This window comes from Callospermophilus lateralis, unplaced genomic scaffold, assembly GCF_048772815.1.
Source record: "Callospermophilus lateralis isolate mCalLat2 unplaced genomic scaffold, mCalLat2.hap1 Scaffold_182, whole genome shotgun sequence".
Classification (NCBI taxonomy): domain Eukaryota; kingdom Metazoa; phylum Chordata; class Mammalia; order Rodentia; family Sciuridae; genus Callospermophilus; species Callospermophilus lateralis.
Window position 1 is genome coordinate 2118556 of NW_027512854.1, and position 69683 is coordinate 2188238.

Sequence of the window (69683 nt, forward strand, 5' to 3'; positions counted from 1 at the left end):
CAGCCCAGTGCTGTCCCATGACCACCAGGAGACCTCCTCTGCACTCCCAGCCCAGCCCAGTGCTGTCCCATGGCCCTCAGGAGACCTCCTCTGTACTCTATGCCCAGCCCAGTGCTGTCCCATGGCCCCCAGGAGACCTCCTTTGCTCTCCCTGCGCAGCCCAGTGCTGTCCCATGGCCCTCAGGAGACCTTCTCTGCACTCCAGGCCCAGCCCAGTGCTGTCCCGTTGCCCCCAGGATATCTCCTCTGCACTCCCTGCCCAGCCCAGTGCTTTCCCATGGCTCATTTGCAGACCTCCTCTGCACTCCCTGCCCAGCCTAGTGTTGACCCATGGCCTCCAACAGACCTCCTCTGTACTCTCTGCCCAGCCCGGTGCTGTCCCATGGCCCGCAGCAGAACTCCTCTGCACTCCCTGCCCATCCCAGCGCTGTCCCATGGTACCCAGGAGACCTGCCTTGTACTCCCTGGCAACCCCAGTGCAGTCCCATGGCCGCCAGGAGACCTCCTCTGCATTCCTGCCCTGCCCAGAGCTGTCCCATGGCCCCCAGGAGACCTCCTCTGTAATCTCTGCCAAGCCCAGTGCTGTCCCATGGCTGCCAGGAGACCTCCTCTGCACTCCCTGCCCAGCCCAGTGCTGTCCCATGGCCCCCAGAAGACCTGCCTTGTACTCCCTGCCCAGTCCAGTGCTGTAACATGGACCCCATGAGACGTCCTCTGAACTCCCTGCCTAGCCAAGTGCTGTCCCATGCCCCCCAGGAGACCTCCTCTGCACTCCCTGCCCAGCCCAGTGCTGTCCCATGGCCCCCAGGTGACCTACTCTGCACTCTCTACCCAGCCCAGTAGTGACCCATGACACCAAGATCTTCTGTGCACTCTCAGCCCAGCCCAGTGCTGTCCCATGGCCCCCAGAAGACCTGCCTTGTACTCCCTGCCCAGTCCAGTGCTTTCCCATGGACCCCAGGAGACCTCCTGTGCACTCCCTGCCCAGCCCAATGCTGTCCCATGGCTCATTTGGAGACCTCCTCTGAAGTCCCTGCCCAGCCCCATGCTGTCCCTTGGCTCATTTGGAGACCTCCTCTGAACTCCCTGCCAGCCCAGTGCTGTCCCATGGCCCCCAGGAGACCTCCCTTTACTCCCTGCCATGGCAACCAGGACACCGCCTCTGTACTCCCTGCTCAGCCGGTTGCTGTCCCATGGCCCCAGGAAACGTCCTCTGCACTCCCTGCCCAGCCCAGTGCTGTCCCAGGGTGCCCAGGTGACCTTCACTGCACTCCCTGCCCAGCCCAGTGCTGTCCCGTGGCCCCCAGGAGATTTCCTCTGCACTCCCTGCCCAGCCCAGTGCTTTCCCATGGCTTATTTGGAGACCTCCTCTGCACTACCTGCCCAGCCCAGTGCTGTCCCATGGCCCCCAAGAGACCTCCTCTGTACTCTCTGCCCAGCCCAGTGCTGTCCATGGCCCCCAGGAGACCTCCTCTGCACTCCCTGCCCATCCCAGTGCTGTCCCATGGCTCATTTGGAGACGTCCTCTGCACTCCCTGCCCATCCCAGCGCTGTCCCATGGCACCCAAGAGACCTGCCTTGTACTCCCTGGACAGCCGAGTTATGTCCCATGGCCGCCAGGAGACCTCCTCTGCACTCCCTGCCCAGCCCAGTGCTGTCCCATGGCCCTGAGGAGACCTCCTCTGTACTCTCTGCCCAGCCCAGTGCTGTCCCATGGCCCCATGAGAACTCCTGTGCATTCCCTGCCCAGCCCAGTGCTATCCCATGGCGCCCAGGTGACCTTCACTGCACTCCCTGCCCAGCTCAGTGCTGTCCCGTGGCCCCAGGAGATTTCCTCTGCACTCCCTGCCCTGCCCACTGCTGTCCTGTGGCCCCCAGGTGATTTCCTCTGCACTCCCTGCCCAGCCCAGTCCTTTCCCAAGGCTTATTTGGAGACCTCCTCTGCATTCCCTGCCCAGCCCAGTGTTGTCCCATGGCCCCCAGACAACCTCCTCTGTACTCTCTGCCGAGCCCAGTGCTGTCCCATGGCCCCCAGGAGACCTCCCTAGTACTCCCTGCCCAGCCCAGTGCTGTCCCATGGCGCCCAGGAGACCTTCACTGCACTCCCTGCCCAGCCCAGTGCTGTGCCATGGCCCCCAGGGACATCCTCTGCACTCCGTGCCCATCCCAGCGCTGTCCCATGGCACCCAGGAGATCTGCCTTGTACTCCGTGGCCACCACAGTGCTGTCCCATGGCCTCCAGGAGACCTCCTCTGCACTCGCTGCCCAGCCGAGTGCTGTCCCATGGCCCCCAGGAGACCTCCTCTGTACTCTATGCCGAGCCCAGTGCTGTCCCATGGCCGCCAGAAGACCTCCTCAGAACTCCCTGCCCAGCCAAGTGCTGTCCCGTGGCCCCCAGAAGACCTCCTCTGCACTCCCTGCCCAGCCTAGTGCTGTCCCATGGACCCCAGGAGACCTCCTCTGTACTCCCTGCTTAGCCCAGTGCTGTCCCATGGCCCCCAGGAGACCTCCTCTGTACTCTCTGCCCAGCCCTGTGCTGTCCCATGGCCGCCAGGAGACCTCCTCAGAACTCCCTGCCAAGCCCAATTCGGTCCCGGGGCCCCCAAAAGACCTCCTCTGTACTCTCTGGCCAGCCCAGTGCGTTCCCATGGCCCCCAGGAGACCTCCTCTGCACACCTTGCCCATCCCAATGCTGTCCCAGGGCTCATGTGGAGAACTCGTCTGCACTCCCTGCCCATCCCAGCGCTGTCCCATGGCACCCAGGCAACCTGCCTTGTACTCCCTGGCCACCTCAGTGGAGTCCCATGGCCGCCAGGAGACCTCTGCACTCCCTGCCCTGCCCAGAGCTGTCCCATGGCCCCTGAGACCTCCTGTGTACTCCCTGCCCAGCCCAGTGCTGTCCCAAGGCTGCCAGGAGGACTCCTCTCCACTCCGTGCCCAGCCCACTGCTGTCCCGTGGCCCCCAGAAGACCTCCTCTGCACTCCCTTCCCAGCCGAGTGCTGTCCCATGGACCCCAGGAGACCTCCTCTGTACTCTCTGCTCAGCCCAGTGCTGTCCCATGGCGCGCAGGTGACCTTCACTGCACTCCCTGCCCAGCCCAGTGCTGTCCCATGGACCCCAGGAGACCTCCTCTGTACTCTCTGCTCAGCCCAGTGCTGTCCCATGGCCCCCAGGACACCTCCTCTGCACTCCCTGCCCAGCCCAGTGCTGTCCCATGGCCCCCAGAAGACCTGCCTTGTACTCCCTGCCCAGTCCAGTGCTGTCCCATGGACCCCAGGAGACCTCCTCTGCACTCCCTGCCCAGCCCAGTGCTGTCACATGGCTCATTTGGAGACCTCCTCTGAACTCCCTGCCCAACCCGAGCTGTCCCTTGGTTCATTTGGAGACCTCCTCTGCACTCCCTGCCCAGCCCAGTGCTGTCCCATGGCCCCCAGGAGACCTACCTTCTACTCCCTGCCAGCCCAGTGCTGTCCCATGGCAACCAGGACACCGCCTCTGTACTCCCTGCTCAGCCCAGTGCTGTCCCATGGCCCCCAGGAAACCTCCTCTGCACACCCTGCCCAGCCCAGTGCTGTCCCATGGCGCCCAGGTGACCTTCACTGCACTCCCTGCCCAGCCCAGTGCTGTCCCGTGGCCCTCAGGAGATTTCCTCTGCACTCCCTGCCCAGCCCAGTCCTTTCCCATGGCTTATTTGGAGACCTCCTCTGCACTCCCTGCCCAGCCCAGTGCTGTCCCATGGCCCCCAAGAGACCTCCTCTGTACTCTCTGCTCAACCCAGTGCTGTCCATGGCCCCCAGGAGACCTCCTCTGCACTCCCTGCCCATCCCAGCGCTGTCCCATGGCAACCAGGCAAATTGCCTTGTACTCCCTGGCCAGCCCAGTGCTGTCCCATGACCACCAGGAGACCTCCTCTGCACTCCCAGCCCAGCCCAGTGCTGTCCCATGGCCCTCAGGAGACCTCCTCTGTACTCTATGCCCAGCCCAGTGCTGTCCCATGGCCCCCAGGAGGCCTCCTTTGCTCTCCCTGCGCAGCCCAGTGCTGTCCCATGGTCCTCAGGAGACCTTCTCTGCACTCCAGGCCCAGCCCAGTGCTGTCCCGTTGCCCCCAGGAGATCTCCTCTGCACTCCCTGCCCAGCCCAGTGCTTTCCCATGGCTCATTTGCAGACCTCCTCTGCACTCCCTGCCCAGCCTAGTGTTGACCCATGGCCTCCAACAGACCTCCTCTGTACTCTCTGCCCAGCCCGGTGCTGTCCCATGGACCGCAGCAGAACTCCACTGCACTCCCTGCCCATCCCAGCGCTGTCCCATGGTACCCAGGAGACCTGCCTTGTACTCCCTGGCAACCCCAGTGCAGTCCCATGGCCGCCAGGAGACCTCCTCTGCACTCCCTGCCCTCCCCAGAGCTGTCCCATGGCCCCCAGGAGACCTCATCTGTAATCTCTGTCAAGCCCAGTGCTGTCCCATGACCACCAGGAGACCTCCTCTGCACTCCCAGCCCAGCCCAGTGCTGTCCCATGGCCCTGAGGAGACCTCCTCTGTACTCTCTGCCCAGCCCAGTGCTGTCCCATGGCCCCATGAGAACTCCTGTGCATTCCCTGCCCTGCCCAGTGCTATCCCATGGCGCCCAGGTGACCTTCACTGCACTCCCTGCCCAGCTCAGTGCTGTTCCTTGGCCCCAGGAGACTTCCTCTGCACTCCCTGCCCTGCCCACTGCTGTCCTGTGGCCCCCAGGTGATTTCCTCTGCACTCCCTGCCCAGCCCAGTCCTTTCCCAAGGCTTATTTGGAGACCTCCTCTGCATTCCCTGCCCAGCCCAGTGTTGTCCCATGGCCCCCAGACAACCTCCTCTGTACTCTCTGCCGAGCCCAGTGCTGTCCCATGGCCCCCAGGAGACTTCCCTAGTACTCCCTGCCCAGCCCAGTGCTGTCCCATGGCGCCCAGGAGACCTTCACTGCACTCCCTGCCCAGCCTAGTGCTGTGCCATGGCCCCCAGGGACATCCTCTGCACTCCGTGCCCATCCCAGCGCTGTCCCATGGCACCCAGGAGATCTGCCTTGTACTCCGGGGCCACCACAGTGCTGTCCCATGGCCTCCAGGAGACCTCCTCTGCACTCGCTGCCCAGCCGAGTGCTGTCCCATGGCCCCCAGGAGACCTCCTCTGTACTCTATGCCGAGCCCAGTGCTGTCCCATGGCCGCCAGAAGACCTCCTCAGAACTCCCTGCCCAGCCAAGTGCTGTCCCGTGGCCCCGAGAAGACCTCCTCTGCACTCCCTGCCCAGCCTAGTGCTGTCCCATGGACCCCAGGAGACCTCCTCTGTACTCGCTGCTTAGCCCAGTGCTGTCCCATGGCCCCCAGGAGACCTCCTCTGTACTCTCTGCCCAGCCCTGTGCTGTCCCATGGCCGCCAGGATACCTCCTCAGAACTCCCTGCCAAGCCCAGTGCTGTCCCATGGCCCCCAGGTGACCTTCTCTGCACTCCCTGCCCAGCCCAGTGCTGTCCCATGGCCCCCAGGTGACCTTCTCTGCACTCTCTACCCAGCCCAGTAGTGACCCATGACACCAAGACCTTCTGTGCACTCTCAGCCCAGCCCAGTGCTGTCCCATGGCTCCAGAAGACCTCTTCTGCACTCCCTGCCCATCCCAGTGCTGTCCCACGGCTCATGTGGAGACCTGCTCTGCAATCTCTGCCCAGCCCAGTGGTGACCCATGAACTCAGGTGACATTCTGTGCACTCCCTGCCCAGCCCAGTGCTGTCCCAAGGCCCCCAGGAGACCTTCTCTGCACTCTCTACCCAGCCCAATGGTGACCCATGACCCCAGGTGACCTTCTGTGCACTCTCTGCACAGCCCAGTGGTGAACCATGACCCCCAGGAGACCTTATCTTCACTCTCTACCCATCCCAGTGGTGACCCATGACCCTAGGTGACCTTCTGTGCACTCCCTGCCCAGCCCAGTGCTGTCACATGGCCCTCAGGAGACCTCCTCTGTATTCTTGACCCAGCCCAGTGCGGTCCCATGGCCCCAGGAGACGTCCTCTGCACTCTCCTCCAAGCCCAGTGCTGTCCCATGGCACCCCGGAGACCTACTCTGCACTCCCTGCCAAGCCCAGTGCTTTCCCATGGCCCCAGAAGATCTCCTCTTCTCTTCCGGCAGAGCCCAGTGCTGTCCCAAGACCCCCAGGAGACCTCCTCTGCACTCCCTGCCCAGCCCAGTGCTGTCCCATGGCCCTCAGGAGACCTCCTCTGCACTCCCTGCGCAGCCCAGTGTTGCCCCATGGCCACAGGTTACCTGCTCTGCACTCCCTGCCCTGCCCAGTGCTGTCCCATGACCCCCAGGCGACCTCCTCTGTACTCTCTGCCAAGCCCAGTGCTGTCCCATGGCCCCCAGGAGACCTCCCCTGTACTCTCTGCCCAGCCCAGTGCTGTCCCATGGCCCCCAGGAGACCTCCTCTGCACTCCCTGCCCAGCCCAGTGCTGTCCCATGGTGCCCAGGAGACCTAAACTGCAATCCCTGCCCAGCCCAGTGCTGTTCCATGGCCCCCAAAGACCTACTCTGCACTCCGTGCCCATCCCAGCGCTACCCGTGGCACGCAGGAGACGTACCTTGTACTCCCTGGCCAGCCCAGTGCTGTCCCATGGCCCCCAGGAGACCTCCTCTGCACTCCCTGCACAGCCCAGTGCTGTCCCATGGCCCCCAGGAGACCTCCTCTGCACTCCATACCCACCCCAGTGGTGACCCATGACCCCAGGTGACCTTCTGTGCAGTCAATGCCCAGCCCAGTGCTGCCCAAGTCCTCCAGGAGACCTCCTCTGCACTCCCTACCCACCCCAGTAGTGACCCATGACCCCAGGGGACCTTCTGTGCACTCCCTGCCCAGCCTAGTGCTGTGCCTTGGCCCTCAGGTGACCTCCTCTGTACTCTCTGCCCAGCCCAGTGCTGTCAAATGGCCTCTCTGTCCAGCCCAGTGCTGTGCCATGGCCCCCAGGAGACCTCCTCTGCACTCCCTGCCCAGCCCAGTGCTGTCCCATGGCCCCCAGAAGACCTCCTCTGCACTCCCTGCCCAGCCCAGTGCTGTCCCATGGCCCCCAGACAACCTCCTCTGCACTCCCTGCCCAGCCCAGTGCTGTCCCATGGCCCCCAGGAGACCTCCTCTGCACTCCCTGCCGAGCCCAGTGCTGTCCTATGGCGCCCAGGAGACCTCCTCTGCACTCCCTGCCCAGCCCAGTGCTGTTCCATGGCCACCAAAGACCTACTTTGCACTCTGCGCCCATCCCAGCGCTACGCGTGGCACGCAGGAGATGTACCTTGTACTCCCTGGACAGCCCAGTGCTGTCCCATGGCCCCCAGAAGATCTCCTCTGCACTCTCTGTACAGCCAGGTGCTGTACCACGGCCCCCAGGAGACCTCCTCTGTAATCTCTGCCAAGCCCAGTGCTGTCCCATGGCTGCCAGGAGACCTCCTCTGCACTCCCTGCCCAGCCCAGTGCTGTCCCATGGACCCCAGAAGACCTGCCTTGTACTCCCTGCCCAGTCCAGTGCTGTCCCATGGACCCCATGAGACGTCCTCTGAACTCCCTGCAAAGCCAAGTGCAGTCCCATGCCCCCCAGGAGACCTCCTCTGCACTCCCTGCCCAGCCCAGTGCTTTCCCTGTCCCCCAGGTGACCTTCTCTGCACTCTCTACCCAGCCCAGTAGTGACCCATGACACCAAGACCTTCTGTGCACTCTCAGCCCAGCCCAGTGCTGTCCCATGGCCCCAGAAGACCTCCTCTGTACTCCCTGCCCATCCCAGTGCTGTCCCATGGCTCATGTGGAGACCTGCTCTGCAATCTCTGCCCAGCCCAGTGGTGACCCATGAACTCAGGTGACATTCTGTGCACTCCCTGCCCAGCCCAGTGCTGTCCCAAGGCCCCCAGGAGACCTCCTCTGCACTCCCTGCCCAGCCCAGTGCTGTCCCATGGCCCTCAGGAGACCTCCTCTGCACTCCCTGCGCAGCCCAGTGTTGCCCCATTGCCACAGGTTACCTGCTCTGCACTCCCTGCCCTGCCCAGTGCTGTCCCATGGCCCCCAGGCGACCTCCTCTGTACTCTCTGCCCAGCCCAGTGCTGTCCCATGGCCCCCAGGAGACCTCCCCTGTACTCTCTGCCCTGCCCAGTGCTGTCCCATGGCCCCCAGGAGACCTCCTCTGCACTCCCTGCACAGCCCAGTGCTGTCCCATGGCCCCCAGGAGACCTCCTCTGCACTCCCTACCCACCCCAGTGGTGACCCATGACCCCAGGTGACCTTCTGTGCAGTCAATGCCCAGCCCAGTGCTGCCCAAGTCCCCCAGGAGACCTCCTCTGCACTCCCTACCCACCCCAGTAGTGACCCATGACCCCAGGGGACCTTCTGTGCACTCCCTGCCCAGCCTAGTGCTGTGCCTTGGCCCTCAGGAGACCTCCTCTGTACTCTCTGCCCAGCCCTGTGCTGTCCAATGGCCCCCAGAAGATCTCCTCTGCACTCTCTGTCCAGCCCAGTGCTGTGCCATGGCCCCCAGGAGACCTCCTCTGCACTCCCTGCCCAGCCCAGTGCTCTCCCATGGCTTCCAGAAGACCTCCTCTGCACTCCCTGCCCAGCCCAGTGCTGTCCCATGGCCCCCAGACAACCTCCTCTGCACTCCCTGCCGAGCCCAGTGCTGTCCTATGGCGCCCAGGAGACCTCCTCTGCACTCCCTGCCCAGCCCAGTGCTGTTCCATGGCCCCCAGGAGACCTCCTCTGTACTCTCTGCCCAGCCCTGTGCTGTCCCATGGCCGCCAGGAGACCTCCTCAGAACTCCCTGCCAAGCCCAATACTGTCCCGGGGCCCCCAAAAGACCTCTTCTGTACTCTCTGCCCAGCCCAGTGCTGTCCCATGGCCCCCAAGAGACCTCCTCTGCACACCCTGCCCATCCCAATGCTGTCCCATGGCTCATGTGGAGAACTCGTCTGCACTCCCTGCCCATCCCAGCGCTGTCCCATGGCACCCAGGCAACCTGCCTTGTACTCCCTGGCCACCTCAGTGGAGTCCCATGGCCGCCAGGAGACCTCTGCACTCCCTGCCCTGCCCAGAGCTGTCCCATGGCCCCATGAGACCTCCTGTGTACTCCCTGCCCAGCCCAGTGCTGTCCCATGGCTGCCAGGAGGACTCCTCTTCACTCCGTGCCCAGCCCACTGCTGTCCCATGGCCCCCAGAAGACCACCTCTGCACTCCCTTCCCAGCCCAGTGCTGTCCCATGGACCCCAGGAGATCTCCTCTGTACTCTCTGCTCCTCTGATTCCTCTGAGCTCACCAAGGTCAGAGCTGGCTCAGGGGTCAGCAGGAAAACCTTGGGCTGGATGTTACAGAGCAGAGCTGAGTCCCTGACCCCCAATGGCCCCCTCACGTTATCCTCAGGATCTGCACCCCTGGCTGAGTTCACCTTAGCTGGTGAGAGCTAGCCTCTGCCTCCATGGGGGCTGCTCTTAGGCTCTTGGTGAGACTCTGCCAGACCCAGAGGAAAGGAGGTCACTGGCTGGGACAGTCCTGAGCCAAAGCTGTCTGGAGACCAGAGTACAGTTTCTTTCTGCCCACTGACTCAAGCCCTCCTCTCTGGCCTGGGGGCTGTCTGCTAATGGGAGCCTTGGACAGGAGTGTGGGGCTGATCACATCCTACCTGATCTAGGCAGCCAGCCGGGCAGTGGAACTGGGAGTTCACACAGCCCATTCCAGGGCAGCATGGTGCTATGCTCTCCCTGCAGGCTCCACCCCTACTGCCCAAAATACCTCATCCCTGTGCACACATGACTTGTGCCAGTCAGGGCTCAGGCCACAAATAGATGGCATTTGAGGAGCCTTCAGTTACGTGATGGACATCGTCCTGGTGCAGATCCAGGCCCAGAGTTGGTGCCAGCAAAGGTCACAGCAGACTCTGGCCAGAGAATGCTGACCAGTGACCAGCCCTGCACAGGCCTCCCTCTCCCAGACAGGAGGCTGCCTGCACCTCCATCTTACCACGAGCCTCAGGCCCATGTGTACCCTGCCCCCAGAGTGTCTCCTGCCCAGCTTTTCAGATGAACCCTCACCCACCCAGGGCAGCACTGTGCCTCCCTGGCCTACCTCCTGGGATCACAGAGTCTCCCCCGAGGCACTGCTGAACCTGATGGTGGACTTGAGAGCAGGTGGGGGCATTCTTTGCTCTCTGTGGAGGCCTCCCATAATGGGCCTCAGAGAAGGTCCAGGAGGGCTGGGGGTACAAAGTGGTTTCATTCCTGACTCAACTCTTGTGGACAGACCCAGGATGGGGTGGCCTTTTCCTCAGGAAGAGTCTGGCAGGGCGATACAGAATCTTTGCAAGCCCCTGAACACTTCTCTGAAACTCATCCATTCTGAGAGGGGAATCAGGATGACCCTTATTCCTGAAGGTTATGAGGCACAGAGAGGGTGAGTAATGTGCACACAGCCACAAAGTCAGTGGCAGAGTTGGGTCATGTGACCCTGTCCTTAATCCTGCTTCAGCTGCAGAGCAGGGGCACCCTCCAGGTTCTCTAGGGCAGGATTGGTGGCCATTCTCAGACAGGACCCAAGTCAGAGGACAAGAGGAAAAGCAGGGGAGCCAGACAACATGCATCTGAACTGACAGAAAACAAGCTCATTCACAAGCATCATGTTCTAGGAGATGGAGCAGGAGTGCCCAGAGGAGCCCAAGGCCTCGATGAGCCAAGAGGCTGCAGGGTCCGGCAGGAAGCTGATGGCAGGCCAGGTGGAGGGTTGGCTCTTTGATCTGAGTGTGTGTGCCTGCAGGAGGTGCTGGGAAGTGGGTGGCAAGGCAGACTTCTGCAGAAGGGTGTGGCACTGAACAGGCACACCTGGGTGGGCAGCCCACCTGCTTTTATCCCTAATGTAGTGCTGTACCCTTGCACTGATAGGAGTGCCTTGGGGTTACAATCTATGCAACTAGCTACTTTTGACATTGGGGTAGTCGAAAGAAGGGCTGTGGTTAAAAATGGCTACAATTGGGTCTCTATTTAGTCTGAAACTAAATACTATATTCCAAAAATGGACCTCAAACTTTCTGCCTCTCACCAGCTGCCTGGGGCAGGCCAGCCTAGCCTGGCTGGAGCTGTGAGAGGACCCTACCCCACCGAGCTTCGAATCTGCTCCCCACCTCCAGGCTGCTCATGGTTCAGGAGCCAGCCATGCCAGAAGGGGCTGCAGTGGAGAGCCCAGCGAGGGCTGGCCACGTGCACATCTGCCATGTGTCTGTCTGCCTGTGGGTGAGGTGTCCCAGCTGGCGGCTGTGCAGGCATGACTGCTGTGAACATTCTGGAGCTTTTTCAGAAGCCCTGGGTGAGCTGTAGAAGGTTCTTCCCAGCGAGTCCCCAGTCAGTGTGCCGACACATCCCCCAATCACAGGGCAGAGGCTCTGTGGCCTCCTTTGGGCATCTGTCTCTGCAACGCCATCAAGTTACTGTGAGGGTCAAACTTCATCACTGCTGCTGGGTGGACGTGCTTCTGTGGTGCGCCCATACCACTCTGTGCCTGTGTGGGTTTGCAGTGTCTCCTGTTCCACCTTCTTTGTGCTGGGCGCTGGGATGGAAGCCAGGGCCGGCAATGTGGGGCAAACATCATTGAGCCACATCCTCAGCCCAATTAAGTTCACTTTTGATGAACAGAAGTTTTTAATTTAACATAGTACTTTTGCCAACAATTGTTGCTTAGTACTTTTTCATTTTTTTTAAAGTAATATCTTTATTTCATTTTTTTTAATGTGGTGTTGAGGTTTGAAACTAGTGCCTCACGTGTGCAAGGCCAGCGCTCTACCACTGAGCTACAACCCCAGCTCCACTTCTTCATTTTTTAAAGAACTCTTTGCCTGCCCCCAAACCACAGAATATTCTTGCGTTTACACAAATCTTCATCGCTTTATCTTCCACACTTGGATCTGCAGCTGCCTGGCACTGGTTTTCCTGGGTCATGGCATACTGTTTCATGTCCATATGGCCCTGGGGCCCAGTACCACATCCTGCCAGGCAGGGCAGTGGCATTTGGTCACATCTCAGAGGCACCACGTGTGTGTGAAGGAGCACACAACCAAGTCCCACAGGGCCCACAGGGAGATGGAAAGACTGCAGGGATCTTGGGGCAGGAGATGGCAGGATCTATCACAGGCTTTTAGATAACTATTGGCCGTCCCTTGGAGAGGGAACACAGGGCCCAAGGGAGGCAGGAGGCCGCTCCAAGCTGGGGAGGGGAGCTGTGGGCAGGGCTGGAGAAGAGAGGGTCAGCAGGTTTGAGGAGGACAAACCTCGTCAGTCAGGTGGAGCTGACCGAGCCTTCAGAAGAAGGCCCTTCCTTCATTCCCATGCCCTGTGAACCTTCCTGGTGGTGGCCTGCCTCAACATAGGGATAGGGAGGAAGAATGTGCCACGTTCACGACTCAGCTCTACTGTGGAGCCTCCATTACTGGCAGAGACACCTGCTCCGTGGGCCAAGTGATTGGGTGAAGAAGAGATGGCCAGACCTATCCAAGCAGCTGAGTCCCCTACTGCACAGGAGGGAGTGGGTCAAGGAAGAGTGCTGTACCCCTGACTACCAATAGAGGGCATCAGGATTTCTCAGCGAGAAAGACAACCTTAAAGCCACTCTGCCTGGGGTCCCTTGGTCCTGACCCCTGCCATCCAGATAGGAAAGGGATAAGATGGAAGTTCCTGGGGGATTGCCAAGCCCTTTCCTGAAACCATGTGGTCCCTTTCAAGCCCTTGAACTTGAGACAGCCCTCAAAAGCAAGAGCTAACTTTCAATGAGCAGCTAATGCATTCCATGCTGTCTTAAATGCTCATTAAAGCTGGGCATAGTGGTGCGTGTCTGTAACCCAAGTGACTGGGGAGGCTGAGGCAGGAGGATCTCCAGTTCAAAGCCAGCCTCAGCAACTTAGGCCCTAGCAATACCCTGTCTCAAAATTAAAAAAAATAAAATAAATAAATTAAAAGAGGTTGGGGATGTGCCTCAGTGATTAAGAACACTTAGGTTCAATCCCTGGCACTAAATAAATAAATAAATAAATAAATAAATAAGCTTGGCAAAGGGTAGGCTTCTTCCTGTTGTTTTGAAATAGTTTTACTGAGGCATAATCATGCATAATAAACTGTAAATATTTAAAGTGTACTATGTGCTAGGCTTTGACATATGGATATACTCAGAAATTATTGCCATAATCCAGAGAGATGACATCTCCTTTGCCCAAAGATTCTTGTGCCCCTCTGTGATTCCTTCCTCCCTCCTAGGGAACCATCAGTCTGCTTTTTGTCACTATGAAGTGGCACATGCTTGTTCATACAGTAAAAAAGAGAACAGTATGCCTGACGTTGCCATACAGTATTATTTTGAGACTCACCCATACTACTGTATATATCAAAATTAAAAAAAAATTAGTTGTAGATGGACACAATATCTTTGTTTTATTTATTTATTTTTTATGTGGTGCTGAGGATCAAACCCAGTGCCTTACACATGTGAGGCAAGCGCTCAACCACTAAGCTACAACCCAAGCCCCATATCAAATTTTTTAAATGATAAATATTCTATTGTTGGATATATCACAATTTGCTCCCACTAATTAATATGTTGGTGAACATTTGGGGTATTTATAAATGTTGGCTATTACTTATAAAGCTGTTTTGAAATTTGTGTGAAAGTTCGTGTATGAGTACAAGTTCTTGTTTCTTTGGGGTAAATACCTAGGAATGGAATGGCTAGGTCATGTAGTGGCTATGTTTTTATCTTTTTAAGAAACTGCCCAACTATATCCAGTGTGTTTGCTTTTAGGTTTGTTTTGTTGCTTTGTTCTGTGTGTGTGTGTGTGTGTGTGTGTGTGTGTGTGTGTGTGTATATATATATATATATTTTTCAATTTATAAATGGACGCAATACTTTTCTTTCTTTATTTATGTGGTGCTGAGGATCAAACCCAGTGCCTGCCATGTGCCAGGTGAGTGCTCTACCTCTGAGCCACAACCTCAGGCCTGGTTGTTTTGTAATGGTGCTAGGGATGAACCGGGTCCAGGTCAGGTGGTCAGGCACTCTGCCACTGAGCCACCCCCACTGGCCATCCAGGATGGCTGTACAGTTCCACGGTACCCCAGCAGCGATGGAAAGTTCCAGATGCCCAGACCGTGGCATGGCCAGTCTTGTCTGGTCATGCCAGCAGGAGTGCTATGGTGTCTCCTTGAGGTTTAATTTGCCTTCCATGTGACATCATGTGTGCTTTCCTGGATGTTTTTGCCATTCATACGTCTTCTTTGGTGAAATAACTGACCAAATCTAATTTTCTTATTTAGGTTGTTTTTTTTTTTTTATGATTCAGCTTGAGGATTCTGTGCACACTGTCTATCAGTGTATCTCCACATATGGAATCAGCTGTCACTGACCAAACACCTGAGAACCAACTGAGAAGGAGGAAAGACTTGTTCAGAGACTTTGGTCCACGGCTACTGGGACCCACTGCTTTGGACCCACGTCAAGCTAGCATGCCATGGGAGGGAGCAAGTGCTGGAGAAGGTCTTTACCTCATGGCGGCCAGGAAGAAGAGACAGAGCAAAGGGCCGGGTTCCAGCAGACCCTTCCTCCCCTGGGGCCCTACCTCCTGCAGGCCTCTCCAGCTCCCAACAGTACCGCAGGCCTTTAGCAACGGGCCTTGGGGAGACAGCCACGGTCTAAAGTGCAGCACCCTGCGTGTGACTTGCGTGTGTTTCTCGCAGGCTGAGGCTTATGTTTTCATTTTCAACAGTGTCTCTTGGAAAGCAAGTGCGTGCGTGCGTGTGTGCATGTGTGCGCTCGTGCACACGAGCCCAAAACCCAAGCTTGCTGGGCAAGTGCTCTGCCTTGAGTTACATTCCCAGCCTTCAAATTTTTACTTTTGATAAAGCCAGTTATTCAGCTTTTTTTTCCCCATGCACTGTTCTGGTTTTGTATCTAAATTTTCTCCAGAAAGTTTTGTAGTTGGACTTTGCGCTGAGGGCTCTGTTCTGTTTGGGTTAACTTGTGGTAGCATAAAGTGGGGTTAACTGGTTCAGACATGCACATCCAGTTGTCCCTGAGTCTCTCCCTGAAGAGACTTTCCTTTCCCACAGAAGGGTCTTTCCACCTCTGTCCAATGTCAGCTGACCACATTGTACACGGGTCAGTTTCCACCCCTGTCCAATGTCAGCTGACCACATTATAGAGGGGTCAGTTTCCACCTCTGTCCATGTCAGCTGAACATATGTGTATAAGGGTCAGTTTCTGCTTCAAGTACTGTGAAGAGGTGACTGTCTTCTCTTTTACATTGTTCCCACAAGAAATCTGCTGTCAACCGTTGTTTTATTATTCCTCCTGAATGTGCCTGTTTTCTCTAGTTGCACTTTTTTTTCTCTTGGTTGCTTTTGATGGCACATCATACAATTCCTCCACTTACACTTGACTCTCTGGTCCGAGTTGTGCAGCTCCATCAGGATGGGTTCTGCAGGGGTCCCCCCGCCAGCTCCAGCCAAGCACAGATTCACTTTTCATCATTGGCAAACTGGAAGGGTCATGTAAATAGGCGAGCGCCGTGTGGCCTTCGTGTCCAGTGCTCTTTCCTTGGCACATTATCAGGCTCACCCAGTCTGCAGGAGTGCCAGTGTCTCACTTTCTTATTGTCACATACTATTTTATGGCAAGGACAGACCATATCCTCTGTCTGGGAGGCTCCTCCCCTGGGCCTGGACTTTCCACGGTGCATCTCCTCCTAAGGCTGAGCTGGAGGCAGTCGCTCATGCTCAACCAGACGATGCCCAGGTGAGTCTCCATTTACCTTCAATCCTTCCTGGTCCACCTCAAGGAAAAAGCTTGGCCTTACCCTGGGCTGGATGGGAGAGCCAAGGCCAGGGCTCCACTGTACCTGGGGCCTTGAGAGGTCATGGGAAGGGATCAAGAATTGAGGGTGCACCCTTTGCTGTCACTTTGTCTCTGAGGTCCCAGAGCCACCCTTCCTGCTTTCATGAGTTCTAATGGACAGATCATAGCATCCCAGAGCGATGATTCTGATGAATGTTGCAACCGTGGGAGTCAGGATGAATCACCTAAGAGCACTTCTGGCATATGACAGAGAAAATGCCAGGAGATGCTCAAGAAGCCAGCAAGGGAAGAGAATGATCTGAAGGGACTGCCAAAAGCAGTTGGCTCAGAGACAATAACAGGCACTGGGAAAAGCAAGTACTTCTCGGAAGCAAAGTGAGAAGGTGTCAGGACCCAGGAAGAGGAAGGTGAATATCTGGAGCCACAGATGGTGGGAAAGGAAGTATCTCGTGGTACATGAAGAGATCAGCTGCCCTGAGGAAGAAGACTGACTCTCTTCAGGGATGTGACCTGCCTGTGCTGAGAAGCAAAATGTGGTGACCTTTTTTATAGTCATGGGCATGGATCTGAACTCCTGACCTTCAGGTGTATAAGCAAGTTAAAGAAAGAATTCATAACACTAAAGATTTAAGCATCAGTTATTCTTACTGTCTGCTATGTATTCTTTGGAATTTTTCTTGCTATGTGCCCAGCAATCTGCTAGATATTAGAGTTTGTTGAGCAAAATATATATCTAATGTATACATCTGTTTGTATTCATGTGCCTATTTTCAAAACCAAATATTGTTAGATAATCTCCGTATTGAATAGCACTACCTTTCCTTTTTTCCTGGTGGGACTAGCAAAGATGTAGGCATTTAATTAGAATTGTTTCTCTGCATTTACACACACACATACAGGGTACCACATGGGCATCTCGTATCTTCTTTGCCCCACCATTAAGTTGTCTGTCTGGACAAGTACCCCTCAGTCTGTTTCCTGTTCGACACGTGCTTCCTGCTGCAAACTTCCATCCCTCATTTATCCTGCATCTGTCATGAACAATCGGTAAACATTTGCCCCCATGTAGACATGGCATTGGGCTGTGGGGACGACCCAGGTGAGGACTGTTGGAGCAGGGGAAGCTTTGCCAGCTAAAGGCAAGATCCCCTGTGGCAACAGGAGGCCTTTGACATCGAGGTGCACCCTCTTCCTGGGAGTGTCCTACCCTGACCTTCTCCTACCCATCCACACATGCCTCAGGTCCTTTACTCACAGTAGGGCCAGGCAGGTGAGGCTGAAGCCACCAGGTGGGTGCTGAGACCAGGCAGGATGTCAGCAACATCTCGAGGTGACCATGGAGGTAGTTTTTTTTTTAAATATATTTTTTGTTGCTGTCAATGGATCTTTTATTTATTTTTTTATTTGTATGCAATGCTGAGGATCGAACTCAGGGCATCACACATACCAGGCAGGTGCTCTACCACTGAGCCACACCCCAGCCCTGGACATTTGTTTTAATGCTTCTGTCACTGTGGCCCCCATATCCCACTTGGGCAAGACAGTGTGGTCAAGTGTGTCTGTGCAGAAGGGTGGCAGGACCACCTGAGAGGTTGTCTGCCTAGGGTAGTAGGCACAGTAATCACAGCAACTGATATCTGTGCACACAAGTCATAGGTTCACATTCACCTGGGGACTGTGAGTCCTCACCTGCCCTGATCCAGGATGCCCCTTCGGTTACAGCCAGACAGGACCCCCAATGCTGGCAGGGGCGAGGCCACCAGGGCACCAGGCTGTTCAGGCACTTGGAAAATCTATGCCAGGTGAGAGTAGGCAGTAGCACCACCTGAGTTCTGCACATCACAGTGGCCACAGTGGCTGCTCCTACTTCACTCCCAGCAACCTCTTCCTCACTCCCATGGCTTCTGGAATCCCTTGGGCATGTTTTCTAACCCCTGGGATCTGTACTGCTAATGCTACTTGCATGTATTCAGTAAATTACGTAGAATTTATCAATATTGTTACTTATTGCGGCATAACAAAACTTTAGCAGCTTGGGGCTGGGGTTGTGGCTCAGTGGTAGAGCACTCGCCCAGCACCGTGTGAGGCCCTGGGTTCCATCCTCAGCACTACATAAAAATAAATAAATAAAATAAAGGCCCAACTACACTAAAAAAATAAATATTTAAAAAATTAGCAGCTCAAAGCAACAAATGCTATGGTCTCACAGCTTCTGTGCTGAGGTTCTGGCACAGGTCTTGTGGTCCTATCAAGGGATCCATGTCTAAACCCACTGTCATTGCTATTGGCAGGAGGCCACTGCTGCCCAGTGCCCCTCCAGCAAGAAGAGGAGACTTCATCTATCATTCATCTAATATGTTGCTCTCTCCATGGAAAGGGCAGCTGGCTTCCCCAGAGCAGACAGGAAGGAGCCTGCAGCCTTGCCTTGAATGACAGCCCGTCCCCTCTCCAGGGCCCCCCTGTCACATAGGCCAACCTTGGTGCAATGGGATGTGGCCCATGGAGGAGACTATTGGAGGTGCCCAGGAGGCTGCCAGGCCAGGGCCCCAGTTTCCTTGATGTAGCCCAGGGGTTCCAGGGAGCAGAGGGAGAGCATCCAGGCACAGGTAGGACTGTAGGAAACAGACAGCCTTGGAGCAGGGATGCTAGGTGATGGGAGGAGGGGGCAGGGGAACAGCGGGCCTCACCTCTCATAAGCCAGGAATCCAAGCAGTCCCAGCCCGGACCCTGCACCAGTTTTCCAGTACATGGAGTTTAATGGGCCTGGCCACTGACTTTTGTCACCATAGGGATAAGTTCTTCTCCAGATTCCAAATACCTATAATCTGTTGTCATTGTTTAGTCCACAAGCCACAGGAGAGGACCCAGTTAGACCCACCACACAGGCAGGTAGCCTGCCAACAGTGCACATGAATTGAGCACTTATTGACCCTTGGTCCAGTCCAGTCATGAGGTTGGAAGGGGGGCTGTTGGAGATGAACTGGGAGGGCCATGACCAGTGCCCCTCCACCCAGAAAAGGGGACTCCATCTGTTATTCAGCAGGAAGCCTCTGCAAGACAAGAGCAAAGACATGAACAGCTGGGGGAGGGGGAGAGACAAGGAAAGACCCAAGGGTCTCTTCAGAAACAGGAAATGTATAGAAGGGTAGGGAGGACAGGAAGAGGTCCCCTGAGAGTGGGAACACCCTGCATTTGGGGGCGCTGCTCCCACTATAAGGGCAGCCCTGCAGAAAAGCACCTGATGAGGGTCTATATTGCCTCAGCCCACACAGTGGTGGTAGGAAACAGGGTCAAGCAGTGTCCTGGCTAGTGTGTAGAAAGGCTGAGACTCAGAGGTAGGGGACTCACTGCTCCTGAGCCCCAGCCACTCTCAGTTGCCAAGAAGGGGGCAGCCTGGGAGACCCAGAACCACCCTTTTAGTGTCCCCTGCTGGGGACCCAGCTTCAGCCCAGGCTATGCTTCCTAGGACCTCCCTATCAACTCAAGAGAGACCCCAACTCCCATTCTGCACACTGTTTACACCAATCGATCAGCTCAGCATGGGCTGAGGTTGAGCCCACTGTTTTAAGCAGGTGCTAAGTTTGAAAGGACACAGGTGTGGCTGGTGGGAGAACGGTCCCACTGGACCCAGACAGCTGAAGAAGCCTGCAGCAGGGGAGTGGTCTGAGGTACATAGAGAGTGGGGAGAAAATTGGGGAGGGGACTGAGTTCAATGAATAGAGATCAGGAGGGTCTGCCCACCTGAGAGTAAGGGTCCTGTGGAGCCAGAGTAGTCCCCGAGGGCTAAGTGGTCCCCAGCACAGAGATTCCTTTGGCAACAGTGCCCATAACAGATCCAGGAATCAAGAAGTAAGGGGCAGGGGTGGATGCTGCTGCTGCTTCTGGGGAGAGGGGGCATCTGAAGCCCAACCTCACAGTGGCATCCTGGTTGGCCTCTTCTTTTTGGCCACCCAGGCAGAGTGTCCCCCTTTCCCTGCAGGGTGTCTGGAACCCAACTCTGAGCAAGTGGCCTCCCCTACCCACGCACCAGTCTCAATTCCCAGCAGGGGCCCTACCCTCCCTCAACATATCCCCTCCTCCAGTGACCCCTCTGCAGATCCCTCCAGCCCTCCTGCCAAGGGCAGCCTCCACCTTCTCCTTCCACCCAGATCTAAAGGGAGCAGGGTCCCTGCATGTACATACACCCAAGGGTACAGCAGCTGGCCCACGTGGTGACCTGCTATTCAGGGGCACTGCCCCAGCCCCCAGGAGCCCAGGGAGGCAGGGAGGCAGAGAGTAGGGTGACTGTCTTGGTAGAGACTTGGAGGCTTCTGCCAGGTTCCATGGTCCTGCCCAGGAGGACCTAGGCGAACCCGTGGGAAGAGGCGAGATAAGCCTGTGGTAGAGGGACTCACCTCCCTGATGGCTCATCCAGGCAGGTGCCAGGAAAGTGTCTGATGAATTCGGCCACACTGGGAAGTGGGTCTGGGTACACCTTGCACAGGGCTCTGGAAGACTCCCTGCGGTCTGAGCTTGTGGCCCGGATCACTCCCTCAAGCACCTGGAGCCTCCAGCAGCAGCTCTGAGGGTAGCAGGACAGTGGCTGAGGGGGTGCACAGGGTGCGTGCCCAGGGTGGCCTGGCATTTCTGCTTGGTGACCTTAGTTGCATCCAAAGGCAGGTGCTCAGGATTCATGGAAGGAATGTCTCCTGAGTCCAGATTACCATCTTCGAACCTCTCCCAGACACCCTTCCCGGCTGGGACCCCTACCAGTGCAGGCCTGGGGACCGGCCTGGGTGGATGCGGGCGGCTTTGTGCTGAACCTTGAGTCCTCACCCCAGCGAAGGACAACTCCTGGGGAAACAATTGCATGAAAAGGCGGATCTCTACCTCCCAGGGTCCGGGGAGAAGTTGGGATAAGTACCCTTAAAGAAAACTTGCCCAGTGAGGCCGTGCAACCGCCTTCCAGTACTGAGATACATTCCGGGAAGCCTTCCTGCCTGCGCTCCCTGGGCACGCTTCACATTCCCAGCCCAGCGTCGCCGAGCCGGTCGCCCGCCCTACCGCGGATCAAAGCAATCCCAAAGCTCCAGAGGCAGGGGCGGCCCAATAGCAGGCCCGGGCTGCGGGGCGGGCCGGAAGAGGGCCCAGTCTACAAAAGGGCTGGGTCTGCGAATAGGCGGGGCCTCGGAAAAGAGGCACCAACCGGTGTGTCTGCCTGGAGCCGGCTGCCGGGCCGCCAGGAGACCACCAACTTGGGCGCTCTGCAGGCCTGAACCAGGCTGTTCACAAAGACAACACAACCACCCCAAGCCTCTGGAAATAAATACTCTCTGCTACAGTCTTGGCCAAGGCTGCGGCCCTAGGACCCGCTGCAGTTCATTGTAGCCACGGCCTCCAGGGTCCGCTCCGGCCTTGAGACCCCATCCTGGGGGCCGCGGGAAGCGCCAGGGTCAGCCTAGGTGGCAGGAGCGGCGCGAACGCGGCCCCTGGGCGCAGCAGGAGAAAGGGACCGTCGAACGACCGCCGCGGCTGGCGGCCAGCGTAGACCTCAGACTCCGGTTTGTCTGCAGCAGCGGGCAGCGAGGCAGAGCGGCGCGAATACCCCAGCTAGAGCCCGCAGGCTGCCAGGTGGCCGAGTAAGCGGGAGCGAACTTCCGGCTGGGACACCCTCGCAGCCAGCCAGGAAGCGGGTCACCTCGGCCAGGCACTCGTTGAAGCCTGCGCGGTACTTGCCCAGGACAGCGGGGTCCGAGCTGAGTGCGCCTGCGGGAGAAGCAGAGACCAGCTGTCGTGTCTAGGGCGGTGGCCCTGTGCGCCTCCCGCCCCTCTAGCCGCTGCCACCCGCGCCTCACCTGTCACCTGAAAGCGATGCAGGTTTTGCAGAGGTATCACCGTCATCTCCAGGATGTCGGCCTTCTCCAGCTTCGAATGACGGGAGCTCTGGGGGCAGGGACAGGGTGGTGGTCTGTAACTCAGCCATGTCCCATTTTGCTAGCCTCAGTCCTTGGATTCCCCCTTCTCCGCCCGACTTACATCCTTCCTGACCACGTCCAGGATGAGGGTCTTTAGCTGAGCAAGGCTCTGGTTGATGCGCGCTCGGCGCCGATTCTCCATGATGGGCTTGGAGGACTGCAGGATTGGGCAGCCGCTGAGTCCCGCGTTAGGCCGCCCCTCCCCCAACCACCGAACCCCCCGACGCTGGCAGGAACCCACCTGACGGTGCTCTGCCGCGCTGCGGGGTTTATCTGGGGTCGGGCTGGCGCTGGCCTGCGTTCCTGCCAACGGCGAGGCGCTCGGCTTCTCTGGGGTGTCAGCCGGCATCACACACCCCGCGCTCTGGTGCCGGGCAGAACGTTTGCGCCCTCTGGCGGGTTCCGGCCAAAAGCCCGCGAACCAGGACAGTGGCCGGCTATATAAGGCCGCACCGCCGAGGGGCCTGTGAACCCGGCCAGGCGTCCTTTCCCTCACTAGCGTTGGCCAATGGGCAAAGCGCCTCTCCAGCTCAGCTCCGCAGGCGTGCGACCCCGCCTCCCCAGCTGTCACTCACTCGCTGCCGCGTCTGCTCCGCCAGCCCGGACAGTGGGACCGCGACGCCCCGCTCTGGCAGGTTCCCGGCGCGAGCCAGGAGGGTGCTCGGGATGTAGGCTCACCTACCCGCCGCGTGGAAGCCGGAGTGCACGGGGGATGCGGTCTGTCGCGGCGGTGCAGTATGTCTGAGAGGAAATTTCACAAGCCCCTCAGTCTCCAGATTTGTTCAGGCTGCACGTGTGCAGCATTTAGTGCAGGCCTGGGCCTCTAGGGACGTGAACCGAGCTTTGCTGGGACGAAAGAACCAACGCCAGTCACTGGGCTGGAGAGAGGTGACTGGCTGAGCTCGGCAGGCAGTTGGTGGCATTGGGTGACACCATAGGGCAATCTGATGTGGGCAGACTGGCAGTGTCACAGGGTGATGACACAAGCCAGGTAGAAGGATGTAATGGTGATGGGTCTTTCTTCTGAGGGCAATTGTTAAAAAGTTTCTGTCTGTTGCTTGCTGTTGTTTTCATTTTGAGTCACACCATGGGCATTGCTTTTCTGTTTAGCACTCAGGGTCCCCAGCATACATGGCCTGACAGACGTCCTGCATCCATGGTGGAGGTTTCCTGAGGTCCTGGAGCCCCGACGGCTGGAGACTCTCCTGGTGCTCCCAGTCCAGTGGAGGAGGCCTGCCACACACCAACAAAAAGCAAACACACTTTTGGAGAGACAGAAAGTGAGGGGTAGGCTGTGGCAGAGAAGCCTCTCCTTCCTCTGGTTGGTCCTGAAGCCTACAGGATGGATTCTTCATGGGAAGGAAGCTCTGCAAGGTCCAGGTGGAGGGATTGGCATCCCCAGAATCCTAAGGGTCACGGGGGGCCAAGAGAAGACTGGAAGTGTTAGGTAGGGCCAGCAGGGGCCTGGGGGCTTCTGGCCCAGGGAGAGGTCTGGAGAGCCTGTCCTTGGGGCCCCATCTGAAGCTGCCCCTCTGAGGTCAACCCTAGTCTGGCCCTAGTCTAGAGGAAACACAGCCCTGGCTTCACCTTGGGGAAGCCCTCTGGTACCCAGCACTGAGCAGAGAGTCCTCCTGTTCTCAAGGGGCACTGAGGTAGGGTGCAGGGGAGAGTCTGCCTATAACCCCTGAAGTCTACATGAGGTGCACCCTCTGCTTGGCTGTCAATCTGGAAAGTACCCCCAGTGTCCACAGTATCCCCTTCTCCTGCAGGGAATTTCCTCTGAGGGCCTGAGCCTGTCCCTGTGTTCTGGGCCTCACCTTGGGAAGAAAGAAATCAGGCATAAAGGGACCCAGAGTGAAGCAGAAGCCTGAGAGCAAGGTTCTCCCTGGTTTCTCTGTGTTACCCACCTCTCCCCACAAGGTTCCTGCCCTTTTAACTTTTGGTTTCTCTTTTTACCCTAGAGTTCTTGGGAAAGACAAATGAGATCTTATCCCCAAAACACATTGAGGGTGCCCAGCACACAGTGAGCACTAGATTCTCACCAGCTGCAGCCCTGTTCCTTCCCCAGGTCTGGCCACCCAGCTGAACAGAGAGGACACTGCCTGTTCTCACCTCTGCTCTGCCTGAGTGCCCCCTCCTGCTGAAGGAAAGCCCCCCGAGGACTGAGGGGCCTGTGCAAACAGTCCCTAGCAAGAGTGCATGAGCACCAGCTTTGTCACAGGCTGAGCCTGCTGTCCAGCTGCATCTCTCTGAGACTCTTCCCTTGTCCCTCTACTATCCCTTCATGGCCTCTTGAATATGAACTTGACCTCTAAAGGATCTTCCTGGGGGCGTTGGGCCTCCATATGAGTAGGAAGGGAGGGTCCTGGGCTGTACAGGGTCATGGTGGTGATTCCCTTGTGTGGCAGACTGGGTTTTCCAAAAGGGGCACTGACTTCTTGCTCCATAACCTTGTGATGTGTCCCGGTGAGGACAGGGGCCTGGCAAGACATGACTTCTAAGGCTGAGGGTTTTTTTTTTAATATATATTTTTTAGTTGTTGATGTTTAGTTCCTTATTTTATTTGTTTATATAGAGTGCTGAGAATCAAACCCAGTGCCTCACATATGCTAGGCAAGCACTCTACCACTGAGCCACAACCCCAGCCCCTAAGGCTTAATTTTAAAGGTGCTGTACACACCCACCTTGCTGCCTTGGGACATTTGCTGTTGAGACCTGGCCCCATGCTATGAGGAAGGCTTCCCTGGCATGTGTGTGTTGCAGCGGGCACCCTGCCAGGGTCTGATGATACAACAACAACATAAAATCAATGTGTCCTACTCTCTTATTCAACAATGGAGCAGCTGGTGTCCTCAAACTCAGATGACACTGTTTGCCTGGAGATCTCATCAGACCCCATGCATGGATTAAGGATTTGCCCCCATTTTGGATGTCAGCCACCAGCTCCAGGGGTCTTACCTATGCTTCTGACCACTGGCAAAAATTCAGGGTTCCCACAACCCCCTCCTTGGTTCAGTTAATTTGTGCCAGTGGATCACAGAATGCAGGGAATCACATTCACTGGTTTATCATAAAGTGTACTCTAAGCAATGCAGATGAAGAGACACAGGGGAAGAGGGTGGAGAAGGGTCCTGGATCTTCCATGCTCTCCCTGGGCACTGTCCTCAGGAACCTCTAAGTGTTCATCTGGAAGCTCCTAGAATCCTGACCTTGGGGGTTTGGTTGGTTGGTTACCAGGGGTTGAACCCAGGGGCACTTAACCACTGAGCCAATCCCCAGACCCTTTGTTTTCAGGGAGAGGGGACCTAAGTTACTAGGGCCTTGCTAACTTGCTGAAGCTGGCTTTGAGCATGCAATCCTTCTGCCTCAGCCTCTGAGTCACTGGGATTACAGGCGTGGGCCACCATGCCTGGCTGTTCTTTGTGTTTTAATGTAGGCTTCTCACGTAAGCATAATGGGTTAGATCACTGGTCACTTGTGATCAACCGGACTTTCATCGGCTCCTCAGGGCCCCCTCCTGAAGTTACCCAGGGGGTTACTAGCCAGCACTTGATATACAAAGACACATCACTCTTTAAAAAATTTTATTGGGCTGGGGATGTGGCTCAAGCAGTAGCGTGCTCGCCTGGCATGCGTGCGGCCCGGGTTCGATTCTCAGCACCACATACAGACAAAGATGTTGTGTCCGCCAAATACTAAAAAAAATAAATATTAAAATTTTCTCTCTCTCTCCCTCTTTCTCACTCTCTCTCACTCTTTCTTTAAAAAAAATTTTATTGTTGTTGATGGACCTTTACTTTATTCATTCTTTAAAATATTTATTTATTTATTTTTAGTTTTCGGTGGACACAACATCTTTGTTTGTATGTGGTGCTGAGGATCGAACCCGGGCCGCAATGCATGCCAGGCGAGCCCGCTACAGCTTGAGCCACATCGCCAGCCCTACTTTATTCATTTATTTATATGTGGTGCGGAGACTCAAACCTGGTCTTTCACACATGCTTGGCAAGTGCTCTACCACTGAGCCCCAGCCCCAGCCCGAGACACATTATTTTGAAGTTACAAGGTATTTTTCAACTTGTGTGCAAGGAGACAGAGATCAAATATGTACTTCACGGTATCATAAAGGCCTAGCTGACAGCCAACACCAGCTCTGTACATGCACCTCCACAGGACACCACATGGTCCCAGCTGTAGCTGTGAGTGGCCAGCTCACATGTACTGAGCCAGGACCCCCACCTGGCAAAGCAGAGGCCCTGCATGCCCATTCCAGGATCAACCCACAGAAAAAGGCAGTATTTGGGGGTCATTGATTATGTAGCATTATGACTGGGACATTGGGGATGGACTGAATCCTGGACCCAGGGTCAGTGATCTTTCCCTCCTCCCTACTTCCTGTTCTAGTAGAGAGAGATAAGATGCAAAGAGTCTGTAGTGGTCAGATAGGATTATGAACCAGCCAAATAGATCGTCCCTGGCTATTTGGAGCTGTCAGAGTGTAGGCACTTATTCTAGGCCAAGGTTCTGACAGAGGCAGCTTCACAGTGTCCACTTGGATGTCAACTTCAGTTGTTCAGCTTGGAGGGGGCCGTGTGTGGGCATCACAGTCTGGAGGAACCACACTATGCTAACCTTGGAGCACAGATATTTGGAAGTTCCTTGCTGCGGTGATTTTCCTGGGCAAGGCTCCTGAAAAGTGACCAGGTGACATGGGCAGGGTGCTGTCATGTCCAGTCTTGGGGTGCCCCTCCTTTTATGGGCCTCAGGTGAGGGCATTATGTCATTTGGTGCTCTGGGGTGTTCGATAAGCTCATGGGCCTGGTTTTTCTGATGTTTGATATACCCTTGCACCCCTGTGCTTCTGATCAATTTGATAAGTTCACAGGGGTCCTTCTCATAAGCATGGTTAATTCATTTATTTATTATTTTGAGCCTTATGGCTGTGCCAGGCAGATGGTGGCTGTTTACTTGTAGAAACAAGGTGTGGAGTCATGCGCTTCAGTCCTTGTACTCAAAACAGAGCAGCCTATGGCAACCACTGCTTCATGACACGGAGTACTCAGGGTGGGCACAGCCTGGGGACTGCTGTTGTTACGCTGTCGGGGGCTTGGAGCCAGGCAGAGCCTTCTCTCCATGGTGCAGCGGGCAGGCTCCTCCCCATGGCCACTTCCTGAAAACACCTGTGTGGAAGGGCCCAGTGCTGACCCTGCGCCATGCTGCTCTTTCCTAGATACTACTCCTGGCTCCCACCGCTCTCCCAGCCATGCTGTCACAGTCCTCGGGGACTCCATAGTCTTCACAATGACCTTCCCTCCCTCTTGGCTCGGTGCCCTCCTCGCTTGCCTTATGCTGGCCAAGGTCCACTCCAGCCTTAGGGTTGGGGTCCCCACTACCTCCAGCCTGGCAGCCGCCTCCCTCTCCTTTAGCCCTGAGAGGTGAGGTCCTGGCAGAGGCCCCAGTGCAGTATCCTCATGCTGGGCACCTCTCCTCTCTTGTCCAGGGCACTTGTCTGCAGCCCTGTGGCTGCTGCTGCGCTGCCCATCTGCTCCACCACACTCAACACCACCTGCCTCAAGACTAAGTGTCTGCCATCTTCCTCTCACCTGGGGGCTCTGAGGGAGCCCAGGCTACCTGAGGCCTCGCTCATGAAGTTGCTGTTGGCTGAGGGTCAACTGGACTGAGAGGGCACTGTGCTGGATGCTCAGGGCAGCATCACTGATGCTAGGCTCTCTACCAGCTGCCTGGAATCCTGCCCAGCCTACCTGCCTTCTCAGGGAGGCTCAGCCAACATACCAGGAAGGTAAAGTGGAGGCCTGGGTTCCAAACCCCATAGCAAAACTTCCAGCACATTCCACCAGTCAAAGTAGGTCAGACCAGATTCGAAGGTGGGACCCTCAAAGTGCTGAGCCGTGTCTTTCCCTCAAGCTGTGCTGCAGCTGCATGTGGCAAGAGAGGTGCTGTGTATCACCCTGGCCTTGGTCACCCCCACAGCTGTGCCTCGGGTGGCCCTGATTTGCCCAGGCATAACGCTAGTCCTGGTCAACCCTGCTCCTGGTCCACTCTTCAAAGCCTCTGTCTCTTCAAAGTCCTTGGGCTGATCCTTTGTAGTTGAGGCAGGTGTGCCCTCCTTGTGCCACTTATGCCTCTGCCAAACCCACCTTTGCTGTATGTGTGAGTGGTGGACACAGTCTCAATGCCTTTCTGCCCGGTGACACCACCTTTACTCAACTCTGGGTGGTGACAGTACCCATCAACACTCAGGCAGCCATTTGATGTCAAATATGATTTTCAAGGTCAAAGCAAGACTTTCAAGGAGTGTGAGCACATGTTCATTGTCTGTCTTGCTCATAGACCAGGAACCAGCAGACGGGAGCCCCTGAGGATCCTCTTTACAGGCCCAAGCAGGCAGGGTTGCAGGAGTGGGGATGCTCAGGCCTTTCAGGGTAGCAAGACCAGCCTTTCCCTGGGACAGAACCTTGGTGCGTGGTTCCCACAACCACCTCGCAGTGTGGGGGAAGAGGCTACTCCATGGCACGCAGCATCGGTGAAGCCACCTCCAAGGCCGTTGGGGACAGGCAAGGAGGCCTTGCCCTGACTCCATGTCTGGAACAAAGCTACTCAACCTGTGGACTGTGAGCTTCACTAGCACTGTTTCCTGGGCAGGTGCCGCAGGGGCCTCTCTCCTAGAGAGCTCTGACCCCAGGGGACAGTGGCTGATCTGTCCTGGTAGCCTCCCCACCTTAGCACTCCCCTGTCGGTTGGGTGTCTGAGAACCAGAGGCCAGACATGTCATTCTGTGGCAGGAACATGAGGGGGCCTGATTTGGCCTTAGCCCAAGTCTCGACTGCCTGTGGCAGTCCCCGCAGTCCTGGGTCTGCACACGGGTATGAATTTAGAAGACAGCTGACCTCGTGTGGTGTCATATACTGCGGGGCCCTGCTCCCATCAGACCTGCAGCTCCTTCTCCTCCTCCTTCACGGGCCTGGTGGGTTTGAACTGTCCCATGCCTGCTCCTGCCAACTGCTTTTCACAGATTAGAACAACAGCCCTGGTCACAAACCTGTCTCCTCCTCCAGGTTTCTCCACAGATATCACCACCCTGTCCTGAGAGCCCTGTCCCCAGCCCAGGTCTGTTTTACTAAGAACCAGAATCCAGGTGGTTCTGAAGGGTCCACTGGGCTGCTGCATGGTGTTAAAAGAGGTCTCTTTCTTGCCCTGTACTACATCCTGCTCTCCCAAGAGGCCCATTGCTAGGGCTGCCTTTGGGAGTGGCTGTGCCAGCCCAGGGGGCCGTGAGAAAGGAGGGCTCTGGTCTGGCTGCAACCGCTCAGTCCTCCTGGTCCTGGTGAAGGGTCTGGTGAGCTCCTGGCTGCTGTTTAATTAGCCCGGCCTGGGAGCCCCACCCAGGTCTTGACTGACACCTTCCATGGTCATTGTCCACTGGCTAAAAAGAAAGCCCTGTGCTCCAGTCCTGCAGCCATAGCATACCTGTCGCCCCTGCATCAGGAGGCCTGTGGGGAAGGCCCAGCCCATCTGCCCAGAGACATGGGGTGACCTTTGAGATGCGACCAAAGGCTACAAAGGGACACAGGGTCAGGTGTCTTGAGTCAGCCAGATGTCATCCAGAATGGTGGCCTCGGGTGGTGACCAGCCCACTACGGAGACAGGGAGAGGGGTCTGGATCTGACGCTGGCAGACTTGCATTAGATGGGAGAATCTGGTCCCTTGTGCTTCTAGACTCTCGGTGAGGCTAGGTCCGGGCACTGTCATGAGGAAGGCTCTGCCCCCCCTGGAGTTAAGGGACACAGTCTGTGCATCAGGACCCAAGCCCAGCCCTGGTGAGGCTCACCCGCCAGAGGCACATCAACATCTCAGATAGGAATGTTTTTTTAATGGGCATGAAACCAGCTAGGATTAGGTAGAGGAAGAAGCAAAAGCAGACTCCAGGTGCCTGCTGTGCAGACAGTATTCGCCACATGGTCAGGGCTCTCCATTGCCACGACAGGAACACCATGTCAGACCAGATGAGCCTTGAGGTTCTAAATGCTAATTTATGGTCAATAAAATATCTAGGTTTATGCTTTCAGGCAGACAGTCGGGATGGTGCTTGCTCTCACACTGAGTAAAAATCAGAATGATCTTGAGAACATAAGATCCAGCACATGTGTATAGGTTAACAAAGATAAATATATTAGATGTAATTAGATGTATTAGGGATTCCACTCCTTCACACAGTGTCCTCTGCATGGCTAGGGGCAGGCACAGCAGCGAGCAGGCTATAGAGGGAGGAGAGGCTCAAGCCACAGAGAAGTGAATTGCAGGGCTGCTGAAGGCCATAGGCACAGGCAGAAGTACAGGAGAAGAGAAGAAACTGGGGTAAATCCCTTCTCTATGGACCCCCCTGTGGTCCTCAGCTTTGCACACTGTGACAAAATAACATGACCCAGTCAACTTAAAAGGAAGACAGGTTTATTTTGGCTCAGGGTTCAGAGGTTTTAGTCCATGGTCCCTTGGCTCTGCAGCTTTTGAGGAAGCATATCATGGTAGGCATGGGGGAGAGCTGCTCACCTCATGGTAGTGCAAAGCAGAGAGAGGAGGGGCCAGGGTACCAGGGCCCTTCCAAAGCAGCCCTGTCTCCTACTTCCTCCCACCCGGGCCCAACTCCTAAAGATTCTACCACCTCCCAGTAGTGACATGGGCTGGGGACTGAGCTGTCAATGTGTGGCCATTCCAGATCCAAACCCTAGCAGCCTTGTTCTGGACTTTTGATACCCTTAGTTTCACAGCAGGTTGCTGCTTGTGTCTGGATTATTTCATTCAGGACTGTGGTGTGGTGTGACAGAAGCTGGTTCCTTGTCCTGGCGGAGTAATACTCCATGTGTGTGCACACACCACGTTTTCCTTGCCCATTTATCTGTTGATGGACATTTGAGTTGTTTCTACCTGTTACCAATTATAAAAATGCTGGTGTTCAATTCTTTTGGATATGTACTCAGGAATGGAATTGCCAGGTTATATGATAATTGTCTGGCATTTTGAAGGACAACTGGCCTGTTCTCCACTGCGGCTTTCACACTTGGAGCAGCAGTACCAGGGCTCCAGGTTCTCCAGGTGCTTGTCAGTGCTCATCACTGCTTCTGTTACTGGTGTCGGCTCACTGTACCATTGAGCCATATCCCCACATCCCCTCTTTATTTTAATACAGGTCTTGCTAAATTTCCATGCTGGCCTCCAACTTGCAATCCTCCTGCTTTAGCCTCCTGAGTAGCTAGGATTACAGGTGGTTGCCAGCACACCACCATGTCTGGCTCAGACTGGTTGTGGTTTGCATTTCCCTAAAAATTAATGAGTGTGTATGTGTGCACACGTGTTTGTGTATGTGTGTTGCTGGGGATGGAGCCCAGGGCCTTATGTAGACTAGGTGAGCATTCTACCACTGAGCTACATACCAGCCCTTTTTGCTGGCTTGGAGATTGAGTTGAGCTGTTTGTCCTGCTGGTGTGTGGTAAGAGTTGTTTTTGTTGTTTGTTGTACCAGGAATTGAACCCAGTGGCACTTAACCACTGAGCCATATCCCCCTAATAAGACTCAATTTAGGGCTGGGGCTGTAGCTCAGGGGCAGAGCATTTGCCTAGCACGTGTGAGGCACTGGGTTCTATCCTCAGCACCACATTAAAAAAATAAATTAAATAAAGGCATGCTGTTTATCTACAACTACAAAATTTTTTAAAAGACTCAGTTTATCTATATATAAAATGGAGTTAATTACTCTTTGCATAGTCATTGAACAAAGTTAAATTATGTATCAATAGGTCCCAATATCAAGGCTACCTCATGGTAGGAACACTTTTTGTTGGTGGGGGGGTACCAGGGATTGAACTCAGAGGCGCTAAACCACTGAGCCCCATCTTCAGCTCTATTTTATTTATTTATTTATTTAAGAAAGAGTGAGAGAGAGAATTTTAATATTTATTTTTTAGTATTTGGCGGACACAACATCTTTGTCTGTGGTGCTGAGGATCGAACCCGGGCCGCATGCATGCCAGGCAAGCGCACTACCGCTTGAGCCACATCCCCAGCCCCTCTATTTTTTTTTAAATAGAGAGAAAGAGAGAGAATTTTTTAATATTCATTTTTTAGTTTTCGGTGCACACAACATCTCTATTTTACTTTTCTGTGGTGCTGAGGATCGAACCCAGCGCCCCACGTATGCCAGGTGAGCGTACTACCACTTGAGCCACATCCCCAGCCTTTCAGCTCTATTTTGTATTTTATAGAGAGACAAATTCTCACTGAGTTGCTTAGGGCCTTGCTTTTGGTGAGGCTACCGTTGAACTCAAAATCCTCCTGCCTCAGTCTCTCAAGCCACTGGGATTACAGGCCTGTGCCACTATGCCCACCCAGCCCTTTTTAATTTTTTATTTAGAAACAGGATCTCGTTGAGTTGCTTAGTGCCTTGCTAAATTGCTGAGATTGGTTTTGAACTCATGATCCTCCTGCCTCAGCCTCCTAAGCCACTGGGATTATAGCTGTGTACCACTACACCCAGCTGTAAGAGCTCTTTATATTTCCTGGATAGTGGACTCTTAGATAAATGATTTGAAACATTTCATCCCAGACTGTGGGTTGTCTTTTAACTTTCTTTTCTTTTTGTTTTTTAATAGTGTCCACAAATTTATTTTTGTACAAAATAAGATACATTTCTTTTTTTTTAATTTTTAATGTTTATTTTTCAGTTTTCGGCAGACACAACATCTTTGTTTGTATGTGGTGCTGAGGATCGAACCCGGGCCGCACGCATGCCAGGCGAGCACTCTACCACTTGAGCCACATCCGCAGCCCCAAGATACATTTCTTTCACTAAGAAATAATCTGAACAAATATTGTCCTAAACCAATGGTTATCTCTGGGTAATTTGGATTTTCCCTATCTTATGATTTTTTTCCAGATTAATCATGGTGAAAATTTCCAAGCTAACTAATTTGTAAACTGGTAAATGGAAAGTGAAAGTTATCAGTCATTAGTTCATGTTACTATGACTTTTGTGCATCTTATAGGCAGACTGAGTGCTGGACATTTACGAGCTTCTGAATGCACACCCTGGTGGAGCCTTGGGAGGCAGGGACGGGGTCCTGGCCCTCAGGTCCCGTTGAGAGCCAGGCCCTCCAGAATATCTCCCTGTCATTCTGTCTTGTTTCTTCACTCATGCTGGGGCACGCACTGGGAAAAGGAAACTGAAACTGAAGGCTACCAGCCACTGGTGAGGGCTGTGGGAGGCACCGCCCTCTGACGTGTGTAGCTTAGACTCATAAATGGACTGTGGAGCAGCTAGAGGGGAGAGGAAGTCAACTCTTGAGCACTTGAGGTGGACCAAGCACTGGAGACCAGGGCCATGGTGAGGCAGATGGCACAGTGGGGTAGCTGGGCTACTCCAGCCCACTTTCCTCCCTCCCCTTGCTGGGGTCTCCCAGCAGCAGAGCACCCACTGCCAAGCCCTGAGCTTGGCCGGGTTCCCAAGTGTGAGGAGAGGGGATGGGCCCACAGGGGGACACAGAGGGTGATGGGAGGAACGTGGAGGCTGTGGGAGACTGGCCTTCCTGTGCCGAGTGGGTGGAGGAGGCAGCCAGCAGAGAACAGCACCCAGGACCTGTGGCCAGTGTGGGAGCCCAACCTTGGTGATGCCCCCAGGGCTGGAACCTGGAGGTGAAGATGCTGGGGGGCGAGGAGCACCATGTGTCCCTGAGTGACTCCACAATGCTGTTGGAACTGAAGCAGCAGATTTTCCAGAAGACTGGAGTGCCTGCCTTCCAGCAGCACCTGGCCCTGCCCAGTGGCCCCGTGCTGCAGGACAGGGTCCCTCTCATCAGCCAGGGCTTGACCTCTGGCAGCACAGTCCTGCTGATGGTGCAGAACTGTGACAGCCCCCTGAGCATCCTGGTGAGGACCGACAAGGGCTGCATCAGACCCTACAGCATCAGGCTGACGCAGAAGGTGGCAGAGCTCAAGTGGCAGGTGGGCCAGCAGGAGCACATCCAGGAAGATCTGTTCTGGCTGAGCTTCGAGGGGAGGCCCATGGAAGACTCTTAGCTGCTGGGGGAGTATGGACTCACCCCTCAGAGCACTGTGTTTCTGAACCTGCGCCTGCGCGGGGGTGGGGCCTAGAAGAAGAGAGGAGCCCCAACCAGGATCAAGTGCTAGGAATAAAGATGATGTAAAGGACGAACTGCCTTCTGTCTGTCTGCCTGATCTCCCCCTCTCTGCTGATGAATTAGGAGGGACGAGGTTTGAGAGAGAACCAGGCCTGGGTGACAGGCCTGGGCTAGAAGTCAAGGGACCAGGTGTCACAGAGCCTAGTGGTCTCCACTGTGACTCTTCTCCCAGAAATTGAAGGGAGACATACTTCCACGCCTCCTGGGGTCAAGGGGTCATATCTAAAGAATGATAAAGAGACACATTTGCTGGGGCTGCCTGGCCAGGCTGAGCCACAGACTCACAATGGCTCCACTTTCACATTTGGGTGGGCAGAATTAGGGAGGAACAGGTAAGGCCAGGTCAGGTTCCACAGACCACAGTGTGTGGCTCCATGGGATCAGCCCCTCCCAAAGCCCTGGAAGCAGTGAGGGTGGGTCCTTAGACCTGTGGGTGGGAGGGCAAGGGAGCCTGTTGCACAACACTGGGGGCTGCAACCTGCCCACCTGTTTTGTCCTGCCTGTAGTGAGGTGGGGATAGATTAAGGGGGCATGTGTATCCTCCAGAGCTATGCCTAATGAAGAGGCCAAGTGCAGCAGGCCAGGATTTGGTGGTTTACCCTGTCCACCAGGAGAGCATGTCCCAGACCTTCCCGGATGGGCCAATTCACTCCCTTCTCCCTGTCCCTGCTTCCCTCTTCTAGACTCCAGGTTCTCAGCCTACCCCTTGGCCACACCTAGTGCCCTCAAGGCCCCTCCCCCAGGCAGGTCCAGGCTGGAGGCTGCTGGCACCGGAGACTGCCTGTGTGGCTGGGGGAGGGGCTGCCTCCTTCCCACCCGGGTGCTGGTGCTGCTGGTGCTGCTGGTGCACCTGAGTGGGTCTGTCTTGTCTTTGGCTTCCCCGGGTTTCTGGGGCAGTTCTGGGATGGGTGGGGAATGCCCTGGATTCTGTGGGGTGATCTACCTTACACAGGCAAAGGAGGGCAGGATGGAAACAGCTCTTGGCTTTTTCCAGACCCACCCCATTCCCCTAATCCCCACCCAGAGAAGAGCCCCCCCCTTCCGTCCGCCCCACCCCCCACTGGAAGTGGAAAAGTCTGCTTTGAAGCCAGCCTCCCTCCCTCTCCTGGGCTGCCCCCATGGGTGCTAGAGGGAGTCCGTTCTGTTGGGGCCTGCCTGCACCTTCACAGCACCCCTGTGGGTGGGAAACTTCGCAGGGGGCTGCATTCAAGGTTAGAGGCCACCTACTCGGGACACCCACTCAGGTCAGAGGCCAACTTCCCAGGCCCAGAGGCTGAGGTGGAGAGACTGGAGGTCAAAATGGGGCTGTTCCCACACTGAAGGTTGCTCCTGCCAGCTCCCTGCCTCTCCCCACCTGGCTGTTCTGCTCCTCTCAGAAGGGCTGATCCCCCAAACCTAGATGATCAAAGCCTAACCCATGGCGACAGGGGGTGGGGGGCAGCTTCCACTGTCTCCACTGTGGGACCCAGGCCAGCTGCTCACATCAGAGCTGGGGGGTGGGCTGGATGGGGTGGGAGCTGCCCTCCTGTCTCTGTCAGCTCTTCCCTATGGGGCTCCCCAGCTCTGAGGCCTTGCTGCAGTCACTATGGTAGCCTTGTCTAGCAGACTTGATCCTCCCAGGGAGAGTTCCCTCTGGGAAGAGGCCTCTGTCCCCTGAATGTTCTGCTGCTGGGCCGCAGGCTGGGGAAGGTCTCCTTGAAGCCTCCAGTAGAGAGGGACCCTCCCCAGTGAAGGGCCCCCTCCCTCCAGCTCAGATCCTGAGAACTTCCTGTGAGGAAGGCCCCCTGCAGGGGCTGCTAACAGCTGGACTGGGAAAGGGGGATTTCCTCTCCCAGGCTTCCCTGCACACACACCCCACTCCATGGAGTGGAAGCGTGGGAGAGGGAGCAGAGCTGCTCACCAGCAGGCTGGTTCCAGCTGTGCTGGTGTGTGCCTGGGGCCGACCTGTGTGCAGTCGTTCTGTACTTTCCACTGGCCTGGCTGGCAGTGGTGGTTCCTGATGCTCTGTCACAGTGGAGAGAGGTGGAACCCATCTCCAGAGGCCCAGGGTCGGACTCCCTCCCAGATCTGCACCTGAGAAGATAGTGTCCCTGGGCTCAGCCTGGGAGGAGGACGCTCAAGTCTTGGCAGTGGGCGCCCTCTGCCTGGGTCTGAGAGGCCTCTGTCTTCATGCACATGTATCACCTCTGCTCGCTCCTTATGGTCCAGTCTGTCCCTTTGCCCTGTCCAGCTGGGCCTTGTGCCTGCCAGGAGCCCAGCACCTTTACCTGGGGGCTCTGCCTGTGGGAGTAGCTGAGGTGGTGAGATGCAGGGCATGCTTGGTGGGGCTGCAGTGAGGACAGTCCCTCAGGGCCTGCCTGACCCTGAGGCTGATGCAGACACTTCCCCTCCCCACACAGCCAGACAGGGTGCAGAGCAGTCAGGCCTGAGGTTGGCCTGAACCCTCCCTACCCTTCCCTTGGCCACACACGCTGGGCCCTTGGAGAAGCAGCCTGGCCTGTGGGGCATCGTGCTCACAGGTGTGAGGTCCCAGTGCAATCTGGGGAGAGTGAGCACTGATACTCAGGGAAGCAGCGAACAGCAACTGCACCCTGCGCCTTGGATGAGGGTGGGAGAAAGGTGCCATCAGCATGGGGAGGACAGAGGACAGAAAGCCAGCCATGCTTCCAGGACCCCCTGGCTGGGAGAACAAGCCAATCCTCCTCCTTTTCACCTGACTGACCTCCTCTGCTGATCCTGCACTCCTTCATGAGGAAGCTCCTCCCTGACAGCCTCCACCAAAGCTCTCCCCTCTAGGGTCTGCCTCTGCCCTCTCCTTCCTGCACCTTTGGTCCTTTGTACCTCTCCCTTCCCTGTACATCCCAGTGCCCAGCTGGCCAGCACCTCCAGGAAGCTCCCTAAAGCTCAGCCCTTGGCCCTGGAGTGGTACCAGCCCTATTATGCCCACCTCCCCTGTGTCTGGTGCCTCTTGCCCAGCTCAGGACAGCTGGACTCTCAGAGGCATCGACCCACATCTGGGTTCCACCTATCTCCACACAGTCTCTTTCCTCCTGAAGATGGACAGGGCCTGGCTGAGTTGGGTTTGGAGCTGCCTGGGAGAGGAAGGGCATATTGTATAGTCCTTGCTCACCTGGCACCCCTGGTTGTTGTGGCAGAGTCCCAGGGTCGGACTCCCTCCCAGATATGCCCTGAGAAGCTGTTGGCCAGTGCCTGTTGCCCCTCCCACTGTCCCCGTTCCCCAGGCTTCACCACACTGGCCTCCTGCTCTCCTGCAGCTTCTTGAGCTAGTTCCCATCCTGGGCCTTGGCAGTTGCCTCTGTCTGGGGCTCTTCCTCTGAATCTGTGGAAAAGCCCTCTTTCTGTCCCTGGGCTGTGTGCAGATGTCACCCCAGAGGCCACACTACTGTCTGGGCTGTTAGAAACTGCTACAACATAGCCTCCCTGAGGCTGTGCCTGGGACACTGAGCCCTGCCAGGGACGCAGACTGGCTGGTTAGGGCTCGTTTGTGATAGGGTGGGGCCAGCTGAGAAGTAAGGGGTGGGGTCAAGAACTGCAGGCTTCTGGAGTGTCGCTATTCTGTGTGCTAGCCCTCTGTGCCTCTGTCCCTTAATTTTCACTTACTCACCACCCTGAATAGCAGGTTGTTCAGGGTGGTGAGTACCTGTTTGGGGACAGGTAAAGGGCACAGGCTTGACCCAGACACCTCCTGGCCTCACCTGGAGTTGGCAAGAGGAACCACAGAAGGCCAACCCTTGGTGACTGGCCTAGGCCCAGCAGGGACATCTTGCTGTGAAGCTCCCTATGTCTTCTGAGAGGGACAGGGAGGATGTGGCACAGCTTGAAACTGCATGAGGAGGCTGCAAGTGGTGTGGTGGGGAGCCAGGCTGACATATAGAGGCTCCCCTCTGAGCAGGGCACGTCTGGGCAAAGAAGCAAAAGGCCTCATCCTCCCTCTGAGGTCTGACGGTGCAGGTGCATCTGCAGATGGCAAGGGGGAGGCCCCTGTGATGGAGATAGTGTGTGCCTATGTGCGGCATGCTACCTTCTGACAGCCCCACCGTTAGGTCCCTTGGGCTCCCAGCCATCCCACCCCACCCCATCCCATCTTTTCCAAGGGAGCCCCACCCCCTCCAGAGCGGAGGTGGGATCATCTGCATGAGAATGGGCCAGCAGTTGCCTAGGGGCTGGACTTTCTACCCTTTCCAGGCCCATAGAATTACCTGGAAGTTCCCAACCAGATCTTAAGTGTGTACACAGGCTGTATGGGGTGGGTGTTAGTGTGTGCAGGCAGGTGGGGGCGTGTGACCCCAATGCTGCAGACTTGGAGGGTGGGAGTTCCTGCACGCCCCAGAGGAATGCTAGTGTGTGGGATTGCTGTTGCTGCGGGGGACTGTTTCCTGGCTCAGTATCCTGTTCATTCCCAGGGCATGGGCCTGCTGGGCTGCTCCAGGCTGAATGATTTTGTCTGAAGATCCCAAAATAGCTTTAGTAGCCTGAGCTCCCCTCCCCCTCGGTCCTGGTGCCTCAATGGCTCTTTGTCTCTCAAGACATCCTGCCCCTGCTGGGGGTGAAGACACTGACTGGGGCTTAGTGAGGCTGGGCTGCCAACCTTGTTCCCTTTCCTATTGGCTGATACCAAAGGACCCTAAGCCCCATTCCCAGTGTTGGCTTGGGCCATCTCGGGCTCCCATGTGAGCATCCAGGCCAGCCTGTTGGCACTCCTTCAGGATCAGATCCCAGGGTCTCTGGGGGAGCCAGACTTTGCCAGGGGCTCCCACTACCACTCAGACACCCCTGCCCCCAGCCCCTCTACCCTATTCCTAGCTTCTTCCTGCAGAGCATACCTAGAATGTTCTTAGTGTTTCCTGAGGCTTGGCCTCTGGCACTTTCTGGGAGGCCCTCTGCCACCCAGCAGTGAGAGGCAAATGGGAAAGCCCGCATGAGCCACTCTGGGTGCCCCACACCAAGTCTTCCATCGGCTTTCTGGCTCTAGGAGTCAGGCCCTGCCCTGGGCAGGAAGTTGCCAGCACCGCCTGGACACTTTTTAGTGTGTCATGGACAGTGTGAGGGGTCCAGAGGTGTTTGGGGCAGGAGCTCCCCAGAGCAGAAGTGAAGGTGGCCAGGGAATGAGACTTCTTGCAAAGTTTCATTAGAACAATGGGTTTCAGGGCCACAAGAGATGGGAAGGTCCCTAACACAGGTGATGGGCAGGGGTGACTCCCAAGTGAGTTGTGGCAGTGGAAGGAGTAGGAGCAGAGGGACAGGGTGGAGTGCGAGTGCCAGGAGGCAGTCGGCAGGTTGGGGGCTCCAGCAGGCTACCTGTGGGATGGAGGCCATGTGGGGGTGGGGCCATTTCTGGGCCTGGGAAGGACTCATTCAAGGACTGGGCAGAAAAAGCCCCACAGACAGACCAGGGACTACGGGGAGGTGGGTGTGATCAGTGCTTTTTTCCCAAGGTGGACTGACATGAGCTCAAGTGACCACAAGGTGGCACTGGTAACTGTGGCAGCAGAAGTTTGGCTGGAAGGGAGACCTTCTGAGGGCATATAGAGCTGACAGCAGAGCATGTGGGTACCCCTGGGTGGTGCTATGGGGAGTGAGCACCAGGTTCTGGCAGGGTGCACAACCTGGCCTAGAGGAGGAGAACCCTAGTGCTGAAAGGACATGGCACTCGTGGAAGGTTGTGGGGTGGGGTGTGAGCAGGACCAGTGAAGGGTCGGGGCATGGGTGCTCAGAGATCTGTCCAGGGTAGTGAAGGTGTTAGCCAGGGAGGTGGTCACCTTGGCCTCAGGAGGACAGACGTGGCTAGTCAGGATGGCGTGGGGATCCAGGCTATGGGACCTCTCCAACCCATAGTGCCCCCAAGTTTGGAGGGAGCAGAAGTCGGGCCCGTGTGTAGATGCCCTACCATGGATCGGGGATTCCAGACTGGCTGCCTTCCTCTCCGGTTCGGAGTTCCAAGGGAGGCCGCTGGGGGGCCTCCCTTTTTGCATATGGCTTATTTGCTTGGGGCTCATTTGCATTTTTTTCTCTTTGCACCGAAGGGAGTTAAGGTTGCATTGATGATTTGAGGTGTTTGCTTCCAATTCATAGGGGAGAAGTGGGCAAAGCAAATTCTGGGCACGTCACTTTACACCAACACTCCTTCCACCTTGCACCCTACATGGGGACCCTTGCCCACACACATCAGGGTGGAGACATCAGAACAGACATATTTTCAGGCACACACAAACGAATCCCAGAACCCTAGAACCGGGTCCTATGTGCAGGGCCAAGCCCCCTATAGGTATGTTAAACCTTACTGCCCCGCCCTGCCCCGCAGGGCACCAGCCCAGCCTCTGCCTGCGACTCAGCCCCAGCTCCTATCACCCTTGCCCCAGTGAGGTTCCGGTTCTCATCTTTCTCGCTCCCCATCCCCGGGCCAGCACCGGCCTCCTCTCCAGCCACCTCGCCAGCACCTGGCCCGCCTCAGTTCTTTTTCAGCCTCTCCTTTGGCCCCTCCTTTGGCCTCAGCCCCTACCTCCTGCCCCTGGCCAACCCCTCCCTAGGCCCCATCCCCTTTTTAGCACCACCCTGCCCCTGTCTATGCCCTAACCCCACATCAGCGCTGCCCCTCCATCTCTTGTGACTCGCGTGGGCCCTCATCCGCCCATCCTCTGCTCTGAGCTGCGACTCCCCACGGACGCCGGGGTTCCCCGAGGCATCTTCCTTTGTCTCTGCTGCCCGCCCTCCCTCCGCAGCGCCCCTGGCCCCTCACTCACCGCCCCAGCCTCGTGAGGGTGAGGGCAGCCGCTGTTGCTGGAGGCGGGTGAGCGCCTCCGCGGCCGGCTCTTTATTCTTTCCGATGCTGTCGCTCCTCCGGCTGCTGCCATCGCGCTCCCGCCTCTGCCAGGCGCGAGCAGCAGGCCCCGAGCCCACGGTCCCGCCGGCCTCTGTCTCTCCGGCTGCTGCTCCCGCTGGGCGGACAGCGCTGGCTGGCGGGCGGAAGGGTTGCGGCGGCAGGGGTGGCCCTGGCCTTCTTCCATCCTCCTTTGCCTGCTTCTGAGCCCTCATTGGGGATTTCTGCTCCTGGATTATTCGCCTGGAGGGCCGGGAAGGGCCGGGCGTGCCCCAGGCGGTGAATGGGGCTGAACTTTGAGAGCGCAGCAGCTGTCCACTGCCCCAGGGGTCCTAGAATGGGGGCAGTAGCCCCGAAGAGGCCTAAGGGTGCTCCGTGAGGACCCCCCCACTCCCCAAGAGAGAGGCCAAGCCCCAGGCCATGCCTCCGTTGCCGCTGGAGCGGCCCCCCCCCGCCCCTCCCGCCCCCCCCCCCTCGCAGCAGCCTGGCGCCTCGCTGGTGGTGCAGTACTTCATGATCCCCTGCAACGTCTGTCTGATCCTGCTGGCCACCTCTACGCTGGGCTTCGCGGTGCTGCTCTTCCTCAACAACTGTAAGTGGCGGCTGGGCGGGGCCCAAGTGGCCCAGCTTGTGCTGGCCAAGTCCTGCTTCCCTGCTGGCAAGGGTACAGGGCAGGCAGGGTCACAGCCAGGCCAAGGGCCACAACTAGCTTGAATGGGCCACACATTCTTCTGGGATGGAATGGATTGCTCTGGACCCCTTGAGACCTGTCCTTGGGCTCCTGGCCAGCTGACCCCCATCTTGATGGGGCAGAAACAACTTCCTGTGGGAGTAAGAAAGGGGCAGTTGCACTAGGAATGGGGGGGTTTGGACTTATTTGGTAAATCTGGTGACTTTACTGGGGACCCATTGGCAGGTGATGGGTGTAAAGCCCTGACCATGCATGCAGCTAGAAGGGCAGAGGAAAGTAAGGTCCCCTGCCCTGTTGTCCAGAGTCTGAGCCAGCCTATGGGGGAAGGGCAGAGTGGGAGTGGTGGTCTCTGGAAGGCCTTGCTCAGAGGGCCCTAACTTGGAGATTTGTTTTATTCCAGACAAACCTGGGACCCACTTCACACCAGCACCTCCCATGCCTCCTGATGGTGAGTGGGCAGCCTGGGTGGAAGGCACAGCTTGGGGTAGCAAGTGGGCAGGGAACTCCTAGGGTAGGTTCATTCTAGGGTGTGTATTCCAGGGGTGCCAGGTGTCTGGAGACGGGAGGCTGGGCAAGGCAGCCTGGGTTCCTCCTGGGGCATCCACTGAGTGTAAGCCAGGGGTCTCAGCTCCTGGCAGTGCTCAGGCAGGACTCTGGTTTCCCTGGGCCTCAAGATTGGGAGGAACCATAAGCAGTGAGATGCTGGCAGGTGGTGTGGGCAGGGTCGGGGTGGGCAGTGGAGTGGGATGGTTGTGGGGGGATTCCTCTCCTTTGTCCTCCCTTCTCCATTTTCAGGAAGGGCTGGGCCAGGCAGAGGGGAAACTGGGCTGGGGGGAGGGGGGTGTCTCAGCATGACATGAGGAGTCAGAAAGGCTGGCATCTGTCTCTGGGAGGATGCAAGTGATGGAGGGGTGGGCTGGCCTTCTTGACATCCCTATGGGTTGGGATGTCCTCCCACAAGGCTGCTGGAGCAGGGGCCTCTGTAATTAGGTTAATCTCAGAGGGGAAAAGAAGGCTCTATTGCTGCAGAGGACAAGGACCAAGGGGTTGCCATGGTCTGTTCACCCTTCCTGCATCCTCAGCAGGCGGGTGGGAGCTCTCCGTCCTGCCCCATCACTGGATTCTCTGTCAGGCGGATGCCTGTCCAGTGTCACAGAGTCACATGTCTAGAGCTGTCTGACATAGGCAGGACATGGGTGGGGAGGACAACCTGAGAGAGCCCTGGGTGGCCTGGGGTGGGGGCATGGCCCTGGGCCTTCTTGTCAGGATGCACCCCTGGGTTGCATTAGTCAGGGCTGCTTACTGAATCATGGGGCACCCAGAAGCAGGAGCTGGATTCATGGGTACAGGATGAAGGGGCTCTGCTGTCCTTCAGTGGCCATCTGAGCAGAGGTCACCTGTGACCAGCTGTTCTTTATTCCTGGAAGCTGCAGGATTATTGACTGCCTTTTTTTTTTCTTGTGATGCTGGGGATCAAACCCAAGGCCCTACCGCTGAGTTCCAGCCCTTGCTCCACCCTCTTTTTACTTTTTATTTTGAGACAGGGTCTCACTAAATTTCTGAGACTGGCTTTGAACTTGCAATCCTCCTGCCTCAGCCTCCCAAGTAGCTGGTATCACAAGCGTATTTTCAAATGTACCAGAGTCCCTGGGCTGGGCAGCATTTAGGGTGGGGCAGTAGGAATGGGTGATAGTGGCTGTGGGGACACACATCCTGGACCTGGGCTCTGCTGGGCAACCCATGTCTCTGACAGCAATGCCCCTCCTCACACTGCTCCCACCAGACCTGAAGGCCCCTCAGAGGTCCGAGCCCCACCTGGGCTGTGGGAGGGGAGTCTGTGGCCTCTGAGGTATCTCTTTCTGGGGGATTGCAGTCCTTCTCCTGAGACACAGGAGCCTTGGGGTCAGAGCAATGCAGCACCCCTTCATGGTATGTGACCTTTGGTATTTGCATGTAATGAGGGGACCAGTGGCTGATGGGGTAAGTGGATGTGGGTACATCCCATTTGTCTCAGACCACTGTCCCCCTTCTGGCCTGGGGCAGGAGGCTGTGACCCAGACAGGTCCCACATCTTCCAGGAAGGGGTCCATGTCCTCCAGTGGGGTGACTAAGGAGGAAGCCAATCTGCACTGGGCTGGGGCTGAGCCCTGAGTGTCTACAGCCTCTCTCCTGAGTCCCTCGATTTAACCCACCCTCCCCGAAGCTGCCCACTTGAGTCCCTGTGCACACCCTAGCCATCAGGACACACATGTGGCCACAAGCAGGGCTCTGGGCGGTGGTTCCATCCCCCAACCCACCCTAGACCAGGAGGAGATTTAAATATATCAGCGGCATCTGTGGCTATAAAAAGTCCTTCCACCTCCGCACTGCAGCGAGAGGGTGCTCCGGTGGGACGCTCAGTGGCCAGGGAGAGGCTTCCACTGGGGACTGAGCAGGGCATGCATGGTGGGGCCCCCAGAGGTGACCCACTAGGGAACCATGTCACCTAAATTTATGAGGTGTCACGGGCAGCAGGTGTGTCTTGAGTCCAGCTCTTCCATTCCTTAGTAGTGACTTTCAGGAGACCTCTGCCCTCAGTTTCCTCTTCTGCTGAGTGGGCTTGAGGAGGGGCATTATGTGTGTGAAGGAGTATGCCTAGGAGGGCCTGGCTGCTGTGGCAGGCCCTACCTGCACCTGTGCGCAGGTGTGCCTGTGTGTGTGCTTGCTGGTGGGCCTGTGGGGGGGTGGGTCATCTAGGAGGGCCTGGCTGCTGTGGCAGGCCCTGCCTGCACCTGTGCACAGGTGTGCCTGTGTGTGTGCTTGCTGGTGAGCCTGTGGAGGGTGGGTCGTCTAAGGGGGCCTGGCTGCTGTGTGTGTGCTTGCTGGTGAGCCTGTGGAGGGTGGGTCGTCTAGGAGGGCCTGGCTGCTGTGTGTGTGCTTGCTGGTGAGCCTGTGGAGGGGTGGGTCATCTAGGAGGGCCTGGTTGCTGTGGCAGGCCCTGCCTGCACCTGTGTGCAGGTGTGCCTGTGTGTGTGCTTGCTGGTGAGCCTGTGGAGGGTGGGTCGTCTAGGAGGGCCTGGCTGCTGTGTGTGTGCTTGCTGGTGAGCCTGTGGAGGGTGGGTCGTCTAGGAGGGCCTGGCTGCTGTGTGTGTGCTTGCTGGTGAGCCTGTGGAGGGTGGGTCGTCTAGGAGGGCCTGGCTGCTGTGTGTGTGCTTGCTGGTGAGCCTGTGGAGGGTGGGTCATCTAGGAGGGCCTGGCTGCTGAGGCAGGTCCTGCCTGCACCTGTGCGCAGGTGTGCCTGTGTGTGTGCTTGCTGGTGAGCCTGTGGAGGGGTGGGTCGTCTAGGAGGGCCTGGCTGCTGTGGCAGGCCCTGCCTGAACCTGTGCGCAGGTGTGCCTGTGTGTGTGCTTGCTGGTGAGCCTGTGGAGGGTGGGTCGTCTAGGAGGGCCTGGCTGCTGTGGCAGGCCCTGCCTGCACCTGTGCGCAGGTGTGCCTGTGTGTGTGCTTGCTGGTGAGCCTGTGGAGGGGTGGGTCATCTAGGAGGGCCTGGCTGCTGTGGCAGGTCCTGCCTGCACCTGTGCGCAGGTGTGCCTGTGTGTGTGCTTGCTGGTGAGCCTGTGGAGGGTGGGTCGTCTAGGAGGGCCTGGCTGCTGTGGCAGGCCCTGCCTGAACCTGTGTGCAGGTGTGCCTGTGTGTGTGCTTTCTGGTGAGCCTGTGGAGGGGTGGGTCATCTAGGAGGGCCTGGCTGCTGTGGCAGGCCCTGCCTGCACCTGTGCGCAGGTGTGCCTGTGTGTGTGCTTGTTGGTGAGCCTGTGGAGGGGTGGGTCATCTAGGAGGGCCTGGCTGCTGTGGCAGGCCCTGCCTGCACCTGTGCGCAGGTGTGCCTGTGTGTGTGCTTGCTGGTGGGCCTGTGTGGGGGTGGGTCATCTAGGAGGGTCTGGCTGCTGTGGCAGGCCTTGCCTGCACCTGTGCGCAGGTGTGCCTGTGTGTGTGCTTGCTGGTGGGCCTGTGGGGGGGGGGTGGGTCGTCTTTGTGTTTATGATTTAAGAAAGTTTAATCAAGAAACTTATCTTCAGCCCTCCCGATCTCCTGGTCCCATGGGCCAGGGAGACACATAAAGGGGCAGTCATGCTATAGGTACCAACAGGGGACCAGGGAGCAGCCCCTCTCCCAGCCTAAGCATGGGACAAAGTGGGGCCCATCCTGAAAGTGGGGATTCCTGAATTAACTTGAGAAGTTACTTTGCTCTGACCAGCTGCTGGTCACACATGTGATCCAGCTGCTATGGGGAGTTTGGTAGGGTCACAAGTTCAAGGCTAGCCTGGGCAGCTCACCAAGACTGTCTCAAAAATAAGAAGTGTGAAAATGCCTAAGTATCTCTGGGTTCCATCCCCAGTACCTTAAACCAAGGAAAAAGAGAAGTTACTTTGTCCTGGCAGGGGACAGAAGTAGGGACCAGCATGGTGTGCTCTTAACTGTGGCTTTATAGTGGAAATATTGATGGACTGTGGAGTGAGAACCAGGTTGTGGTGGGGAGGAGTGTGCTGCTCCCCAAGAACAGCTCTTCCCTGCTGTGGGGTCAGGACCTTGGGACAGAGCTGGTGGCTCAGGTGACCTGGTGCAGAGAGAGGGAAAGCCCAGGGCACAGATAGCAGAAGCTAAGGAGCCCAGGGGCAGGGAGGTGACTGGGCCCTTGACCCTGGGGTTCAACCCTGGAGACCTTGATCAGCAGGTCCAGCTGAAGCCTAAGAGCACCGCTGGGCATTAGCATGGGCCTATTGGACTTGGCTTGGGAGTCACAAGGAACCTGGGCAAGAAAGAGGGATGTGCCACTAGGAGAGAGAAGGGGAAATGGAGGGAGCTTACATCCTGGCATGAAGAGGGGACACTGGCAGACATAGATTGAGCCAGATTGAGCCAGGACAGAGAGGAGGCCAGTGGTGGTGACCATCCATTATTGTAGGTGTAGCTCATCCTCCACTTGGTGCTTGTGCCCGGTGCCTCTTGAGCTTTGCAGTCATTTGGAAGCAGGTCCTACTGTCCCATTCACAGAAAGGGACAGTGAGGCATAGTGAGGTGGGGGGAATGGGAACATGGGTGGGGGCAGGGGAGGCAGGCTGTGGCCTCTGTTTTTTCAGCTTTCCAGGGTTGGGTCAGGCAGGTGGAAGCCTGGGGTGGGCTGTTGGAATGGCAACAGCTGGCTCTAGCTCCTGGGCTATGCACCTCTCCTAGGAGATGGGGAGGGGTCTTCTGCTACATTTCCACCACCTGCGGGAGTTGATGGGAGCCCTGACACCATGACTTATTAATGATAATTGAGCCAGATTAAACATTTATTAGATCCAGGCAGCTGCAATCCCTAATGGACCCACCTCCCCCATGGGTACACTGACCTAAGGAGCCAACCTATCCCCAGTCCCAGTGCTGGGCTCAGGGTGGCTACTTGGGGCTATCCCTAATGACTCTGGGTTTCAGTTTCCCCGTGCTCTCTTCATTTGTACACTGTGACAGAGGGCCAGCCTTTCCCTGTGCCCACACGGTGGGACGCAGTGGAGGCCTAATGGTGATGGGGCGTGTGCTGCACCCTGCTGTCTGCAGAACTAAGGGCTGAAATGGCAGACTCCGATGACAGGCCCAGCTGTGCCAACAGCTGTGTGAGGCTCTGCAGAGCAGCTGCCCTGGGAGGGGCTGTGGGAGAAGGCTAGGAGCTGGCAAGAGGCCGGGTCAGGCATGGGGAACACCCAGGCACTCCCAGATGAGGCCCCAGAAACTTACGGCCTGAGTTGGGATGAGCCTGGCCTGCGTGGGGGTAACCAGATGGACTCTGGGGCTGATGTGGGAGAGGGCTTTGGGCAGAGTGGGGCCTGACTGCTTGCTTCGGACTTGGCCTGGGGTCCTCTCCTGTTGTGTGTTGGGGAATCTGCTGAGGTGGGATGGGAGTGGGTGGCTTGTCCTGTTATGGGGACAGGAGGCCCCTCTCCCCTGGTAGAGGGTATAGAGAGTGTTCTCCAGTGAGGAAAGGTCCCTGGGTTGGCAGGGGATCCATCCAGGGGGCCAGGCCCAGTGAACATGCACAATAGAGTGTCCGTGACACTTGTGGCCATGCGTGGGCTTGAACATGCTTGCACACCCGGGTGTGGATGTGCCTGTGAGGGTTGCAGCAGTGCCCAGCCCTGGGACCTGGCTTCAACAACCCCTTCCTGGGCCCGACCTCAGTTTGCAGGGGAATGCCGTGTGGCTTTGGCGCTGTCTGTGAGCCCAGTGCAGAGGATCCAGGCCAGGCCTCCTGCGTGTGCAAGAAGAGCGCCTGTCCTGCTGTCGTGGCGCCAGTGTGCGGCTCAGATGCCTCCACCTATAGCAACGAGTGCGAGCTGCAGCGTGCACAGTGCCGCCTGCAGTGGCGAATCCGCCTGCTCCGCCGCAGACCCTGTGGTAAGGGAGTGTGCCCAGCGTGGGCGGGGGGGTGGGCCAGGTGTTGGAGGTGGACAGACAGCCAGGGTGACCCCACCCTGCCATCCACAGGTTCCCGGGACCCCTGCTCCAATGTGACCTGCAGCTTCGGCAGTACCTGTGTACCCTCCGCCAATGGGCAGACCGCCTCCTGCCTGTGTCCCACGACCTGCCGCGGGGCCCCAGAGGGCACCGTGTGTGGCAGTGATGGTATGGACTACCCCGTTGAATGCCAGCTGCTGCGCCAGGCATGTGCACGCCAGGAGAACATCTTTAGGAAGTTCGACGGCCCCTGTGGTGAGTGTCCGCCCCATGTGGGGCTCCTCTCCTTGGGCATGCAGGCAATAACCCTGACTCTTGCCTGTCCACCCCCAAACCCCTGCCAGGGAGCCCATGCTGACACGAACCCCGTCTGCCATGTGAACCCACGCACTCGCCGTCCAGAGATGCTCCTGCGCCCAGAGACCTGCCCTCCCTGGCATTTGCCTGTGTGTGGGGATGATGGGGTCACCTATGCAAACGACTGCGTTATGGGCCACTCAGGGGCTATCCGCGGTCTGCTCCTCCAGAAAGTGCGCTCTGGCCAGTGCCAGCCTGGAGGTGGGCTGCTTCCCCTGCACACAGTGTGCTCCCTGCCTTCGTGTCCGTCGGGTCCCTGCTGTGGAGGTGCTGGTGTGGTTCTGGTCTCTCTGATCCCCTTGCCCACCCCCAGACCAGTGCTCCGGGACCTGCCAGTTCAGTGCCATTTGCCTGTCCCGCCGTGGCCGACCCCGCTGTTCCTATGACCGTGTCACCTGTGATGGGGCCTACAGACCGGTGTGTCCCCAGGATGGGCACACGTATGACAACGACTGTTGGCGCCAGCAGGCTGAGTGCCGGCAGCAGTGAGCCATCCCTCCCAGGCACCAGGGCTCATGTGGTGAGCACCCTGTGGTCCCCGCCATCAGTCCTTGCCCACCATCACATGCCATCTTCATTCCTTGGCACCCACCTCCCAGGGTCTTGGGCCAGGGTGGGTCCCCTGGGAGGGTGCAGGGTGTGGAGGGTAGAGGCTGCGAGAGGGTGCCTGGATATGTGGGGAGGCGGTCAGAGATGGGCCTGCACTTGGCTGTGCAAGTCCAGGCTGCAGGTCCTCTAGTCTGTCTGCCCACCCGTCTCTGTTCTGCCTGAGGGTACAGATAGCTTGGGTGGGCAGGAAGTGGATACTGCGGCGGGGTCCCTCACTCTTGGGACATGACTGTCACCAGCCCCTTCAGAGGCAGGATCTCAGTTGATTTCAAGGAGCCATTGGAGGGTGGAGGCAGCTGGGAAGTGGCCAGCATGTCCCATGGGGACCAGGGCTGCAGTGACCCTGTGACCATCTGGGTCAATCCTCTGTCCATCTCTCTGGTCTGTCTTTCTGCGTCTGTCTTCTCCTCGGTCCTTCCCTCTCGGCTCCTCCTCTTGTGTCTTCCAGCCTGACCTGCTGGCAGGATGAGGTGCCGCGCCTGCCCACCAGGAGCACACAGCCCGAGGTCTGCCCCTGGTGCGGCTGGGGGGGTGGCTCGCTACTGCCTGGCCTTGTGGTTCTCAGAGCAAGTGGACAGACACCTCCTCCCTGTGCAGGCCTGGGTGTGACTCTGGGGTGCAGACTCCTCTTAGCCTGGAGAGAGCCCCCACATGCATGGGTGTCCCAGGGCTGCTGGTGGTCGGGGTCAGTGGCCTGTTGTGGGCAGTCAGGAGGCTCCTGTGTCCCCATCTGCCTCTGTCGTGTGTCTGTCCCTTTCTTTGCTATGTCCTGCACATCTAGCTCTTCCTTGACCACCCCACCCTGGGAGAGGGCCTGCTGCGTGGGGCTGGGGGCTCTGCCCAGTATGGGGGGTAGCAGGTGGGCTGAGTGCCCTGTCCTTCCCAGACCAGGCTCCGTCCCAGTCCCTGGGGTGCATTGTGCATTCGAGGCGACGTGCGCGGTGAAGAACGGGGAGGCTGCGTGCGAGTGCCAGCAGGCGTGTGCAGGCGCCTACGACCCCGTGTGCGGCAGTGACGGCGTCACCTATGGCAGCACCTGCGAGCTGGAGGCCATGACCTGTGCCCTTGGGCGGGATATCCGGGTGGCCCACAGAGGACCCTGTGGTCAGTAGTGGACAAGCAGGCCTGGGGGGTATGGCCTTCCTGACACAGTGGTGACAGAGCCCCCTTCCCAGACCGATGCGGGCAGTGCCGTTTTGGAGCCCTGTGTGAGGCCGAGACCAGGCGCTGTGTGTGCCCCTCTGAGTGTGTGGCCTCAGCCCAACCCGTGTGTGGTTCTTATGGGTACACGTATGCCAGCGAGTGTGAGCTGCATGTCCACACCTGCACGCACCAGATAAGCCTGCATGTGGCATCAGCTGGACACTGTCGTGAGTGGGGCCATGGGGGCCAGCGGGCTAGGGTCCCACCACTCTCCGGCTGGGTCTGCTGACCCCTGCTGGCTCCATATGTTTCAGAGACCTGTGGAGACACAGTGTGTGCCTTTGGGGCTGTGTGCTCAGCTGGGCAGTGTGTGTGTCCTCGTTGTGAGTGCCCCCCGCCTGGCCCCGTGTGTGGCAGCGATGGTGTCACCTACCGCAGTGCATGTGAGCTACGGGAGGCTGCCTGCCAGTAGCAGATACAGCTTGAGGAAGCCCGGGCAGGGCCCTGTGAGCAGGGTAGGCTTGGGCAGCTGCCTGAGCTGTGGGGCACCAGCCTCAGGGGAGAACCTGTGGGTGAACTGCCCTTCTTCCCCACAGCTGAGTGTGGCTCAGGAGGCTCCGGCTCTGGGGAGGACAGCGAGTGTGAGCAAGAACTCTGCTGGCAGCGTGGCAGGGTGTGGGATGAGGACTCAGAGGATGGACCATGCGCCTGTGATTTCAGCTGCCAGGGTGTTCTCAGGAGACCGGTGAGCCCCCACCTCCCCCATCTGTAGGGGGGCAGTGAGGAAGGGGCCAAGGCTGCCCACGCTGACCCCACCCCTCCAGGTGTGCGGCTCAGATGGGGTCACCTATGGCAGTGAGTGTGACCTGAAGAGGGCCAGGTGCGAGTCTCAAGGAGAGTTGTACGTTGCAGCTCAGGGACCCTGCCGTGGTGAGTGGGCTGGGGCACATTCTTGTAGGCTTGTGCAGCAGCCTCTGCACTTCTGTGTGTGCATATTCAAAGGTGTATGCCTGCACTGGTGTGGGCACATGGGCATCCATGTGTGCTGTGGTAGGCTTGTGGTCTTGTGTGTTCTTCTGAGTATAAAGCATTGATACGTGCACTGTGGACACAAGCCCGTCTGTCAAAGTATGCACCACACTCAGGAGGGTGGGCAGGAGGATTGTGAGTTTGAGCCCAGCCTGAGCCATGCAGTGAGATCCTGCCTCATAAAAGCAAGTGTATGCCAACTACCTACTGCAGGTCAGGCCAGGCTTCTATGCAGGAGGCAGCAGGAAACCACAGGGCACCTTCTGGGCCCTTTTGCTCTTCTGGGCAGGAACTGACAGTGGTCTGTAAATGCCACATGTCACACACGAGTGCTCACGATATGCTCATGCATGTTCACAGATGTGTCTGTACAGTTGTATATAAATGTGCATGGTTTGGAGGAATGTGAGTGCATGTCCGTCTTCATGTGTGTGTGCTGCCTTTACACTTATCTGTGTGTCCATAGCTCTGTGTACACACAAGGCTGTGTCCATGACTTTGGGTATTCTGTGTGTATGTGGCCCTGTATGTTTCCTATGTGCTGGGTCCTACATGTGGCACTTGCATGTCCTTGTATGATTATGGTGGCCTCACCCAGGGCCTCAGCCTCAGATTCCAGACCTGAGGGGCATGGTGTCAGGCTTAGTGGTGGTGTGGAGGAGGTTGAGGCAGAGGGGTGGGCATAAGCACTGCCTCAAGTCTGACCCCACACCCCTCTCTGCAGGCCTCACCTTGGCCCCACTGCTGCCTGCAGCCCCTGCTCACTGTGCCCAGACCCCCTACGGATGCTGCCAGGATAATGTCACTGCTGCCCGGGGTGTGGGCCTGGCTGGTTGCCCCAGTGAGTACCTGAGTACCCTCACCCCTGGCCTGGCACAGCTGTGTGACTGTGCTGACCCTGTCCCTCCCCTTCCCTTGCAGGCACTTGCCAGTGCAACCCGCATGGCTCCTACAGAGGCACCTGTGACCCAGCCACAGGCCAGTGCTCTTGCCGGCCAGGCGTGGGCGGCCTCAAGTGCGACCGATGTGAGCTTGGTTTCTGGAACTTCCGTGGCATTGTCACTGACAGCCGGAGCGGTTGTACTTGTGAGTGACAGGGCCCCAGGGCTGGCTGCCAGTCAAGTCCTCCTGCCTGTCCACCCCCATCCCTGTGCTCAGGCCCTGGCCTGCACTGCACCTGGCAGGCTCTGCAGCAGGTGGAGAAGACTGTCTAGGTACAGACTCAGGCTCCCCTCCCCGCAGCCTGCAGCTGTGACCCCCGGGGCGCTGTGCGGGATGACTGTGAGCAGATGACTGGGCTGTGCTCCTGTAAGCCAGGCGTTGCTGGTCCCAAGTGTGGGCAGTGTCCTGATGGCCACACCCTGGGCCCCACCGGCTGTGAGGAAGGTGAGGACAAGATCTGGGCTGGCCTGGGGTTTGCTGTACAGAGGGACAGCCTGAGCTGGTGGAGATTCTGTGTCCACCCCAGATCCCTCAGCACTGGTGACCTGTGCGGAGATGCACTGTGAGTTTGGCGCTTCCTGTGTGGAAGAGGCAGGTTCTGCCCACTGCATCTACCCAGCCCTCACCTGCCCAGAGGCCAGTGCCACCAAGGTGAGCAAGGTGAGGGTGGAGAGTGTGAAGGGCAGTGGGTGGGGGAACCGCCTGAGTGCCCTTGGCTTGCGCCTCAGGTCTGTGGATCAGATGGCATCACCTACGGCAGCGAGTGCCAACTGAAGACCATCGCCTGCCACCAGGGCTTGGACATCTTCACCCAGAGCCTCGGCCCGTGCCAGGGTAGGGTCTGGGAGCCACCACCCAGCACTGACAGGAGGGCCTTGCCCTCCCAGACTCCAGCCCCAGCTTCCCTCTCCTTACAGAGGCTGCTGTTCCTGGCGCTCACCCAACCCCCAGGGCCATGACAGCCCTGGGGCACTTGCCAAGTGAGCCTCTGCTGCCTCCACCCAGTGCCCTCCCCCTGGCTCTCAGCAGTACCCCCAGAGCCGGCCCACCCCTCCACCCACCTTACGACCTTGGACCCCAGCCAGCCTCCCCAAGACCAAAGCTCGGCCCGCGCTGACCATGCCCCCCATAGAAACCTCCACTGCAACCAGTCTCTCCGCATCTGCCTTTGGAGAATCTGGCAGCACTGATGGGAGTGGCGATGAGGAACTAAGTGGGGACCAGGAGGCCAGTGGGGGGGCTCTGGGGGTGAGCAGGGGCTCGGGGACATGGGTGGGCCTGGGGTGAGCAGGGGCTCGGGGACATGGGTGGGCCTGGGGTGAGCAGGGGCTTGGGGTCGTGGGTGGGCCTGGGGTGAGCAGGGCTCTGGGGTGTGGGGCAGGCCTGGAAGGTGAGCAGGAGCTCAGGGACATGGGACAGGCCTGGGGAGTGAGCAGGTGCTCTGGGACATGGGACAGGCCTGGGGAGTGAGCAGGGGCTTGTTGGGGCAGGGCCCAGAGAGGCTCCCACCTGTGGCTGGACTCAGACTGCGCATCCCTAGGACTGGAACTCTCCATGGACAGCAGCGTGGTGACACCTGGACCACCCATTGACAGAGCCTCCTGCTACAACTCACCTTTGGGCTGCTATTCGCATGGCAAGACACCTTCACTGGACGCAGAGGGCTCCAACTGTCCTGGTGAGTGGGTGGCAGGGCAGGTGGAGCTTGAGGAGCAGCCTGGGCAGCCATGGGTGCTGCTCCTACCCGCTGGCAGCAGGTGGGTCCAGGTTTTATGGTCTTTGGTCTCAAATGTGTATGAGGTCTTGGGGATCCGGCACCCATGTGCACACATGTGGTCTCAGCCCTAACACTTGTGCGTGCCCAGGACCGTGTACCTAACCCGTCTCTCTCCTTGCAAGCAAGCCTGGGGCAACTGCTCTGAGGAGTCTGCCAGGTAACTGACGCCAGCCCTGGTCACTAACCTCATGACCATCTGACTAACATCCACCTGCCCCTGTACCCTATGTGGCTTGCTCCAGGGGCCTGCACCAGGCCAGTACCAGGCAGGGCCTCACCGCCCCTTCTCCCACAGCCACCAAGGCATACCAGGGCGTGCTGGAGCTGGAGGGGGTTGAGGGGCAAGAGCTGTTCTACACACCCAAAATGGCCGACCCCAAGTCAGAGCTGTTGGGGAGACAGCCAGGAGCATCGAGAGCACTGTAAGTGGGGGCGTCCCCCTAGGTCAGACCCAGAGGGGGCCAGGGCAGGAACCCCACAGTGTAAGGGGACTGATTTCAGTGCGTTGAGCAGTGCCCAGTATCCTCACTCACTCCCTGCCCACAGCTGGACAACCTTTTCCGGAACTCAGACGTCAAAAAGGACTTCCGGGGTGTCCACCTGCGGCACCTGGGGCCTGGCAGATCAGTCCGTGCCACTGTGGATGTGCACTTTGAACCCAGTGAGATCCCCGCGCTAAGTCTCTCCCAGGAGGTGTTGGGTAGGGGCCGCACAGCGCCAGGCCATGCTCAGTACCCCCTCTTCCCCAGCCACAGCCTTCAGGGCACCTGACATGGGCCGGGCCCTGCTTCGGCAGATCCAGGCCTCCAGGCGCTGGGCCCTGGTGGTGAGGAGGCCTCTGCAAGAGCACGTGCGGTTCATGGACTTTGGTGAGCACCAGGCCGGGCCTCCTTGTCTGTTCCCATCCTCCACTGCCCCGCCCCCTGCTCCTTGCAGACCCTAACCACTTCCTGCCCCACAGACTGGTTTCCTGCATTCTTCATGGGAGCCACCATAGGAGCCACCATTGCAGTGGCCACAGCCAGAGCTACCACTGTGGGCCAACCACCTTCCTCCGTGACCCCTCAGGTCCACCCCAGTCACACCAGCAGGCCCATTGGAAGGACCACGGCCCCCCAACACACACACCGGCCCCCCACCACAGCTCCCGGCCATGTGGCTGGACACCGGCCTTTGCTCCCCAGTCCCAAGCAGCACCCAAGGTCCTGTGATTCTCAGCCCTGCCTGCATGGGGGGACCTGCCAGGACCAGGACTCTGGCAGGGGCTTCACCTGCAGCTGCCCGGCAGGCAGGGGAGGCACCTTCTGTGAGGACGGTAGGCGCTTCTGTCCACCTCTCTGGAAGGACAGGGAGGCTGATGGGGGCAAGGAGGGAGGGCAGAGATAAGCCACCAGGAGGAGGTGGTAGGGGCAGGGTCCTGGGTACTCTTCCAGCTCACCCTCCCTATCCCCTGCAGTGCTACGCCCCTCTGTCTCTTTTCCTGCCTTTGGGGGTACCTCCTTTCTGGCCTTCCCCACCCTCCGTGCATATCACACGCTGCGCCTGGCGCTGGAATTCTGATCCCCGTAGCCTCAGGGACTGCTGCTATACAATGGCAACGCACGTGGCAAGGACTTTCTGGCACTGGCGCTGCTGCTCGGTGGGCGCGTGCAGCTCAGGTGCAGAGAGGGCGGGGCCTCCTGCCTGTCTGGTGGGTGGGCAGGGCTAATGCTCAGTGGGTGGGGCCAGGGCCTTCCAGGGAGGAATTTGTGGGTGGTTCCTGACCAGACTGTGGATGGAGCCAGGCCAGTGCTCTAAGCACCTGCTTGGGTCTCCAGGTTTGACACAGGTTCTGGACCAGCAATACTGACCAGATCAGTACCTGTGGAACCAGGCCGGTGGCACCGCCTAGAACTATCATGGCATTGGCGCCAAGGCACACTGTCTGTGGATGGCGAGACCCCAGTTCTGGGCGAGAGCCCCAGTGGCACAGATGGCCTCAACCTAGATACCGACCTCTTTGTGGGCGGAGTCCCAGAGGACCAGGCTGATGTGTAAGCAAGAGGGTGGAGCATGCATCAAACTGGGTCTCTGACCTTGATCTTGCCTGGGACTCCACCAGAGCAACCTCCATTGGGTAGCAAATGGGATCAGAAGAATGGTGTGGGTGTGGCTAGGACCCTGAGCTCAGCTGGGGCTCCTGGCCCTTCCCTACCTCATCTGGGTGGCTTTCCTTTGGTGCCAGAGTGAGGAGGGCCTGGGCTGACCCTTACCTCCAGTCCTAACCCTTAACCTCGGCCCCACCCTCTGGTTGGTCCTCTTTGTGGGACTGGCCGCATTGTCTAAAGGGTGATGGGATGGAGCAGCTCTGACTTCTGACCCTAACTGTACCCCTGTGACTCTGGCCGTGAGAAGGAGGCCTCTGCCTGAGCTTACTCTGATCCCTTCCTGTGGCAGGGCCCTGAGCGGACCTCCGTTGGCATGGACCTGAAGGGCTGCATCCACCTGCTGGATGTCAACAATCAGCGCCTGGAGCTGGACCCCTGGCAAGGGGTTGTGTCCCGCAGCTCCGGTGTGGGAGAGTGTGGAGAGCACCCCTGCTTGCCCAGCCCCTGCCATGGTGGGGCACCATGCCAGGCCCTGGGAGACGACATGTTTCACTGCCAGTGTCCACCTGGCCGCATTGGTGAGGGCAGGCTGGGATCTGGGTGAGGGCTAGGAACCAGGTGTCAGGGGGCCTGCCTTCTTGGAACTCATCTCCATCTCCCTCCAGGCCCAACCTGTACAGAAGAGAAGAGCCCCTGCCAGCCGAACCCCTGCCACGGTGCAGCCCCCTGCCGCGTGCTACCCAAGGGCGGGGCCAAGTGCGAGTGCCCCGCAGGACGTAGAGGCACGCTCTGCCAGACAGGTAGGGGCACCAGGCTGTTGGGAGGGGACAAGAAGTCAGGGTCAAATGTTCAGTTTGAATTGTGGCCCAGTCTTCGGGTCCAGGAAGAGTTGGGATTTGGGTCCTGTGGGTTTCCGTCGAGTTAGGCAGAACAGTGGGGTACACGGCCTGAGTGAGCCCTGTCCTCCCTCTGCAGTGTCTGAGATGGATGGTAGTGCCCAGCCCTTCCTGGCGGACTTCCATGGCTTTTCCTACCTGGAGCTGAGAGGCTTGCACACCTTTGAAAGAGACCTGGGGTCAGTAGGGTAGGTGAGGCAGAGGAGGGGAGGCAGCCTGTAGGGAAGGGGCAGTGAGACACCCTGACCCACGTGACCCAGGGAGAAGATGGCCCTCGAGGTGGTGTTCTTGGCCCGAGGACCCAGTGGTTTGCTCCTGTACAATGGGCAAAAGACAGATGGCAAAGGGGACTTCGTGTCACTGGCCCTGCATGACCAGCACCTGGAATTCCGCTATGACCTGGGCAAAGGGGCAGCAGTCATCAGGTGGGCAAGCATGAGGGCTGGGGGCTCTGTTCTGGGCTGCCCACAGGGAGGACCTGGAGGCCTGGGACTGGACAGGGGTAAGGTTGGGGCTCCTGACATTGTCACTCAATGGGTAGGCAGAGCCCACAGCCTGCTCACTCAGCCTCTTCCTCACAGGAGCAAGGAACCCATAGCCCTGGGCTCTTGGATTAGGGTCTTGGTGGAGAGAAACGGCCGTAAGGGTGCCCTGCATGTGGGTGATGGGCCCCGAGTGCTGGGAGAGTCCCTGGTGAGTGTCTGAGGTGTGAGGAGGGTCCAAGTGTCCCCCCACCCTGCCCTGCTCCTACACCTCCTCCTCCTCCTCCTGGGGGCTTGGCAGCCCCCATGCCAGTTCTTACAAAACTCTTTGTCTGTTGGGCTTGATTTTTGTCTTTTGATTTAATTCTATGTTTTGAACATGTTTTTTTGTTTATGTGGTTCAAATATAAACCCATGTTAAAATACACTGAAGACTCACCTATATTCTGTGCCCACTAAACTTTAACCATTACCTTTCATGAACAACTGATTTAATTGTTTCTAGTATATATTCTTACTGTTTCTTGTTCTGGTAGGATGCAATAACAATGATATGTTATTATGTAAATTTCTTTCTTACCCAAAAGGGAGTGCTCCTGTATATCCTGTCTGCCCCTTATTTTTCACTCAATGAAGTAACCTGGAAAACACTCCACATATGCAAAAATCTTAACTTTCCATGGTATAGATAGACCAAAATTGGAACTAAACAAATGAATTAGGGCTATTTCTGAATGGCATTTCTTAACAATATTTCTGTATTGAATAGCTCTGGGAATCTATTTTACATTATTGCAAATGTACATTCAATGTTCAGTCCTGCAAGAAATAGTGCTTTATCAATTGCTTTTTTTTTATACTTTCAAATAATAAAGCCCAATTCGCTGGAGGGTTGCAACATTTTTCTTTCTCCCAGCAGGTATACAAGTTCATGCTTTCTGTAGATGCCCTGTATACAGAGGCCACATTTTGGATATTCTCTGCACTATCACAATGTGCTTGTAATTTCTTTTTTTTTTCCTGAGAGAACCATTTCCTATTTCTGATATTTTTTCTTTTTACATATGATTGATACCATGTCATGGTTACAGAAGAAAACAGCAGTGTCCTACCCTAAATGAACCCATGGCTTGGTAAGAGTCCAATGCTAAAACCAATAATTTCATCCCAGTAAAAAATCACCAAGGATACAATACATTTTGGTGGTTTGTGTCTTCCAACAAATTGATCTATGTAATCTAAGTCCTTATACCTATGGGATGAGAGTTTTAAATATTGTTTATTTATTTTAATGTTCATGTATTAATAGTGATAGAATCATTTATTTTTTAGTTAGAGTTTTATCTATTTATTAACTTTTAGAAAGACCTGAGGACATGAGATTTAGAAAAAAAGACTTCCAGGAACACCCCCAATATTGAAAATAAATGCCTTAGAGTGTAATACATTCATACAATTTTTCAGCATACAGTAATATATATAAGATCATGTTAGGTCACATTGATGATGGCAGTAGAAGAGAATGAGAATCAAGCATTCAAGAACATGTAGAAAACCCACAGGGAACAAGGAATCACAGGCTCTGATGTGAGAATTGATGGTTGAACTTTGCCAAGCAGGAGCTTCTGGGGCTGAAGGTGATGTCATAGAGAACACTCAGTTTGCAAGTGGTATAAATGGAGAAGCACCCCCAAAAAAACCTGCCAAAGTAGATTATTAATTTTTATTTGATGTCATCTCCAAAATTCTGAGACAAAAACATCTATAACTATGTACCTCATAATTATCAGCTTCCCTAGAGGTTTTAGGGCCAAGATACCAATGGTAAAGTTCTTGGGCTAGATCTTGTGCTAGAAAAGGAATGTGAAGTTGCAGAAGAAAATTATGGTGTTAGCTGAAATCTCAAGATAAACTTCAGAGGAAAATGTTTTCTTAACTAATAAAATAATATAGTTTGTTGATCTTTTTAATATTTTTTTTTCATATTCCATATTAATAGTATATATCTTAGGAGAAAATGAAGCAGAAGCCTTTGTTTCAAATAGTGTCATCTTCATCAATCTCTGCCTATCCTATTATCAGGAATATATGTGGATTCACCCAACACACATTTTTCTCACTTCAGTTATCAAGTCCCTCTAATATCCCCCAGGTGCAATTCCAATATTATTACCAAATTATGTCTGGATCATGTAATGGTAGCAGTGCTCCCACTTTACATAGATTCAGAATTACCATATGTTATCAAAATAGTTCTTGACATAATCTCATCTTGAAGTTTTCTGGGGTAGTGTGTTACTTTGATTTCATCTTTCTCTTCTTGATTAAGCAGTAGGAATATATTGAAAACTCTACAATTTTCAGTGAATGGAAATGGAAGTGTTGCACAAAAGTAAAGAATTGCAACCTTCTCAAAAATGCATCTTAATGTAGTAGGTGTGCACATAGATGTATTTTTTTAGTGCTGTCTTTTAACATTTATTACCATACCTAATGCCTTTAATATATCATCTAATATGACACTGAAAAGCATGCCCTCTAAGATGATTTTTTAAAATTTATATTTATGATCTTATTATTGAGTTAAAATGTTACCTTGATGCTAAATCTGATCATCTTTTATGACATATAAGGAGTCATATTACATATATTATAGAGCTATTGTGAATGAAAGAAGAACAAGTATCAAATATGAATGGATTTCTGATATAAAAAGTCCTCAGTAGAAATGCTGGCCGTTATATTTTTTTATTTTTTTAATTGGTTGTTCAAAACATTACAAAGCTCTTCACATATCATATTTCATACATTAGATTCAAGTGGGTTAATAATGGCCATTATATTTTAAATATGCAGTTCCTCATATATGTGATTTAATAGATTTAAATCTTTTCTTTTAATCATGGCTACATATGCTGTTCCTTCAAATTGTTTTCATAATGTTAAAATATTCTAGCAATATGTGTAGAAAGCTCTTTGGCTGTATTTTAGGCCTGTCTTTGAATCCCCAATGTAGCTATCAACCTTTCATATATGTTATTATCATGACCAGAAAAAATATCTTAAGTGACCAAAGTCCAGCTATTGAATATCAGTAGAAATATATCATTATTTTCTTCTCCTAAGTCATCTGGAATAAAGGTGGTAATTAAAGTTACAGTTCAGATAAACTCAAAGTTATTCCATTGTAAGGATTTTGATTAAACAACAGGAATTTGACCCAAGCCTAAATGATGAAATTCCATAAAATCCCAATATTCATCTGCTTGAAGGAAGCACTGTATTTCTTCAGTAAAGAAACCACACATAAAATTGATACAGAAAATTTGATGTTAATCTGATGAAATATTTTCTATACAAGGCATGTTGTGTTTTAAGTCAAGTGTCTGATATAGTAGGTATGTATTTTAAATTGTTTCAAGCCACATATTAAAAAATACCAGTCATCAGGGCTAAGATTGTGGCTCAGTGGTAGAGTGCTTGCCTAGCACATGTGAGAAACTGTGTTCAATCCTCAACACCACATAAAAAATAAAATAATATAAGAAAGTGTAAACAAGGTTTGAAAAAAAATAGCAGTTATCAGAAAACCATGTGGATGAGGCTAAATCGTTCCATGACTCTTTAGACCTTTTAGATATAAAAGACATGACAGTAAGAGAATCCAAAATAGTGAAACATTTATGAACATAGGATACCATTTTAAAATCTGAGGTGATGTAGATATTGGTTAAAATATCAAAGAGTTGATTTCTGTTTATTTTAATTTTTAACTGGAATCTATTATTTGTACTTGGATATGAGAGCCATTATTGTAAATGAACATGTGTATATAGTGTGTAATTATTAGATCAGGGTAATTTGCATCTCATTAAAATTATTATTCTTTGAAACCTGCATATCTCTGGCTATTTTGATTTAAGAACATATTATAGAATGCAATCACCTTATTGTGTTTTAAAACCTAAGAGTTGCTTTCTGGTCTTAACTGTTTTTGGCACTCCTTACACACAATCAGTCTCTTTCTCATTCTTATCATAAATCTGGGAAGCATTTCTGTTTTCAGTTTCTGTATCATCAACTTTTTAGCTTCAACACATACATGCCACATGCAATATTTGTGGGAAAATAAATGTCATTACTAGGAAAAATAAAATATTATCCTCAATTAATAATTTGGGAAATTGGCATAATTCTCTGCATTCACTCATTCAGTGTTTTGAACTTGTCTACAATAATAAACCTGGAAAAAGAATAAAAATATATAAATCAAATATCTATATGTTTTCAAGATTTTATGGGTCACAATTGGTCAATGGGAGTAAGTTTTGTGACATCTATTTTTATAAAAATGGCATATGCTAATTCTTCTAAATTTATTTATAAGAAGTGAATATATTTTATGTATGTTTTTGTATTGTAAGTTTAAATAGATCCTTATTACCATGGAATAAATAACTTTAAAAATTGTATTAGAGTTGGCTCAGTGGTACAGTCCTATCATTCTCAGGATTATTAAGAGTTCAAAGCCAGCCTCATTAACTTGTTGAGGTCCTGAGAAACAATTTAACCCTGTATCAAAATAACAACAACAACAAAAAAAAACAAGATAGAAAAAGGGATCCAGACACAGTGGCACATACCTGTAATCCCAGTGGCTCAGGAGACTGAGGCAGAAGGATCATGATTTCATACTCAGCCTCAACAATGGTGATGAACTAATAAAATTAGTGAGACTCTAAATAAAATACAAAATGAGGCTGGTGCTGTTGCTCAGTGGTGGAATATCCAAGAATTCAATCCCAGAAGGGCCAAATCAAATAAATAAATAAGAGGAGCTGTGGATGAGGCTGGGCCTGTGGTTCAGTGGTAGCACAATTGAATTGTATGGCATGTGTGAGGCACTGTGTTTGATTCTCAAAACCACATATAAATAAACAAAATAAAGGTCTATCAACAAAGAAAAAAAATATGTAAAAAACGGGTGATGTATCTCAGTGGGTAACCACCCAAATGCACTCACCCTGTGTACCTTCTGCACCTGGGATACCCATCCTAACACATATGAAAAAACAATATCTCAGCCTGGCCAACTATCCAGCACTTCTCCTTTAACAGCCCATGAGGACCCATTCCTCACTTGATGCCAGTCCTTTCATGCCACCGTGTGACTATGCACTGGGCCTTCACTAAGTCACCCAAGCACAACTGGCTGTTAAGGTCCAGGTGCAGGTATCTCTAATTCATTCTACTGGGACCTTATATTTTATAAAATGGATTTCTAATAATTCAAAATGACAGGTTTAGTGCTGAAAGTACAGTTCAGTAGTAAAACGAGTGTTTCACATGTGCCTGGCTCTGGGTTCCTCTGCCACGCCACCAGCGCAAGCGTCATGAAAGAAGATTTGGTGCATAAGAAATTGATAGTGAGTTTTAAATTAAAGAAACAGGCTCTCATTACTTTAACACAGCTCCAAGATAGCTTCTTCTACTCTCACCTTCAGCCACCTAATGCGGTGGTGAGGTTTATAAAAGAGACTAGCAAGAGAGGGAAAGCATGCCAGGGAGTGAGCTTTTATTGGGGAACAAAAAATTCAAGGGAAAATTTCATCCAATAAAGGATAAGGGTGGGTGGCATCCCAAGGTCATGGCCGGGAATTGGGTCCTCAGGTCAGTGGCCAGGCATACCTCTACAGGGACAAGCCCTCAGACCTGGGAAAGCATAGGGAAGGCTTTTGAACACAGGCTGTTTTTAAGTGCCTTTCACCCAGCCAGGGAGGTAACTCAAATCACATGTAAGGATGGCCTCCCACAGGATCCAACTTCAGCATGTAAAAAAAAAAAAAGCCAGGCAGGCCTGGTGGCACATGCCTATAATCCCAGTGACTATAGAGGCTGAAGCAGGAGGCTCATAAGTCTAAGGACAGCTTCAGCAATGTAGTGAGGCCCTAAAAATCTTAGAGACACTCTCTATAAACTACAAAAAGGGTTGGGGATGGTTGTTGAGTGTTTAAGGAATCTTAGATTCAGTCCCCACAAACAAAAACAGAACCAAACCCAAACTAAAAGTGAAAAACAAACGTATCCCCCAATATTCTTTGCAGGTAGTGGTCTCTATGATTCTGTGCTGGCCATGGCCAGTGAGATATCAGTGGAAGCCACTGGGCCTCTTAGATCTTTGTTTTTTCTTCTTCCCTTTCCCCTGATTGCTGTATTGAATGGATGGCAGAATGAAAACCAGAAAGTGTTCTGGGGCATGATGGCATAGCTGGATAACCATAGCAACCCAAAATACCAACCACTGGGCTTTTTTGATTTTCAAGTAAAAGGAAATCTTTTTCAGTATTTGATGGGTATATTTTTCTAGTAGTCAAAAGACAGCTGCATTGATTTTTCTCCCTTATTTTACTTTCTGTTCATTGTCCTCAGGTACAGGAATAATGTAAGACAAGAGAACCAGCCATCTTTGTCACCAATTATTATTCAGGTCTCTGGGATGGAAAGAAAGTACAACACAAAACCTCGACTTTACCAAATCTGAGCCCTTGGGGCAGAGTTAGGCCTGAGTCATCTCCAGGATCTCTCACTTGGGACAGAATGTTCTCAGAGAGTTAGTATCTTTTCTTTTGATGCTAACGCTCAAGTCCAAAATCTTAGGGCTCCCATGACTCTCCTGAAAACTGTTCCACAACAGGCTAACACTGGTCCCAATATCAGTTCCTGCACTGATGGACCATTGGGAAAGTGATTTTAAGAATGCCTTATTGTTCTCCATTTTGAAGTGGGTCTTCTCCAAAAAAGCCTTGAATCTAAATGAACATAGAAGAAAGAAGCCAGGGTCCAAGGACTGAAGATGAACACTGCCTCCAGAGAAACCTAGGATTTAAAAAAAAATTCCAATTAAAGTGAGGTGGCAGGTAAAGTATAGACCTTGACATAAAACAATAGCCTGACAGCAAAATGTCAGGTGTGGGCATGAACATAAGTGTGAGAGACTGACTTTTCACAGCCTCCACAATAGGAAAAAATGAATGCTAAAATTGCAATATGTAACATAAGAAAAAGGAACCACATTTTTTCTTTTTCTTTCTTTGTTTTTGTACAAGGATTTGAACCTAGGGGCACATAGCATTGAGCCTCCTTCTGAGATTTATTTAATATTATTTTTTAACTTTTGAGACACATTGTTAATCACAATATTAGTGTATTCTTATATATAACAAGCACTTTGGTCACAAAGTAAATATGTCATGGTATCAATTACTTCTCTTTTACTGATTTTCTTTTTTTTCCTTAAATTCAAGTGAAAATGGTTTGTTTTTATATTTAATAACTTTTTTATAACTTTCGCCATTATTTTATGATTTATTTTTATGTGGTGTTGATGATATAACCCAGCACCTCGTGTGCACTGGGCAAGCACTCTCCCAGTGAGCCACAAACCCAGCCCACATTTAACCCCATTTTAATCAATTTTTTTTTCATTTTTTCTACCCACCCTTGCTTTTTTATTCACCCTCCAATCTATGTGACTAAAAAGGCCTGAGAAATGATACTACCTAATGTTAATTCTGGTGTTTGGGGCACTGGGTTTTGGCAAGATTCCCACCTTTTCGCCCATTTTGCAGTATTCTGTGGTATACTATAGTTTGAATTCTTATTTTGAATTCTTTATAGGAGCCTTTAGCATTTTTGTAGAACAATGCAAACAGTTGCCCAAAATATGCCACTATTTTTGAAAGTTTTGTGGACATTGAATGACATGATTAGAAAAGCACCTGGTATAGTGTGGTTGTGTGATTCTGAGAAGACACAAATTTCATTGTTAGGTCACAAATGGTTTTCTTACCTGTAATGTTCTTCCCTATGTCCTTTAGCATACTTCAATTCATCCTTCAATACCTAGTTTAATGTGAAGAATTAGTACTCACAGCCAATACCTATACCCAGCCAACCAGACCCTTTCTCTGAACAGCAACAAAGCAAGAGCAGAAAGGCTTCCAGCCAGGAAAGACTATAAAGGGGTTTTGGGCACTGGGATCACTTGGCAAAACCCAGCTCCTGGTTTGCCGCAGTCTGGGTGGGCACAAATCACGAGCCACTCACAGCTTTGTAGATTCAAACAGCAATTCTTTATTCCCAATATCACACCAGCCATCTACAAACACATTCTGGGGAAATCCACGTTCTCTGCCCAAATCCACACCTCCACTGTCTCCCAAAAATACTGTCTGAATCCCATGAGAACTCAATGGGAACTCAGGCAGCAGGATACACCCTATTCCCAGCAGGAATAACCTTCCTAAACCGGGAATGCCCTAAACCCAGGTTGTCCTAAACCGGGAACGCCCTAAACACGGATCCGCCCTGGTCCTTGAGCAAGGTCACCTTACAGGAGTCCTTCCACTAAGCAACATGGGGTACACTGGCAAGGAAATTTTCATTCCTACTTGGCTAATGGCTCCCAGCATCTCCCCCCTTCTGATTAATTAAACAACAAGTAATGTGGCTTAAGGACCGTGCCTGGTAGGTTGTCCAGTTCAACATATAGTTCTTACCCGTCATCGGAAAACTGACCTTTAGGCATCAGCCTCCTGTCTTAGGTTGATACCACTGCAACTGGATCATACCTGTCACTGACTACCGGTCCAGCATACAGCCATACTTGTGGATAGGTCTATGCACCAGTAGGGGGGTGAGGTTCTTTGCCTCACCTCTGTTGGCCCCCAAATTTGGCCTTGGTGCCAGTGGGGGAGTGAGGTTAATGTGGCTTAAGAACCATGCCTGGTAGGTTGTCCAATTCTTACCCGTCATTGGAAAACTGAACTTTAGGCATCGGCCTCCTGTCTTAGGTTGATACAACTGCAATTGGATCATACCCGTCACTGACTACCAGTCCACCATATAGCCATTGGCCCCCAAATTTTAGACCATTACTAGCAGAAGGGAGGAGGATACAGAAATGCCATGACACCAAGCCAATTGACGGCTCCTTTGGAAAAATTGCATCACTGGTGACACCATCAGCAAAGATATGCCAGCAATACCACAATTAACATGGGGTGTGCTGGCAAGGAAATAAAAATTGCATCACTGGTGACACCATCAGCAAAGATATGCCAGCGTTACCACAATTCGCTGCACCAAACGATAGTTACATAGCCCAGGCAAGTTCTGCAAGCAGTTCAAAGTGGAGGAATCTATCAATATGTCCGTCTCCTCCCAAAGTCCGTTTCCTCCCAAAGTAAGTTGACTCCTTGATTGAGCATTACTTGTTGAGTTATATTCGTTGATGCATCAGTTTATACAGTTTACTGTGATAGCTATCATAGAAGCTGTAGTTTGGTTTTATCTTTGTCTTCACTGGCACTGGGATAAAGACAGAAATTCTGGCAATGTTGTTAAAAAGTCATTATCCTGAAAAGAATTATTAAATATAATGAAAAGGAAAGGTGAAAGTAAACAAACAGATCTGTTAACTTCCTTTAAAAACAATCCTTAACAGCTGTTTACCTGATTTAAATTAGTAAACAAACAGACCTGTTAACCACCTTTAAAAACAATCCTTAACAACTGTTTACCTAATTTAAATTAAGCCATTTAAATCACGTGAATAAAAATTAAATAATTCGGATCCATTTTTTCATGAGCGCTCCTCATATATGAAATATGGACATACGCACACACAGACATACAACACAAAACACAAGAGTACAACACATAAGACAATAATAAAGGCCTTGTAGCTTTACCTAGGTGAAATCTCCATTGCAATGTTTAAAAACTCCACACTCAAAAAATAAAACTGATCAGAAAAACATTAACCTAGGTTTGTATGAGCTCAAAAATAAAAATAGAACCTTATGATGTGGAAAAATGAAATAATAAAATAGATATTGAAAAAAAGCATCCTGGTTAATCACTGTCGCAGATGTAAGAATGGCCAAGCTGGAGTTCTGGATATCAGCTGTTATGGATTTGAGTCAAATCATCTTCTTTTCGATCTGTAGAAATTGTTTTAGTTAATCTCTCTGCAATCCAAATTGGCTGCTGTTCTCCCTGTGGAAACACACAAACAGAGCCCCAACTCCAGACAATCACTGGGTCAGGACCTTTCCATTGTCCTGTTAGAATATCTTTCCAAAGAACTTTAGGCTTATGAACATTTTTTTGGATACATATGCCTTTCCGCAGCACTAAGTCCTGATGAATCCAAATTTAATAAGTTTAGAGTAAAAAGCATTTTTTAAAGTTTATTTTTGGGGGATGTATACCCGCTTCCAATTCCCTCTTTTTGCTTTAATAAGTACGTTTTCATAGTTTGATGAGCTCTTTCAACTATGCCTTGTCTCTGTGGATTATATGGGTTTCCTGTTATATGAGTAATACCAAATGATGAGCAAAATTGTTTATAAGAGGTAGAAGTATAACCAGGACCATTATCGGTTTTTAACTGTTTAGGAACCCCCACAGTGGCAAAATTTTGTAAGCAATGAGCTATAACATCTTTAGTTTTTTCTCCGGCATGAAGGGAGCCCATCAAAATCTGGAAGAGGTATCAACTGTAACATGTAAATATTTTAATTTTCCAAATTCTGGCAAGTGTGTGATGTCCATCTGCCAAATATGGTTAGGTATCAGTCCTCTAGGATTGACTCCAAGATTAACTTGTGGTAAAAAGGTTACACAATTTTGACATTGTTTTATTATATGTCTGGCTTGTTCCTTAGTTATTTTTAAATGCTTTTGTAAAGTATTAGCATTAACATGGAATCTTTTATGAAAATTCGTAGCTTCTTCTAGTGTAGAGAAAATATGTATGTCATGTATAGTTTTATCTGCTAAATCATTGCCCAAACTAAGGGCTCCAGGGAATCCTGTATGTGCCCTAATATGTCCTATAAAGAATGGATATTTTCTGTCCCAGATTAGACTTTGTATAGTGGAAAACAAAGAAAAAACAGTAGAAGAAGGGGGAAATTCTACCAGCATCTTCAAGAGATACTATAGCATTAACTACAATTGCAGTGGTACCAACCTAAGACAGGAGGTTGACACCTAGAGGTCAGCTCATCCGATGATGGGTAAGAACCATATGTTGAATTGGACATCCTAACAGGCACAGTCCCTAAGCCACATTGCTTGTTGTTTAATTAATCAGAAGGGGGAGATGCTGAGAGCCATAGCCAAGTAGGAATAACACATGGCATTTTGGGTTGAAAGGTGACCCTGCTCAGGGATTAGGGTGGCTTCGGGTTTAGGGTGGATCCTGCTGGGAATAGGGCGGCTCCAGGCTTAGGGTGGATCCTGCTGGGAATAGGGCGGCTCCAAGATTAGGGCGGATCCTGCTGGGATTAGGGTGTATTCTGTTGCCTCAGGGGCCCACTCCTTTGGAGTTCCCATTGAGTTCTCATGGGGTTATGAGAGAATTGGTGTGCAGAGCCGGGTAGAGGCAGTATTTCCCAGGTAGTGTGTGTAGAGTGTCAGAGAGAGCTCGGGAATATTTGTTTGAATCTACAAGGTTTTTGTGGTGGCTCGGTTATTTTGTGCCCAGCCAGACTGCGGCACTGGTTTTATTGAATTTTGCCATCAGGTTCCCTTGACCTCTCCAGTGTCATCTAGAGCATTGTTTCAAAAGCACCCAGTTCAGTTTCTGCAGCTTGAAACCCAAGTCCCCAACTGCTGCTGTATCTCTACAGCATTGAGTCAGGCTGTCAGAATAAACTATAGTTATACATAAGTCATTATAAAGAGGCTTTTCTTCTGAGACTGAACCTTGAGAAAGATGGCCATGATCAGGCACATATGCTCCCTCATTCTGCGATGCCCCAGGCTGGCTGGAGAAGAGATCACAATGACTCTTTTTTGCCAAGTAGCTGTGCCCATCCTTTGCTGAAAGGGTAAAAGAAGGTGCTGAAAGCCACATAGATTAAAAAAAAAGAAGAAGGCCATGTTCTTTGCAAACATGCTTTTTAAATTCTGGCTGGGCTCTTTTACATATAGGGCATGGACCTTGATAGTTGCTTGCCAGTACCTCTTCTGCATCCATAATACACACATAGTGCTGAGAACATGCTCACCTTTATGCAAATAAAGTATTATCATCAGCCTAATTTTGTAAATGGAGACACTCTGACTTAAGTTAGCAGAGTTGTTCAAGGTCTAACATTAAAGATGTGGGGTGCAACCGTGACCAGAGCCCAAAGGTAATTGTCCCTTTGACTCAGTGATGTAACAACCATGGGCATCTCTGAGAGATGCCTTTTTTTCTTTTCAGGTAAAGTTTTCAAGGAGCAGTGGAGCAGCTAGGTGACACAGGGAGGCTGGCG

The 69683-nt window shown here is 54.2% G+C and overlaps 2 protein-coding genes and 1 pseudogene across 2 annotated transcripts; 2 read left to right on the forward strand and 1 right to left on the reverse strand.

Moving 5' to 3' along the window:
* Positions 1–21227: 21227 nt before the first annotated feature.
* On the reverse strand, positions 21228–22172 carry LOC143387549 (transcription factor HES-4-like; annotated as a pseudogene).
* Positions 22173–33146: 10974 nt separating this feature from the next.
* Positions 33147–33910, forward strand: LOC143388659 (ubiquitin-like protein ISG15). Its single transcript, XM_076841890.2, has 2 exons — positions 33147–33218; positions 33512–33910. The coding sequence occupies exons 1-2, from the start codon at positions 33216–33218 to the stop codon at positions 33908–33910; spliced, it is 402 nt and encodes a 133-aa protein (XP_076698005.1). The 5' UTR covers positions 33147–33215.
* Positions 33911–41290: 7380 nt separating this feature from the next.
* LOC143388660 (agrin-like) lies at positions 41291–57577 on the forward strand. The gene is made up of 27 exons (XM_077108175.1): positions 41291–41534; positions 47757–47972; positions 48063–48590; positions 48703–48874; positions 49885–50102; positions 50174–50368; positions 50456–50584; positions 50738–50886; positions 50966–51071; positions 51895–52011; positions 52092–52256; positions 52413–52556; positions 52639–52772; positions 52841–52946; positions 53194–53343; positions 53653–53790; positions 54185–54306; positions 54436–54550; positions 54639–54758; positions 54851–54957; positions 55459–55547; positions 55707–55890; positions 56326–56554; positions 56642–56776; positions 56952–57051; positions 57133–57297; positions 57454–57577. Exons 1-27 carry the CDS (start codon positions 41291–41293, stop codon positions 57575–57577), a joined length of 4401 nt encoding a protein of 1466 aa, XP_076964290.1.
* The last annotated feature ends 12106 nt before the right edge of the window (positions 57578–69683 follow it).

Bases quoted from the DNA above. Each gene is read 5' to 3' on its own strand.
- LOC143388660 (XM_077108175.1), top strand. From the start codon at position 41,291: ATGCCTCCGTTGCCGCTGGAGCGGCCCCCCCCCGCCCCTCCCGCCCCC. The intron at 48,875-49,884 runs GTGAGCCATCCC...TGTCCTTCCCAG, and splicing joins CAGGCTGAGTGCCGGCAGCA to ACCAGGCTCCGTCCCAGTCC. The intron at 54,958-55,458 runs GTCCACCCCAGT...TGATCCCCGTAG, and splicing joins CTTCCTCCGTGACCCCTCAG to CCTCAGGGACTGCTGCTATA.